Here is a 72,089-nt window from a genome sequence, read left to right as displayed (position 1 = left end):
TGTAAGTTTCTCTTTATTTGCAGGAAATCTGTCTAAAAGATGAATGCAGAGGGTTTTGAGCAAGAAATATAGAAAAGTACCATCTACAGAGCTTGTAACGGTCCGTCATGTTCGTGACGGTCCGTAGGTGGCATCGTAGTGCAAATGCTGAAGGAAGATGGGAAAGTCTGACCAAGTGTGGGATTACGGAGTACATGACGGACCGTCGTAGCCATGACGGTCCGTCTTGCTGGTTCGTCGTGAAGATTAGAGAAGTAGTCCCAGTGCCCAAATTCCAAGAGTTCAAGTGTTTTGGAATGGAGACCCTCGACGGACCATTGTGCCTGTGACGATCCGTCATACTTGCTGTCGAGGGTAATGAAGAGAGCAACAGAAGAAATTGCACAAGTATGGGAAGACGGAGTCTATGATGGTCCGTCGTGACCACGATAATCCGTCGCGAGGTCTGTCGATTCAGCCGCGTTTTGACAGATTTCCAGAAAATAGAGTCCTTATTTAATTAGGTTTTAATTTTTTATAAATAGTTTGAAAAACCTCATTTTTGAGGTTAGACTCAGGATTATTTGGTGAGACTCTTGAATATTCTAAGACTCTTGTAATTGATTGTTGGTGATTTTTGTTGATTAATCAAGCGAACTTTCAATTTTTACTCTTTCTCATTGAAGTAAGTGCATGAATTCTTATATCATATATTTGAATATTGTGATTATGACTATGTGTAACTAAACTCCATAACTAGGGTTGTGGGAACCATAGGCGAATAATGAGGTAAAACCTAACTAAAATAACAATTCTAGAATAGTGTCTTTCATGTATTGATAATTTTTTCGCTTAGAAGTCTTTTTAACGGATGACCAACGTTAAAACTCGCCTTAATGCTACTTGCTGGACCAAGGAGGTAGATAATAGGAAAAGAATTATCAACATAGATTTAGTGTATACTATCTAATAGGCTAGTATTGATTGGTACGAGGTAATAACTTAGTCAAATATCGAATACGATGCTTAATATGAGGTAAATATAAGGGTTAGTATAGCAACACACGTAGCCGGACCAAGGTGCGAAGTGAAATTTTCTAGATGCCGGACCAAGAATTTTGAAATACATAACTTATTACTTTGCATGCAAGATACTAGGAAAGAATTGTTATAGTTAGAATTATCAATTTATGAACATGTGGGGAACACGTAAACCCTTGTTACTTTTATTAATTGATTAAACTCCAACATTTGAAGCTGTTAGTTGTCTCCTTCAATTTCGCTAGTTATTTTCATTTGTTTAGAAATAGAAAACCCCTCTTTTATCATTTTTGCTTTCCAAGGAATTAATTGACTGAATAATAGTACTAATAGATCGAAGTTGAGTCTAAACTATTTTCCTTGTGGGATTGATCCCAACCTCACTAGTTGGGTTATTTACTTGACACAACCGTTTTACTTCTTATTTGAGAAGTAAGTTTGAGCGTATCAAATTTTGGCGCCGTTGCTGGGGAAAGTATCTTTTAAATTAACTTAAACTTATTACTTTAGTTTAGTTGATATTTTCTGGATTTTACTTTGTTTTATTATTTTTGATTCTTGCAGAACCATCTTCCTTGTATGCCAAATACACGGAGAGGAAGAGAACCCTTGTTTCCCTATGTTCACGAATTAGAGCGTTTACTACGCAACATGAATTGAAACTTGGGAATCAATGATGATGATCCAAACGAGAACATCCCAGCTCCGGTTGATGTTCATGGTCAATTGTTACTCGATGCTCCGGGTGAACACCAACAGAGGGGAAAAAATCCCGCTCGACGGCTCCAAGAATACTACAAAGGCTATGAAAATATAGTAGACTCCGATGGTCCACTTGTCTTGCCCCTTCTACCACCAAGCCACACCTTTGTGTTAACTAGTAGCCTGATGCAAATGCTCACTGCCAGAGGTTTGTTTTCAGGGCTACCTTCTGAGGATCCACATGCCCATATAGCTAAGGTTAGGGCAGTGTGTAAAAGCTGTGTAGGGAGGCCTGACTTGGACTTGGATATAATAGGGCTAAGAGTGTTTCCTCTCTCACTGACGGGAGAGGCTGCTATATGGTTCACTTAGCTCCCTTACAACTCAATTTTCACTTGCAACCAACTAAGGGATGTTTTCTTAGAACGCTACTACCCGGTCTCCAAAAAACTAAACCACAAAAAGACAGAGTGAACAACTTTGGGGCACTACCAGGAGAGTCACTGAAGGAATACTTCTATCGGGGACAAGACGATAATAATAAAGCGGTGTTGGACACTATAGCAGGTGGATATTATGGTGAGTGTCCTTATGCTGAGATTGCTGAAAAATTAGAGAAAATCTCCCGGAATAATAAAGCTTGGAGTACTAGGAAGTCAGATACCAGGAGAAATATCTTCACAGTGCAGTCCACTCACAACCCAGCCATAGATGTGATTCGTGAAGAAATGGCTCAAATGAGAACTGAGCTTGGGTTGGTACTAAAACATATCACTGGGGGTGCAGAAAAGATAAATGCAGTTAACTAGTTGTCTAAACCACCACCACCTAATGATGAATGCTATTATGCGGAGGATTCCTATGCGGTAAATGAGCAGACAGAGGGTTTCCGATCGAGTGCCCAAGGATCAAATCAGGATAATTGGCTCCAAGGTCAAGGGAACCAAGGTCAAAACTATGGTAACTATAACCGTGAGGGTCACTATGTCCGATATGGAAACTACAACCGCGACAACAACTTCAGCAGACATAACTACGGTAACAGAAATGATAGGAACGGTGCCTATGTCGCTCCTCAAAATCGTGATGTTACTCCTAGGGATGGTGGAGATAGTATGGCGCAAGTTGAGGATACGTTGCAAAAAATGATGAGGAGGTTTGATGCTAGTGATGAGCACATTAAAGAGTTTAGGAGTGATTTAGCGGGTATTGGTCAAAAAGTCGATATACATGCAATATCGATTAAGCAGATCGAGTTGCAAATGGCCCAATTATCTGCGACTGTGAACACACGGCAACCGGGTACTCTTCCTAGCAACACTGTCCAAAATCCAAAAAATGATGCACACTGTATGACAATTACTACTTGGGGTGGTAAGCAAACAATTGACCCACCTATGCCGTCTAATGAGGAAAAGGTGAGAAAGGATAATGATAAGGTGGTAAAGGGTAGTGGTGAAGCAGAAGATAGCACTGGAAAAGATGCAGAAGTCCCTATAAAGGCAATTCCCATGCCTAGACCCCCCTTTCCTCAGAGATTAGTGAAAAAGACTGAGGATGGTAAATATCAGCGTTTTATAACAATGCTGAATTAACTTTCTATAAATGTCCCTTTGGTATAAGCTCTAAAACAAATTCTCGATTATGACAAGTTTATGAAGATGTGGTTACAAAGAAAAGATCGGTCACTTTCGAGGATGATGATAGAATGCAGCGTTGTAATGCTATTTCTACAAGATCTCTCGTACAAAAGAAAGAAGATCCGGGTGCGTTCACTATTCCTTGTACAATCGGGTCATTACATTTTGCAAAAGCATTATGTGATCTAGGGGCAAGCATAAATCTCATGCCCCTCTCGATTTACAAGAAGTTGGGTTTGGGTGACCCAATGCCTACTACGATGCGATTACTGATGACTGATCGAATAGTGAAAAGGTCTATAGGGATACTCCATGATGTGCTAGTAAAAGTGGGGTTGTTCATATTTCCGGCAGATTTTGTTATTCTTGACTGTGAAGTCGATTTTAAAGTGCCTATTATTCTTGGGAGGCCATTCCTTGCTATGGGTAGATCCTTAGTGGATATGGAAAAGGGCTAGATGAAATTTCAGTTGAACAATGAAGAAGCGACCTTCAACATTTGTAGGTCCATGAGGCAGAGTGGTGATCCCTAATCGGTATCTGCCATATCCCACAAAGAAAAGATGAAGAAGGATAATGAACTAAAAAGTGAAAAAAGAGAGTTTATGGTTGGGGATTTGGTGCTTTTAGACAGTTCTAGGTTGCGTTTGCTTTCGGGAAAGCTCAAGTCCAAACGGACTGGCCCTTACTTGGTTTCCCAAGTATTCCCTCATGGAGCAGTTGAGTTAAAAACCAAGGGCGGAGTGCGGTTTAAGATGAATGGAGAACAAATAAAACTCTATTTTGGGCATACTATATCGGTGAATGAAGTGATAGAGGCATACCATCTTGATGAAGGCTGAGTAATCAAGTGTCCTCAGTCGTGCCACGACGTTAAATCAGGCGCTTGTTGGGAGGCAACCCAATACTTATAGCTTTTCTTTTTAGTAATGGTAGCATTTTGTACTAATGGGTTTTAAATTTGCAGGCACATCACCAGAAAATTCTGCAGAAAATCACTCTGCAGTAGTCACCGACGGATAAATATCTATGGTTTAATATCTATGGTTTAGCATTTAATTTTTTGGTTTTGGCATTTCGGGCTTGGGGATTAGGGTTTATGGTTATGGTTGGTGTTAGGGTTTGGGGTTAAGGATTTTAGTTGTAATATTGTCAAATCCCAACGCTAGGTGAGGCGGACGAGTACACTATGATTACATGCTTTACAATTAACCGATGATGAGAATGTAAATTATTATGCAAATTACTGATGAAAAGCTTTATATACAACACATGTTGACTAGCTGAACCAATACATGTGAAAACTAAAACTATGCATACATATGATAGCTTTACTGTCTGTAAAGCCTCTATTGATTCATGCTTTGAAAATACGTATAGTTTATACTCGGCAAAGCACCGATTAGACCAGGATCTCATGAACAAAAGCTGAGTATCTCGTGCTTCTATTGGGGAAATCTACTTTTTAATACTTGTACATGTAGCATGAAATGTAGCGCCCCAATAAGGGATGTCAGTATGAAAGAATGTAGTGAATACGTAAGGCATAATACAACTATATGTGACATGGGATCTCAAGTTAAAAGAAATACCAATAGATAAGGATTAGAGACAACATTTGCTTATACTTGTGGAATTGTGTATGTTAAATTAATTTCTTTACCTTTCTGTGAGTTATAATTTTTATAAGCCATATGATAAGAATGACCATCTGGTTAGTAGTAGGAGAGGATGACCCATGCTAGGAATTTTAATCCCTGGGATGTTGTCATCATAATTCCTCAGATTTGGATCGGCCCATGCTAGGATTTCACCTCTGATCTATAACCCTTCAATACAAATTGGGATCGGCCCATGCTAGGCTTTCGCCTCAGAACTACCACCATCTTATACCAATCGGGATTGGCCAATGCTAGGCGTTCGCCCCTGAGTCGCAACCCTTCTATACCAATAAGGATCACCCATGCTACACTTCGCCCCTGGTCTACAACCCATAAATATACAAATTTCTTCAATTAGATCTTTTCATCTTTGATATTTTTGTTTATCTATTCATAACTCTTTTGAGACTGTGTACTTTGGATCATCATAACTCTTTTGAGATTGTTCTTTTGTTGATAGTAACTCATTTGGGATTGATGTTTTGGTTGTCATAATGATTGTTGAGATTTGGAACTATTAACCATTAGTAGAAGACATATGAATATGGACTAATAATTATAATAATGACGTGGGAAGAAAATGCAAAACCAACATAATACTTCTTCTATGACTATGTACACATTTTTGATATCTCAAATGAAAGCACAAATGAAGTCAAGACATATTACTTTATCCAAGATATTTGAACTTTATGATATCTAAATACTCACCAACTAATATCAAAGACATGGTATTCATGAATGTGGAACCAAGGAAGTATGTGGACAAATTCAACTTAAAGATTGATAAATATTCCTAGCAAGTACATATAAATGTACAACAGAGCAAGTAGACATCTTGTGAGGCCATATAATAGTCTTAATACAATTGGAGTCATAAATAATAAAGGAGAACATGAACATTTGAAAAGATGACATATATGATTGAATAGACTATTGATGGAAGTTTGCAAGATATGGGAAGATCCGGTTTACATCCTGTAAACATATGTACCATGTGTATTCTAGGACCACTTTAACATATATACGGGAAACACGTTTTAGGGATACTCTGACGGTGAAACAAGTTTAAACCTTGCATGCTAACACTTGGTAGAGAAAAAATGCACATTTATTAACAAACTCATAATAGAGTGCTAATTTTTGTAATCTAGGGAGTATGGACTGAATATATTGATCAGTCACTACCAAGAGAAACTAGAAAGCTTACAAGTGTTGGATTCATGCCAAGGAAATAGGAAAATAAAATATCCTTACATACCTTTCTTCACAACAATGGATATCACAATGAGTTAACCAGCTTTCTTTCAGATTAATTATCTTGCTAGATAGAAACCTCAATTGCCAAGACTTGGATTCTTTAAGGTTTAGGTTGTCCTTTCTAACTTATCTTGATGTTAAATAAGATTATTCACTTGAATTCCTTAATATGGGAGATGTTCTACCAGCTTGTACTTTAAAAATAATTGCTTCCTTGATATTCTAATAGTGAAGTTGTAGAATAAAACTCTTGGAGCTTCCATGGCTTTCCTTAGGAGTAGTTTCTGGAGAATAAGTGAAATATGAAGGAGATATGATAAGCTTGATGGTTTATAGGCAATTTTTGATTTGTTCACATTAATAAATTGGGAAATAATATGGTTCTTTACTTTTGAGCAAGAAGGTGCATCACGTTCTTTGTTTCTGCCACATGTTTTTAAGTAGCTACATTGGCTACTTTCTCTTTTCACTTAAATTCAGTCTTGTTATTCTAAGTAAGTGCATCACCTACTGGCCCTAATTCACTTAAAATGCAGTCAACTAATTCTAAGTAGGTGTATCACCTACTTTTCACCTACTAGGATAGTTTAGTCAAGCAAGAACCTCAATTACTTTACACCATTTCCCGAAACTTACATTCTTTACAAGATTATAGCACTGAATACACACTTGACCACTTTGACTTTTGTATCAAATACCAACTTTTACTATACCGAGTTTGAATTGTTTTTTAAGTTCAATTATTCGTGTACGTGTTGGAAGGCATTGGGTATTACAACTTCAAAAATATTCTATTGTCACCAATCGCATAGGAAACCGAGTCCATAATTATACCACAAGGTAACTTTTAAGCGAGATATACAATAAACTAGTTCACATAGAATATAGGGTGTTACATCCTTCCCTCCTTATGATCATTCGTCCTCGAAGGATGGGAGATGCTAATAGATTTGTTAACCTAGGAATTTCATTTGGAGATTTGTAAGTGATCCAATAATTAAAAGGACTATGAAAAATTCATAAACTAATCTAAATGACGTTTATACACGTCCAACATGAAGTCTCAATAGATATGGTTCATAAAATAATACAATGACAAATTAAACCCCTTTCTTGACCATATAAATCACTGATGATACACAAATAGAACTCACACAAATAAAGAATTAAATACGCTTACTAAGCTCAAGACATGCAAATGACATATCAAATAAGCAAATGCTAGTAGGATTTATAATCATATAAGGGGACCACATGATCTCAAATCCTTATGTTGATTTTTTGAATGAGGAGGGTTACTTAGGATCTCTACCATATTCTATTCCCAAGTATCTTATGTCATATTCTATTCTTTTCTACTTCAATAGCTTCTGGGCCTTTAACAATCAAGAATAAATATAGTTTCTCCCCGTTTTTTGTATATGGAACGGGCACATAAAATTATAGGCCTAACCTATTGGGGTAGTACTTACCCTTCTCTTTTATATCATGACACTTTTTCGAGGTTCATATTATAAGATTGCCTAGTTGTTAATATATATCTAAAGTTTTATGCCACACCTTCTAATAGGATATTATGCTATGTTATGTATATTTATGGTTGATTAAATTTACATATATGTCAAACCTTTTCTGGTAAAAATCTTCAGAACTCAAATCAGTAAGCACTAAGGGGTATAGTACATGGATGAATAAGTCACATTGGACATAACACATAGGATGACTTGCCCAAAAGGGAGTGTACAAGGTATACGAGCATTAAGGTAGAAATACATGGTGTACACGTGCATATGAGCTTAGCGTGTGAGCGATGAACTCTAGGGAATGTAGAATGGACTAGATGATCACATGATGCATGAGTACATAAGCTATGACATGTAGACTATATGGCATGTAAACAAAGAAGAAAATGAACTAGGGAACACAAATCACATTGAGCAAGTGTGTTGTATCGCATAGATAGGTAGAATAACATGGCAATGCGTACACATATAAAATATGAGCAAGTGAAGCACATGACACATAGCCATAAAGGTTATATGACCTATAATATTTATGCAAGTAGGCTACAAGACATGTAAATATATAGAAATTGTTTATCATATCTATGACATGTCAACAAGTGGTATGTGATAAAAATAACCTACGAGGACTAATTTTGCCCATACCATATGATCAATTAGCCTACAGTACCCACACAATATGGACAAGTTATATGTCAAAAGTAACCAGTGGAATAAATAACATGTAGGGAAAGGTCCTACAAAAACATATGACAATAAACAAGGGTGATCCAAAGCAGAAAACACTTACATGCAAGAATTTTATGCCATTAGGTAACATGTGAGGAAGTAATTCATAAAGGACAAATGTCTTAAAAATATATGAGTTGTAGAACATGTAGCATATATGATTATATATCAAACCATCTTTAGAAGATATCCCATCGAAATACTCTTTACAATTTAGGGAAAAACATTGTCTTCAGAGTTAGGTTCGTGTGGGATAATTCTGCTCATATTCCTGTGACGGCCTGTATTATGTATTCGCTAGTTCTATTCATGTGATACTTGACATAGACTTATAATGTAGTTGAGGGATCATGTTTCTTATATGGTTAGTGTTGGTTTTAAACTATCTCGATTTGTGATGTAACGCCTTGCAACCTTCAGCATGTATATGCAAGTTAACTTTGACGTAAAGTATTTAAGTAGATATAGTAAGGTTGCAACTGATCTAAATGTTCAAAACTAAATTACTAAGTTGAAGAACAAGGGATTAAAATTCAGAAATTGAAATAAAATAATGACCTGGTTGCTTGGCTTAATTTAATCTAGCAGCTGCATCACCTACTTAAGCTATAATAAAGTTAAAAGGCCCAGTTTGATGGACCAGATTTAGGCTTATATCAATGGGCTGTCACTTAAAGCCCAAACCTATTAAATGAAATTAGAATTTGAAAGAAATCCCAGCAGTCAAATCTGCAAAGGCCCAATATGGATAAAGCCCAAGTGAAAGCAACTAGGTGCATCACTTAGTTTGACCTTTTGAGCTGCTTGATGCGCACAAGAAAGTGCATCACCTACTTGACCAATAAGTGGCTGATAATGGACCCCCAAAAAAAAGAGGTTCTAGAGGATATCTTTGTTGTTTATAAAGCCCTATATATGTCCAATATGATCAGATATTCTTCACACATTTTAACATATAAAAATAAAATTTAACTCCAACTCTCTCTCTCTCTTTTCTCTCAAGGATTAAACCAGCAGCCTTAAAGTTTTCTAGGGTGCTTGAAAAAACCCTTAAATCTGCAAACCAACGTAAGTGAAGACTCATGGATTTAGCTTAATTTTCCCATGGATGATTTGGAAAACATGTTATTCATTCTCTAATATAACTACATAGGCAGAATATTTCCAGCAGCTACTGCTGACTTCCTTATTTATTAAATACCTTTCTTTCTTTTTTTGTTCAAGTGTGAAGGGAAGATGAAGTTCTAAAAGAATTCAAGTTATAAGGAGAAGTTGCAAAAATTCGGGTAAGTGATTGCTCCATTTTTTGTCTTCCTTATGTATGAGTTTGAGTGGGGAATTAGTGGTGTTCTTTCATGAAGAACTTAAGGGGATGGTGATTTTTATACTTGGTTGTATGATAAAGAATATTTGGGGATTTTCTGTGTATATTACTGTTGGCGCAGCGTGGTTGATCTTGGGAAAAGGCTGTATTATGTATGCGATGGAAAAAGAATGAAGGTGTGGTGATACAAATTATGTTAAGGGATGTTTGGGATCATTAGTAGTTAAAGTTAGCTACTGTTTTACAAGGGTCACAGTGTGATAGCTGCTAATTTTACTTTACCATGACTAAAATTGTAGATTAAAACCAAAAAAGGGAGGCTGAATCGTGATAATATATCAGTTTGAGGATAAGGTATGTAAGGCTATTTGATTCTATATACCTTTGTCATAAAATCTAATACCTGCAATTAATATCAATGAAGTGCATCTCATAAGTTCTATTCCTAAAAAAGGATGAACAATGACATCATACTATCTCAAAAAGCTAATTATATTTCTCCCTCTCCGTACTTCGTAGAACTACTTAATTATCTGTTCACTATTTTATACTTGTGTAATGATCCCCCATGTGCTGGTATAGAAATGGTAATTTCGAAAGAAAGTCTATGAATTCTCCTCTTTATTGTTTGAAGTCAATTGTGTCATTAATCTCTTAAAGTAATGTGTTGATGTTACATATCTCCTTATGCCATTGTTATTTCCTTGATGTATTATTTTCATGTCTTCTATTACTGGTTCGTACTTCCATATCTCCAAAATGATTACGACCAACAAAATAACATTTTATAAGAGTTATGAACTGATAAATAACAATCTCAAAGATTAAAGAATCTATGTGAAGAAATCTAAATAATTACGGGTGGCATCTCATGGGCGAAAGCCTAGCATGGGTTGATTCCAAGTTATGTAATAATGAGGACCGCATTCCAAGAGTTAATACGCCTAGCATGTGTCATCCTCTTCTACCACTGATATGCTGGTCACTTGTATCACATGCCCTAAAAAGATTATAACATACAAAAAAGTAATGAAAAGAATGTAACTTACTTGATCCCACAAGAGTAAGCAAAGGTGGTGTTCTCTCCTAATCTATGCACTAATATGTTGCTATTTGATTTCATTTGATCTCTCGTATTACATAAGCTATTACCTTACATATTCAGTACATTTTTTTGTACTGAGCATTTCATACTGCAGACACAGGCACTCCAGCTAGTAGATCTCTTCCGTAGGAGAACAGAAACTCTTCTACTTTTGGGTGAGATCCAAGTTGATTTAGAGCTTTATTGAGTCTTTGGTAAATTTATTAAGGGTAAGGTGGGGTTTGTCTTTACCTACTATAGTTTTCTATCTTTTAGAGGTTTTGTAGATGTATGTACATGTTTCAATTGTGTCTTTAAGAGTTGTGGCCTCAATGACCAAGTCTTGTATATAAATTTTGGACTTATTTATGTTATTTTGTATCACTGCATCCCAGGTGAACTTGTTGATTGTTATTGTTATATGCACAGTATAAATAGGTTGCAGGTTGGTTCTCTTGGGCCTTTAAGGCATCTGGTGTCGTCATTGTTAATGTGTTTTGAGGCATGACAAAAAGTAGTATCAGAGCAGGTCATCCTAGGGAGTCTACAAAGTCGTGTCTGTGTAGAATATTTCTTATGGATGTGTTGTCCACCACATTTATAAATAGAAGGCTACGGGACATGTAAGAGTTGTCTTATCTCTTTCATTTCTTAGATCGTGTGATAGAACCAGTGTTATAGGTGAATCATATCTAATTTCTCAATTATTTTACTATAGAAAAGATGCCGGTTATAAGGAGTAAAAGTACTGGTAAACGAGTATATGATCCGGGGTCTACACTATCATATGTTAGACCATTGATTGCTCGAAAGTTATAGAGAACACCAAAATTATTAGTGAAGCCATTTGAAGTATCTACACTAATTGGTGAGTCTATTATAGCTAGAAGGTGTATCGTAATTCCATTGTTACTGTTTGTGTTCATGATACATTGTCATACCTTGTTGAGATAGACATGGTAGATTTTGATGTTATAATGGGTATGGATTGGTTAGCTTCTTGTTATGCTATGGTAGAATTCCGAACTCAGATAGTTCATTTCCACTTTCCAAAAGAGGTATTCCTCGAATCAAAAGGTAATATTGGTGCGCTAAGAGGTAAATTTATTTCATATAATAAGGAAAATAAGATGCGGAGCCACCAATCCTTCAATCCATTCAGGTGGAAAATGAATTTATAGATGTGTTTCCCATAGATGTTGCCTCCAGAACGAGAAGTAGAGTTCGGTATTGATGTGCTTCCAGATACTCAACCTGTCTCAATTCCTCAGTATAGAATGGCTCCGACAGAATTACAAGAGTTGAAGGTGAAATTAAAACACTTTCTAGAAAAAGGATTCATAAGGCCTAGTATGTCCGCATAGGGAGCACCATTTTTTTTGTACGCAAAAAGATGTTTCGTTAAGAATATATATTGACTAGTGGAAGTTGAATAAGGCAACAATTACGAACAAATATCCCCTCCCTATAATTGATGATTTGTTTGATCAATTTTTAGGGTGCTAGGTGTTTTTAAAAGATTGACCTGAGGTCAGGTTATAACCAAGCGAGGGTCAAGGAAAAAGATATACACAAGATAGCTTTCCAAACACGGTATGGTCAATTTGAGTTCTTAGTCATGTCATTCGGGGTAACAAATGCACCACCAGTTTTTATGAATTTGATGAATAGGGTGTTCACGTCATTTTTAGATGAGTTCGCGATAGTGTTCATAGATCATATTTTTGTGTTTTCAAGATCAGAAGATAATCATGCTAATCACTTACAATATGTTATACAAATTATTCGTGATCGTAAATTCTATGCAAAGTTCTCTAAATATGAGTTCTAGTTGAAATCTATGGCATTCCTAGGTCATATTGTATCCGAGAAAGGAATAAGGGTTGATAACAAGAAAATAGAAGCCATGAAAAACTGGCCAAGACCTAGAACGCCTACGGAGATCAGTAGTTTTCATGGATTAGCAGGTTATTTTAGAAGGTTTGTTGAAGGATTATCTTCCATGGATTCAACCTTAACAAAGATAAAACACAAAGAAACCAAGTTCCAGTGGAGGAATGAGTGTGAAAGAAGCTTCCAAGAGCTAAAGAGTAAATTAAATTCTACACCTGTGTTGGTACTTCTAGAAGGTACAGAAGGCTAGGTAGTGTACTGTGATGTATCGGTAGTGGGCTTAGGTTGGGTGTTGATGAAGCATGGTAAAGTTATAGCTTATGGCTCAAGGCAGTTGCGGTTACATGATAAAGTCTATCAAACCCATTATCTAGATCTAGCAGCAGTTGTCTTTGCTTTGAATATAGGGTGCCACTACTTGTATGGAGTTCATATTGACATGTACACTGATCACAAAAGCTTGAAATATGTATTTACTCAAAAGGACTTAAATCTGAGGTAGCGAAGGTGGTTGGAGCTATTAAAAGATTATGATATTAACATCTTATATCATCCCGATAAAGCTAATGTAGTAGCTGATGCTTTATAATGTAAAATAATGGCAAACACTTATGTGAGTCTATGGAAAGACAAGGAATCACTATGGATCTGTGACAACTAGTTAACTTGGGCGTTCGCCTTGTTTAATCTCAAGAAGAATGGGTTATTGTGCAAAATGCGGTAGAATTCTCATTAGTAGTGAAAGTGAAATAAAAGAAGTACACTGATCTAATACTTTTACAACTTAAAGAGAATGGACTTTATGGTATGATGAAGGCATTTGAGCTTAAGAAAAACAGAGTACTTCGATGTCAAAACAGATTGTTTGTACCTAATATAGATGAACTAAGAAAGAGGATCCTGATAGAAGCACATAATTTAAGATATTCTATTTATCCGGGATCAACTAAAATGTATAATGACTTGAAAGAAATGTATTGATGGGGGGACATGAAGATGAACATTGCAGCACTCGTGGCTCAGTGTCCAAATTGTCAACAGGTAAAAGTAGAACACCAAAAGCCTGGAAATTACATGCAACGTATAGAACTTCCAAATTTGAAATGGGACATGATCAACATGGATTTTGACACTGGTTTGCCTCGTTCATTCTTGAAGTTTGACTCCATATAGGTAATAGTTGACAGACATACCAAAGCAGCACACTTCTTGCCAGGGAAGATACTTATACAATTGAAGTGAATGTAAGGTTTTACATTAAAGAGATAGTTCGACTACATGGAGTGCCAATCTTTATAATATTAGATAGAGGATCTCAATTCACTGCAAATTTTTTGAATTCGTTTCAAAAGAGTTTGGGAACACAAGTGAATTTATGTACAACCTTTAATCCTTAGACGGATGGCCAGACAGAAAGTACAATTCAATCACTTGAGGATATGCTACGATCTTGTATATGATATTTCGAGGGTAGCTGGGATGATCACTTCCTACTTATTGAATTTGCTTATAACAATAGCTACCATTCTAGCATTAAAATGGTGCATTATGAAGCTTTATATGGTCAAAAGTGAATATCACCAATTGGCTGGTTCGAAACAGTCGAGACTTCCTTATTTGGGCCAGATCTTGTTTATCAAGTTATGGAAAAAGTCAAAGTGATACAGCAGTGGCTAGAAATAGCTCAAAGTCGACATAAACCATATGTAGATATTAGAAGGAGAGGACTAGAATTTTTTTATAGGGGATTGGGTATTCTTGAAGGTGTCTCCAATGAAAGGGGTAATGAGGTTTGTTAAAAAGGGAAAGCTTAAAAGGGGAAAGCTGAGTCTTATATATATAAGGACAAATAAGATTATACAAAAACTCGGCCAAGTATCCTATGAGTTAGAGCTTTCATAAGAGCTTTCATCAGTTGATCCAATGTTTCATGTATCTATGCTACGAAAATGCGTAGGTTACCTATCTCGTATTACTCCTACTGAAGATGTACATGATACGGGACATCTCACTTATGAAGAAGTACCCAATGATATTCTTGATCAACAAGTTAGGAAGTTATGAAATAAAGAAGTAGCTTCCGTAAATGTATTCTGGAGAAACCAACAAGTAGAAGAAGTTATATAGGAACCGGAAGAAGCAATGAAATTGATGTATCCTCACCTCTTCCAGACTGGTGAGGAAGATCAAAATGTTAGTGGAGGCGTTGACAAGTAAGTATAAGTTTATATGATCAATGTTATTAATAGTAGTATTAACATAGGCTTGAATTGTTTGGGCTGGACAACATTGCTAACATTCGAGGACGAATGTTTTAAGGGGGAGGAGGATGTGACCACCTGTATTATGTATATGCTAGTTCTATTCATGTGATACTTGACAATACTTATAGTGTAGGTGAGGGATCATGTTTCTTTTATGGTTAGTGTTGGTTTAAACTATCTCAGAAGGTAATGTAACACCTTGCAAGTTTCAGCATGTGTATTTCAAGTTAACTCTTATTGAATTTATTTAAGTAGATATAGTAAGGTTGTATTTGACATAATGTTAAAAGTTAAGTACTAAGTTGAAGAACAAGGGATTAACATTCAGAAATTGAATTAAAATAATTGAGCTGCTCGCTTGGCTTAATTTAAGCTAGCAGCTGCATCACCTACTTAAGCTATAATATACATAAAGGGCCAAGTTTGTTGGACCAGATTTAGGCTTATACTAATGGACTGTCACTTAAAGCCCAAACCTATTAAATGAAATAAAATTTTTAAAGAAATCCCTGCAGCCAAATCTGTCAAGGCCCAATATGGATAAAGCCCAAGTGAAAGCAACTACGTGCATCACCTAGTTTGACCTTTTGAGTTTCTTGATGTGCACAAGCATGTGTATCACCTACTTTACCGATTAGTGGCTAAAAATGGATCCCCAAAAAATAAGGTTCTAGAAGATATATTTGTGGTCAATAAAGATCTATATATATCCAATATGAGCAGATATTCTTCACCCATTTTAACACATAAAAATAAAATTTAACTCCAGCTCTCTCTCTTTTCTCTCAAGGATTAAACCAGCAGCCTTAAAGTTTTCTAGGGTTCTTGAAGAAACCCTTATATCTGCAAGGTAAGTGAAAACTCATGGATTTAGCTTAATTGTCCCATGGATTATTTTGAAATAATGTTTTTCATACTCTAATATAACTACATAAGAAGGATATTTCCAGCAGCTACTATTCACTTCCTTAGTTATTAAAATACCTTTCTTTCTTTTTGGTAAATGTGTGAATGGAAACTGAAGTTCTGAAAGAATTCAGGTTATTAGGAGAAGTTGTAGAAATTAGGTAAGGTGACTGCTCCATATTTGTCTTCCTTATGTATGAGTTTGATTGAGGAATTAGTTGTGTTCTTTCATAAAGAACTTAAGGGGATGATGAGTTCAATACTTGGTTGTATGATAATGAATATTTGGGGTTGTTCTATGCATATTACTATTGGCAGTTTGGTTTATCTTGGGAAAAGGATGTATAATGAATATGATGGATAGAGAATAAGGGCATGGTGATGCACATTATAATAAGGGCTGTATGGGCTCATTATCAGTTAAAGTTAGCTATTGTTTTACAAGTCTCAAGGTGTGATAGCTGCTAATTTTAGTTTATTGTGAATTAAATTGTAGATTAATTCTAAAAAGGAGAGGCTGATCGTGATAGTATATCAGTACGAAGATAAGGTATGTAAGGCTATTCGATTCTATATCCCTTTTGCATGAAATGTGATACCTGCAATTAATATCAATGAAGTGAATCTCATAAGTTCTATTCCTTGATAAGGAAGCATAGTGGTTGTGCACTATCTCTAAATAGCTATCAAAATTTTTCCCTCTCCGTAGTGAATAGAACTAATTCATTATCTGTTCACTATTTTATACTTATGTAATCATCCCTGATGTGCTGGTATAGAAACAATAATTGCAAAATCAAGGATATGAATCCTCATTTCTGTTGTTTGAAGTTAATTTTGTCATTAATCTCTTAAAGTAATATGTTGATGTTACATAGCTCCTTACGCCGTTGTTATTTTCTTCAAGTATTATTTTCATGTCTTCTATTACTTGTCCATACTTCCATATCTCTAAAATAATTATGATCACCAAAATAACATCTCAAAAGAGTTATGAACTGATAAACAACAATCTCAAAGATTAAAGAATCTAAGTGAAGAAATCTATCTAATTACGGGTCGCAGCCTAGTGGCGAAAGCCTAGAATGGGTCGATCCCAACTGTTATATAGGGTAGGCAGCTCAGGGGCAAAATCTTAGCATGGGCGGATCCCTATTGGTATAGAAGAGTTGCGTCTCAGAGGCGAAAACCTAGCATGGGTCGAACCCAAGTTGTGTATTTATGAGGACCGCATCCTAGGGGTTAATACACCAAACATAGGTCATCTTCTTCTACCACTGATAAGCTGGTAACTTGTATGACATGCCCTACAAATAGTATGACATACAGAAAAGTAAGAATGTAACTTACTTGCACCCTCAAGACTAAGCAAAGGTTGTCTTCTCTCCTAACCTATGCACTCATAAGTTGCTATTTGATTTCAATTGAGCCCTCGTATTACATATGATATTCCCATACATATTTCATTATTTTTTTGTACTAACATCCCTCGCAGGGGACATTGCATTTCATGTTGCAGCCATATGTTCTCTAGCTCGTACACCTCCTTAGTAGGAGCACACGAAACTTTGCTACTTTTGGGTGAGCTCCAAGGTGATTCGGAGCTTTATTGTGTCTTTGGTAAATTCATTTTGGTATTGTATCGTAGTTAAGGGTAAGGCGGGGGGTCTGTCTCGACGTACGCTATCTTTTATAGGATTTGTAGACGTATGTACATGGTTCAATAGTGTCTTGAGTATTTGGACCTACTTATGTTGTTTTGTATCGCTGCATCCTAGGTGAACTTTCCAATTGTTATATTTATATGCAAAGTAAGAATAGGTTGCAGGTTGGTTCTCTCTGGCCTTTATGGAATCGGGTGTCTATCCGTCTTAATTTGTTTTTGAGGTGTGACAAAAAGTGGTATCAGAGTAGGTTATCCTAGAAAGTGTACAATTCCTTACTCACCTAAAAGCACATTCAGTTGATTTCCGCATATACACTCTTCAATCTCTTTGGAATTGTTATAGATGTTCTGCTATTGGGGCTTTGCTTCCCCTCTAGGTGAATATAAATATACCCCAATTAAGATAGAAAAAGCAAATCCTCAATAGTTCATTTTGGAGTAGAAGTCTGAGTTCAACTTTCCCTTGATTATTAACTTCTATTATAACACTCTAAATGCCTTGTTCCCTTTAAGGGTCGAAATATAAAATAATTAGTAAAGATTGAATGCACCATAAAACATGAACACTAATAACATGTATATGCCCGGTACCTATAAAGTTATATCATGTTTTATAAAATCTTAGAGGGCTTAACTAGATAGAGGTCTGGCCATACAAATAGGTTTTTTTTTTAAAAAGTAAGGGTGCTCCTACTCTTTTCTCATGCAATATAGCAAATAATAACAACTACCATATGATCAATTTTCCTCTCCCTAACTTAGATTATGATTGATGAATTACTGCATGCTATATTAAATGAATTCTCTAATTGCTCAATTCAATTTTATATAAGTCTATACATGTGTATTATGATCTACCTCTCTTTTGTACTAATCATGTGGATAAACTAGGCCCATGTATATTCTATCTAATAACCTTTCTATTCACCTTTTTTTTGTTGTTTTTATCAAGACTTCAATGAATACGAAACTGACTAGTCTGTCTAACAAAGGTTCACAAAGTTATTCCAGGTGAAGTTTTATAAGTCGTCAGAGTTGAAAAGAATTGATAACATTTTATTGCCTCATACACTTAGAAATACTATGTCAAATCACCACCTATGTTACTCCTCTATAGCATCATCATATAAATCCTACTCCTATTTTTAGGGAATTTGACATATTCCATCTCTAAATTTCATTCTCATGTGATTCTTGTCTAACAAGTACCTTTTGATAAAAACTAGTAGCTTCATGCACTCTGATCACACTATGTATAACCTGACTAATTACAAATTTGGTCTAACCAATCAATTTTCCTTTTGTTAACCTTAACCTTTAGTCACATCCCGATTTTGTAGCCAAAACATATATCATAATAGGAACTGCCATACATATAATCATTTTCAGTAATTGACACACTTATCATAAGTTTTATACCCATGAAAAGAATACAAAAGTTAGTAATACTTATTCGAGATTTTTGGCACATACCATATAAATGCCAAATATTAACATACTCGGGAGAGCATATGGTGATAATTTAAGCCTTGCCAGCCAATTAGGGGTATCTATAGCAACACCGTTGCACTGATAAATGAGAAACTTGTTTAACTACATCAATTTTGAGAACATGTGTAACACTGAGATAACGATGTATCTCAAAGACTAAGAAAAAGTGTCCTCTATAGGAATAGATCCTGTAAGTATGGAGGAAATGTAAAATTCAAGAGTTGGTTACATCCTCCTAAGAAGATGTACCTAGAAATACTACAACAAATATATGTAACTAGGCAACATATCATTTTTTAACCAACATGATGCAAATGGTACCAATACAACTTTATGAAAATAACATAAAAGCCATTACAACTGATATTGTCAAATGAAATGAGATCAATCTTGTCAAACTTTTGGTAACTTAAGGTTCTTTTTGTATGTCACATTCTGACACTTTAACAATTGTTAACCTTAAACATAGTTAATATGAATAGCATGATCTGGTACAACTGGAAATTGTTTTCTTAACTTGGCTCCATTGCAGGATCAAGATTATGAAGGAAGGTAACTTTCCTAAATGTCCAAGCACCCCCCTAATTTTAAATGTGGCGTGCACCACATTTATAACTAAGGCTCTAATACAACTTTTCTCACATCCCAACCCTAGGTGAGGCGGATGAGTACCCTATGAATACATGCTTTAAAAGTAACCAATGATGAGAAAGTAAACTATTATCCAGATTACTGATTAAAATCTATATATACCACATATGTTGACTAACTGAACCGATACATGTGACAAGTGAACCTATAAATACATATGATTGCTTTACAATGTCTACAAACCCTCTATGGAATTCATGCTTTGAAAATACGTATAGTAAATACTCAAAAAACCCTCGAATCAACCTGGAGCTCACTAACAACAACTGAGTATCATGTGCTTATATTGAGGAGACCTACTTTTGAATTGTTGTACATGCACCATGAAATACATCGCCACAATAATTGATGTATGAAAAAATGTATTGAATATGTAAGGCATAATACAATTATTTTTGACATGGGAGCTCAAGTGAAACGAAATACCAAGAGATAAGGATTAGAGACCACCTTTGCTTATACTTGTGGAATTATGTATGTTACATTCCTTTTTTTACTTTTCTATGAGTTATAATTTTTGTAAACCATATGCTAGAAATGATCATCTAATCAGTGAAGCAGAGGATGACTCATGCTAGGAATTTTAACCCCTGGTATGATGTCCTCATAATTCCTCAAATTGGGATCGGCCCATGCTAGGCTTTTGCCCCAAAGCTTCCACCCTTCCATACCAATTAAGATCGGCCCATGCTAAGCTTTCTCCCCTGAGCTGCCACACTCTTATACTAATGGGGATAGACCCATGTTAGGCTTTGCCCCTGGGCTACCACCCATAATTATAAAAATTCCTTCAATTAGATTTTTTCATCTTTGAGATTATTGTTTATCATTTCATAACACTTTTGAGAATGTGTAATTCGAATAATCATAACTCTTTTGAGATTGTTTTTTTGTTGATAATAACGCATTTGGGATTGATGTTTTTGTGGTTATAATGATTGTTGATATTTGGAACTATGAACAAGTAGTATAAGACATACGAATATGTACTAACAATAATAACAATGAAGTGGGAAGCAAATGTGACACTAATATAATACTTCTTCTATGACTATGTATGAAATTTTTGACTTCTCTAATGGAAGCACATACGAAGTGAAGGCAAATAACTTTTCATCAAGAGATTTAAACTCTATTTGATAACTAAATTCTCACCAACTAATATCAAAGACAATGTATTCATGAATTTGCAAACAAGGAAGAATGTGGACGAATTCAACTTAAGGACGGATACATATTCCTAGCAAGTACATACATATAAATGTACAATAGAGAAAGTAGAAAAATTGGGAGGCAACATAATAGTCTTAACACAATTGGAGTAATAAACAACAAAGGAGAACATGAACATGTGAAAAGATGACATATATGATTGAATAGACTATTGAAGAATGTTAGCAAGATATGGGCAGATCATCTTTCGATCCGATAAACAGATGTACGCGGTGTATTCTAGGACAACTTTAACTTACATAAGGGAAATACATGCCAGGGATACTCTAACAGTGAATCAAGTTTAAACCTTACATGCTAACACTTGGTAGAGCAAAAATGCACATATATTAACAAACTCATAGTAGAGTGTTCATTATGATTCTCTAGGGAGTACAGACTGAATTTATGGATCAGTCACTACCAAGAGCACTTAGAAAGCTTACAAGTATTGGATTCATGCCAAGGAAATAGGAAAGCAAATAGCCTTACATACATTGCTGCACAACAATTGATATCAAAATGAGTTAACCAACTTTCTTTCAGATTATTTATATTGCTAGATAGAAACCTCATTTGCCAATACTTAGATTATTTAAGGTTTAGGTTGTCCTTCCTAACTTATTTTGATGTTAATTAAGATTATTCACTTGAATTCCTTAATATGGGAGATGTTCTACAAGATTGGACTTTCGAAAAACTCGTTTCATTTAGATTTTAATGGTGAAGCTGTAGAAACGAACTCTTGGAGCTTCCATGGCTTTCCTTGGGAGTAATTTTTGTAGAATAAGTAAAATATGAGGGATATATGTATGCTTTATGATTTAGAGGAAATTTTGGACATTTTTTCTTTAATAAATTGGGAAATAATATGTCCTTTACTTTTAAACAAGAAAGTGCATCACCCTCTTAGTTTTTGCCACATGTTTTTAAGTATCTACATCAGCTACTTGATCTTTTCATTTAAATTTATTCCACTTATTCTAATTAGATGCATCACCTACTTGGCCTTTTTCACATAAAATACAGTCCACTAATTCCGAGTAGGTGCATCACCTACTTGTCACCTACTAGCATAGTTTAGTCAAGCAAGAACCTGAATTACATTACACCATTTTCCCCATCTTAAATTCTTTACAAGATTGTAGAACAAAATACACACTTGAGCACTTTGACTTTTATATCGAATATCGAGTTCAAATTGATTTTGTTAGTTCAATTATTTTTTTATGTGTTGGAAGGCATGGGGTATTATAAATTCAAACATATTCTATTGTCACTAATCACATTGGAAACCGAGTCCATAACACAAGGATATTTTTAAGCGACATATAAATAAACTATTTCACATAGAATACGACAGGTTACAAATATATATGCTTTAGGGTTTTTATATTTTGGGAATTAGGTTTAGGTTTAGTGTTCAGGTTTAGGGTTTAGGGTTTTTTGGGGTTTAGTTTTTAGAGGTTAATGACTTGAGTTGTATAATCAATTGTTTAGTGTTTAATGATAGAGTTTTGGTATTTGGTGCTTGGGGTTTAGGGTTTAGTTTTTAAGGGTTTAATGGTGAGAGTTAGAGTTAGGGTTAGGTAAGGTTTTTTTTTTGGTTTTTGGCTTTGGCTTTAGGATTTAGGATTAGGGTTAGGGTTTAGTTTTTTTTTTAGATTTGAGGGTTAGAGGTTTAGGATTTGAGGTTTAATATCTATTGTTTAGGGTTTAATGCTTGAGGTTTGGAATTCTAGGCTTGGGATTTAGGGTGTATGGTTTATGGTTTGGGTTAGGATTAATGTTAGGGTTAGGGTTAGTGTTAGGGTTAGGTTTCGGGTTAACGTAAATGTTAGAATTAGGGTTTGTGTTTATTTTAGGGTTTAGGGTTAAGGATTGGAGTTATAATATCTGTAATTTAGCTTTTAATGTTCTGGTTTTGGTATTTTGGGCTTTGGGTTAAGGGTTTAGGGTTTAGAGTTTAGGATTTAGGGTCAGGGTCAGGGTTAGGGTTGGGGTTAAGGTTACGGTTTCGTGTTTAGTATTTTCTTTGTTATATAATGTGAGGTTTAATATCTATGGTATAGTGCTTAATGTTTGGGTTATGGTATTTTGAGATTGGGACTTTGTATTTAGGATTAGTGGTTAGGGTTTTGTGTTAAGTGTTTTTTAGGCTTTATTGTTTGGAGTTTAGTGTTTGAGGTTTAACATCTATGGTTTAGTGTTTAATGTTTGTTTTTTGTATTTTGACTTGGGGTTTAGGGTTAAGGATATGCTTAGGGTTGTGATTGTGTTAGCGTTAGATTTAAGGAGTTTTTATTGGTTTTAGTGTATGATATTTAGGATTTGAGGTTCAATATCTATGGTTTAGTGTTTAATATTTATGTTTTGGCATTTTAATCTGGGGGTTTAGTGTTTATGATTTAGGGTTTTGGGTTAGGGTTAGGGTTAGAGTTTAGTTTATATAGAATTTAGGCTTTGGGGTTTATGATTTGTGGATTAATATCTTTTAGTGTTCCATGTTTAGGTTTTGGCATTTTCGGCTGTGGGTTTTGCATTTATCGTTAAGGGTTAGGGTTAGGGTTAGGGTTAAGGTTATGTTTAGGGTTTTTAGGTTGTAGGGTTGGGGTTTTATGATTTAAGTTGTAAATCTATTGTTTAGTATTTAATGTTTGGATTTTTGTATTTTTTATTTTGGATATAGGGTTTACGATTTGGGGTTAGGGTTAGAGTTAAGGTTTAGTTAAAAGATATGGTTTAATGTTTTTTAAGGTTTTAGTGTTTGGGTGTAGGACTTGAGGTTTAAAATCTTTAGTTTAGAGTTTAATATTTGGGTTTAAGTATTTTGGGCTTAGGGTGTAGGGTTTAGGGTTAGGGTTAGGGTTAAAGTTAGAATTAGGTTAAGGGTTAGGGTTAGGATAAAGGTTTATTTTTTTAAGGTTTTAGGGTTTGGGGTTTAGGATATAATCTTTAAAATCTATGATTTAGTGTTCAATCTTTGGGTTTTAATTCTTTTGGATTAGCTTTTAGGTTTTAGGGTTTATGGTTTGGTTTTAGTGTTTATTAATTTTAGGTTTTAGGGTTTTGGATTTAGGATGGCTTAATGATTAATGTTTGTTTTTTTTTATTTTGGGCTGGGGTTTAAGGTTCAGGGTTCAGGGTATATGGTTTAGGATTAGGATAAGGATAATGGTTAGAGTTAAAGGTACGTTTAGGGTTAGATATTAGGATTCATTTATAGGTTTTAGTGTTTGGGGTTTATGATTTTAGGTTCAATATATATGGTTTAGTGCTTAATGTTTGTGTTTTTTTATTTAGGTCTTAGGGTTTAGGATCAGGGTAAGGGTTAGAGTTAGTTTTTTTATATTATAGGGATTGTGGCTTAGAATTTGTGGGTTAATCTCTATTTTAGTGTTTCAAATTTGGGTTTTCATATTTTGGGTTTGGGGTTTAGGGTTTAGGATTTAGGAGAGGTTTAGGATTTTGTAGGTTTTGGGGTTTCGGGTTTAGGATATAAGGTTTACTATCTATGATTTAGTGTTTAATTTTTGGGTTTTGATAATTTTAGATTTCGATTTAGAAATTAGGTTTAAACTTAGGGTTTAGTTTTTTGTTTAGGTTTTAGAGTTTGGGGTTTAGGACTAGGTTAAATATCGATGGTTTAGTGTTTAATCTTTGAGTATTGGTATTTTTGGATTGGGGTTTAGGGTTTAGGGGCAAGTTTTGGGTTAATATTAAGGTTAGGGTGTAGTATTCTTTTAGAGTTTAGTGTTTAGGGTGAATGATTTGAGTTTTAATATAAATGTTCTAGTGTTTCATTCTATGATTTTTTTATTTTGGGATTTGGGTCTAGGGTTTAGGGTTTATTGTTAGGGTAAGAGTTAGGGTTAGGGTTTCATGTTAGTGTTTGTGTTTTGTTTTAGGAATTGAGGTTTAAAATCTATGGTTTAGTTCTTAATATTTGGGTTATGATATTTTGAGATTGGGTTTTCGGTTTTGTTGTTAGAGTTATGGTTAGGGTTTCGTCTATAGTATTTTTTTAGGTTTTAGGTTTAGAATTTGAGGTTTAATATCTATGGTTTAGTATTCAACATTTGATTTTTGTATTTTTGGCTTGGGTTTAGGGTTAACGGTATGGGGTTTAAGGATAAGGTTAGGGTTAAGCTTACAGTTAGGGTTAGGGTAAGATATTAGGAATTTTTTTATAGGTTATAGTGTTTGGAGTTTAGGATTTGAGGTTAAATATCAAGTGTTTTCAATTTTATGTTTGTGTTTTTGTATTTTGGTCTTGGGGTTTAGAGTTTAGGGTTTACGATTAGGGGTAGGGTTAGAATTTTTTTTTAGATTTTAGGGTGTGGTGCTTAGGATTTGTGATTTATATATTTAATTTAGAGTTTTATTTTTGGATTTTTGAATTTTTGGCATGGGGTTTAGCATTTATGGTCTAGTGTTTCATGTTTGGATTTTGGTATTTTGGCCTTTTTTTATTATTTTAATACCCTTAGATGGGTAGGGGCTAAGTAACACCCCAGGCCTTACCATTTCAAAAAAAAAATGTACAAAGAGGGGGAAATAAACCTTAGTTCTATTCCCATGGTTTTTTGGGTTCAATTTCCTAAAGATATTTAACCCTCACCTTACAATAAGATGAATCCAAAGCTCCTATATACCTACAAGAGAGGACTCCTCTCAATACATAGAATCTAGGAAACATAAATTAGGGAGACTCTCCCTTTACATCTCAAAAATTAATCAATCTATCATCTTAAACTATTCAAAGAATCTATATTGTGAGTTATAGCTTACTAGAAAAGTTCGTAGAATGTTTAAGGAGGTTTTTTGATCTTCTTTGTTTTCTTCCTTCTAAAGCTTGGCATCTCTATTAAGTCCAATGAAAATATTCCTTTGCCTCCTTAGGTAACTCTTGATTATTATAGTAAATTTTTGGACAAGAAATTTTGTGTCTATGATTGGACAATGCATAAGCCACCCAATTAGCTTCCCTGTAAACATTAGTACATTTGAATTCATGTAGTTGAGATATGAGGCCTTTCAATTTGTCTAGTTGATTGCAAATGCTCCACTGAGGATTATTTTTTGGAGTATCTAGTTGAGTGCTAGCATTGAATCCATTTCCAATATGATCTTCCCGTATGCAAGTTCCAAAGCCCAATAGATACCAAAGATATCTACTCCTATTTCTGCTTGATTGTTGGTACCACTTCATAGGGGTGAGGTAAATGCTTATATGAGCTTGCCTTCATGTACTCTTTTTATACTTCCTGCCCTTATCTTGCTTGGATTCTCAATCACACTTCCATCTGTATTAAATTTTATCCATTCATCCGGTGGTCTTGTTTAAGCTATCTTCTGTACCTTTGTCACATGGATACATGTTTTATCTAATTAGATTATTTCACTCCAAGTAGGTGGCCAGCTAACCTGAGGAAAAATAGATTTTATAAGCTTATAATTAGCACTATAAATTGCATACCTGACCCTTGTGCCACTAGGGGTTTTGCCTCCATATTTATAAGTACGTCTATGTTTTATAAATAAAAGCACATAAGCATTGGGAGGCCTGGACGATGCGTTTATGAGCTTCATTGTTGTTATTCATTGACCACCATTGAGATACAATTTGCCTCAGTGAGTTCTAATCAATTTCTACCCCTACTCTTTTTGCAAACCATCTCTAGGAAGATATCCATTGTTAAAGATATGGTTAATTGTATCTACTCCTGTCCTGCTCTTGCAACAAAAATAGTTACAAGGTTCTACACCAAATTTAGTTAATCTCTCATTAGTAGGAGGCTTTACATTTAAAGCTCTTCAAAGAAGGAAAGAGGCTTTAAAAGGTGTATGGCTCATCGAAATAAGAGCCCTAAATTGATCCTTGGGTCTTTTCTCCCTGATTTCATTCCATGCTAAAGAACATGTGAATATTCCATTGGGATTTATTTTCAAATATGTTTGGTCAGGAGATTGATGCTGAGGAATTGAAACTGCTAAGATATTGGCAAGTTGGATAGGGGGTGCCTGTTGAACAAGCATTTGATAGTTCCACTGACCTTCTACCCAAAAGTTAGCTACTTTCCTCGTGTCAAACCTGTGGCTAGAGTTAGAACATTGAGCAATATGACCTTCTCTAATCCAGTTGTCCCACCAAAAGGAACAATTCTCCGAGTTCAACATCCAATGAATATGTTGCTCCACCTTACTCCTATTCTTAATCATATATTTTAAAAATCAGTGAATCCCTAAATTCCCATTTTTTCAGTTAGGATTTGATATTTGGCAGTATTTTGCATTGTCGAATTCTCACCACAATGTGTGTTTAACTCTAAAGTTTGACCACTGTTTATATTGGAAATCGAAGAATACATCTTTAAGATTTTTCATTCTCACCCCTCCTTCATCAATAGGATAGCTAAGGTTCCTCCAGGAAGCCCAGTGATTTTTCTTTTTGTCACTCTTCCAGCCGCAAAAGAATTCTACCATCAACATTTGTATTTTCTTAATTACAGTAGTAGGGGGGTTAAAACTGAGATTAAATGAATAGGTAAGGCTTGAATAACATGTTTAATCAACACATCTCTTCCACCATAGTTTAATTGCTTTGTTTACGACTGTGTAATCTTGCAAATAACTTTATAAATAAGGTCATAAAAATAGAAAATCATGGGCCTACCCAGAAAGAGTGGACATTTCAGGCAATTCGTAAACCCTTGCCTTTGTTTAAACCCAGTGATCCTTTAAATTTTCTTTTTTGTGGTGTCAAACACATTTTGATGAATCATTAAGTGACTTTTTTCACTGTTAATCAACTGACCAGAAGTATCTTCATAGGGAAATCTAGGGAAAAATATCTCCAGAAATACCCACAAAGAATGGAAATCCCAGGCAATCGGTAATCCCTTGCCTTTGTTTAAACCTTGTGATCCTTTTAATTCTTTCTTTGTGGTGTCAAACACAATTTGATGAATCGTGAGGTGACTTTTTTCACAGTTAATCAACTGACCAAAAGTACCTTCATAGGGAAAGCTAGAGAAAAAGCTCTCCAGGAAGTCTTTCTTAAATAGCTCTCAAGTGACCGGAACTCCGACAAAAGCTTGGCTATCATGCTACATCTTGCACCAAGTCTTTGCAACACCCTTGAGTTGATAGGAAGCCAAATCTGCTTTCTCAGTATATGTGGCCCCCATAGCCACAAATATCTTATGCACCTCATCTCCAAACTCCTGGGGATCCTCTGAAGTCTTAGACCCTGTAAAAATAGGAGGGTTCATCCTCGTGAAGTCTCTCAGCCTGTTAGCCATGCTGCGCACTGGTGGGTTCTTCCTCTCAACATTCTACTGGTTGAACTGGGCAGTCATGGCCTGGGCCTGCATAGTAATGTCCTGTGCCATCTGGTCCAGAAATGCACACACCTCCTCATCAGTAAACCTAGCAGGGTTAACCGGCATAGCCACTCCTTCAGCTCGAGCCTGGGGTGGAACCTTATTTTTCCCCGCAGCTACTCCTCTCCTCTGACTAATAGTTCTCCTAGTGTTCATTCTATGTAAATAATAGGAGTTTATATTACACACACTCATAACACCAATAAATCATACATTAGAAAAGGCACAATAAGATCAGAAGAAGGGAGATATTTGTACGCATAATGTAGTCTCCAATTTAGGATAGTGGTGCACTTCACTACCATGACTTAGAAACTAATCAATGTGGTTGATGTGAACTTATTATCTTCAGAATTTAACCTAGGGCTCTGATACAAACATTGCCACGACCAGAGTCTAGTCCGTAGAAGAGAACGGCGTCGTTGACATCTTAGAGGTCGCAGACAAGTGTACTTGCGTTATTCATAGTTCGTCTAGGTTAATTTTTGTGGAAAAATTGAAACTTTTCCTTTCCTAACATGCTTAGTAAATATTCTATTACATGTATAATGATTCACCATAAACTATCTAAGATTAAGATCATCAAATGAATGAAATAGTTTGTCGCTGCATTAAATGTATACTTGCCAAAAAGTGCACCAATACAAAGTATGAAATGAAATGGGAAATGAAACACTAGTGGTACATGCTCCACTAGCTAAAGCCTACATATAATCTAGATAATAACATTAGACAGCCTCGAAAGCATGAGGGACTACCAAGTTCGGATGAAAGCTCCACGTTTGGATAGCTGCAACATCGTATTGTAAGATCTAAAGTCCACCTACGCCTGCACCTAAAAGTAGATATTTGTATGAAATTAGTACACACTTGTAATAAGTATGGGTATATGCAAGCACACACTAAGGACATACATGATAAGGAATAGCTCTTTCCTAACAACATCATTTATGGAAAATCAAGTCAGTGGACTTGCCAAATTTGAATTAGGAATGTCAATGGACCTGCCAAATTTGGATTTGGAAAGTCATGCCATGAGGGTAACATGCATTATCAAACTTATCAATTTGCAAACAGCACATAACATATTTCACATATCATATCACGTAGTTTATATCATTCTTTCATATTCCATGAGACCTTGGGATCATGGACTTGACGTTAAGACTTCCAAAAATAAGGGCTTAACATAAGGGACCTCAACTAGGGATCCTTCTTTAGCAAAAACAGACTGTGCTTCATTAATTCATATGTGCGTCATTTCCTTTCGTATAAAGGATACTGTGAACACCAACTATACCTAGGATGTAGTTTAAGATTTTATCGGGTTTACTGTGCAATGATCAATAATAACCTAGTGTCTTTACTTGAGTCTATCTCACCTCTTGATTATCATATCCAAACACCTTTGATATCGTTCATTTCATTATGTGCACAATTTGAGGTTGGCCTCATTCATTCTTTGGGAACTTTATATTTAACCGACATAAATCACGTGAGCATCATGAAATCCAGTGTCTCTCCCACACTGAAAAGTGGTGGAATTACCGGCCAAAGTGACCTAAACCATGCTATCGTACATGGTAATTTAACCCCGCCTAATCCCTATATTGGCAGTATAGGTTCGAAGACTAGGAGATATAAGGAGACCCATACCTGGCATGCTGGACAATCTCATCTTATGAGAGTTACGTGAAACTCTACCATTCCAAAAAAGGCATCATTTCTCATAGCTAGTCTATCAGTGCTCAGTATAAAGTTCCATAATATTCAACTCATACTTCAGGGAAGTTGGCTTCTAGTATGAGGACATCATAGCTCAATAGATTATTTCTCATATTAGCATTAGTATTAAGTGTGTTAATCTCAATACTTTCATTAGAGTGTTCATAGAGACTTGTCTCTTCATTAACTTTACACTCTATTAGGTGAGTACGTTTTGGTAACATTTACTTAGGCTCATTTGAGATTGCCTCATCTTTTACATTAGCCTCATTTCATGTTGTCACCACATTAATCAACATTAGCACATTTTCTCTTCATAATTACTCACCCCTTTTACGTGAATGTTCATTTTATCATATGCCAATGCACTTGGACCTTTATGTGTTTCACACTCTTACTTAACCCTTCTAGGGTTTCCTCGTTTCATTATTCATTTCATCATTTCATTGTACATTGCGTCATATGCCAATATAGTTGGCCATTTAGTATTTCTTACACTTGTACTTAACCCTTATAGGGTTTCATTATTTCATTACATACATCTTAGGTTCACTTGTTTTTAATCATATGCTAGACTTATGGGTCTATACATACAAGCAATGAGGCTTCATTCATTGTTTGTTAAGTGACTCATATTTTTCTAAGATTATGTAGTACAAGACTTATGTATCCTGTATGTATGCCAAGATCTCGATTTTTGTTATAAGTAGGTTGCATTATTTTTTAACATTGAATTTACGTATGATTTGTGTATCAATAAGGAAATTTGAGCAAGGGAACCCAAGTTCGAACCCCCACAACCCCCTTTTATTTTCCTATCTATTTTCATTGCCCATTTCGAATTAACCAGGAGGTTGTGGGATCAAACCCCTCAGCCTATCTTTATTTTTTCTTTTATTCGACGTTGTGGGTTCGAACCCCAACAACTTTCTTATTTTATTTTCATTTAAATGTTGACAATCTATGCATTGCCAGTGAGGTTGTGGGATCGAGCCCCAACAACATCACTTTATTTTCATTTATTTTTCCTCTCTCCTTTACTCTCCTTCACACCTTGAGGTCGTGGGTTCGATTCCCACGCCACACATTTCCTTCCTTTTATTTTTCTTTAACTTAACTCGCTGCCTGGAGATTATGCCTCCCATTTTGTTTCATTAATTTTGTACTCTACATTTTAAGCCAGCATACCCCATATCGATTCCCGTTGATCTCATTTCCCTTTTTGCGATTTTAAGGCAGTGTACGGATGAGGTCACAGGTTCAAATCCTGGTGGCCTCATCCCTTTAAATTCAAATAAGCTTGCTGGAATTTAGTCATTTTTAGCTTATTTTTCACCAACATTTTCACTTTAAATCTTAGGGAAGTTCATAGATCATTTAACACTTTTTCGGGGTACATTTACATAGATTCTTTTATCCAAAATATTGATACTCAAATCAGCCATACTTCCATTTTAACGAACATCACTATTTAAATAGCTTTATTAACGTAAAATGACAGCCAAAATATTATCAAATTTGAAGACTTTACGAAGAAAATCATTTACAGTAACATACTTGCGCACACACACATTTGGACGTAATTTTGAATGAATAGTTGTCTTCTATACGATTTCAAGTACACAATCATAATCATATTCATCAAGAAAAATTAACATACACCTAAATCTACCAGTAATCATACCAAACCTACGATTCATTGGGAGCCAGTGACAGGGACATGAAAAAGGGGAAAAGATTCCAATTTTTTTGAATGAATAATATGAACCTTAAGGGGTCTATTGGGAAAGAGACCAAGAGAGAAGAAAACCCATACCTTATTTTTACATTCAAACTTTTAAGTTTCTGCCCAAACCCTCTCTAAAACTCACGTCCAAGCCAAGTTTTCAACACAAAACTTTCGACGGAAAAACCCTATATTTGCCTAACCTGTTCCCTTAGCTTGTTTTCTTATATTTTCGTGTCAGTTCTTCAAGTGTGAAGAACTTGGTTTATGAAAGAGGCAGATAGATTTAGCGTGTTAATGGCGAGATAAACGTGAGAGAGAGTAGGAGTTATATTAGGCTTAGGATTCTAGTTTAGGACTCAGTCTAATAAGGTTTTCTTAATTATTAAAAAACAGATTTTTATTTTATTTTAAATCAGATAATGAATAATAATTATTAATTAATTATATTAAGTAAATAATTTAAATAAAAATCACATTAATTCATTGCTTTCACCTAGGTTCGAACCAGGGTGAAGCAAGACCTTTCTTCCAGAGCTCAACTTTGGCTCTCTCTCCCCAAATTGCCCCTCCATCTTTTTAATTAAATAATTAATTATATATTTAGGGTAATTACGATACTACCCTTAGCCTAGAAAATTAACATTTTACCCCTAGACCCTCCAAACCTTAGATTTCGTCTTTTTAAATCCTGTACAAACTCCTTCAAGTAAATCTTCATATTCGAGAGCCCTACATAGTTGGACCCAACGTTTCCTAGCTCAACTAACTTCCCTAGTTAGTTGTCTTAGATGTAGCAAGGGTTCCGAAGTCTGGTTCTACACGCATCAATCTGTGTGAACCTTGGTCTAATCATAGGAATTCTTGACACATTAAGTATCACTTAGTATATCCATTTTATAGGGTTGTTACATAATCCCCCCCCCCCTAGGAACATTCGTCCCCGAATGACACTACTCTTTACTAACAATAAGTAAGTCATCTATAGTACGTATGCATATATAGGTAATTAAATACTCCCCATTGGTCAATACCTGATTCACATATAAGATGATGGTGAACATCCTTGAAACCTACAAGTAGATTCACATTAATAGACGAAGCAACTCTTTCCTAAACTAGTCTTATCAAAGCATAAAATATAAATTAACATATCAGTCATATAAATCAGCAACAAACATGATGACTCAAATATATTAAACTCATACTAGTGCATAAACACCATACACAATCAAATATATGAAGGACTAATTAAGGCTACTCACCCGAGACTTCAGCAGAAGTGCCTTCCCCTGCACCCTTAGACTTGAGTGCGAAGAATCGTTGCCTCCTTGGATCCTCTTCACTTGGACCATTGGACTGAATTCTATCCTTCCTTTGTTCTTGACTTCTACTAATCGAACAATCCTTCACCACGTGACTCAGTTTGCCACAACTATAACAAGCATTGTTCATCATACACTCTCCTCGATGTAGTTTGCCACACTTTCTTCAAGGTGGTCTCACTTGAGGTGTATCTACTTCATTGTTTCTGTTAACTATAGACTCGGAACTCCCATCATGGTGACTCTTGGATGAACTTGACTCCCCTTGGTTGAGGAGTCCCTTCTTAAAATTGGGCTTATCCCTTATTTCAGTACTACTCTTCCTTCAAAATTTTCCTCTGCTTGCCTTGACTTGTACCCTGCCCAAGTGTGTTTCCTCTTTCTTCTTTACTCCATTTGCTGGACATGGACCATAAGCCTGGAAAGGTCCATGCTATCATGCAGCATACCTGCCCTACACTCCTCCTCGAGATCCTTAACAATTTATGTTAAGAATCTACTCATTTCGTCTCAACTGTTAGACAGAAGAGATGTGGCATACCAGGATAATTTCACAAACATCAGGGAATACTCCCTGACTGTCATCAATCCCTGTTTAAGGTTGATAAACAACTCAACCTTGGGCTCCGTTATCTCCCTAGGGAAAAATCTCTCCTGGAAGGTTGTCTTAAACAACTCTGCTTTCTCAGTATCTGTGGCACATATGGCCACAAAAATCTTATGCACCTTATCTACAAATTCCTAGGGATCCTCTGTACTCTTAGACCTTGTGAAAATAGAATGGTTCATCCTCGTGAAGTCTCTTAGCCTGTCAGCCATGCTACGCACAGGTGGGTTCTCCCTCTCAACATTCTGCCGGTTGACCTGGGCAGTCATGTCTTGAGCATGCATAGTGATGGCCTGTGCCATCTAACCCTGAAATGCCCACACCTACGCATTAGTCAATGCAGTTGGGTTAACTGGCATAGCCAGTCTTTCAGTTGGAACCTAGGGTGGAACCTGATTGTTCCCAGCAACTACTATCCTCTCCTCTGACCAATAGTTCTTCTAGTGTTCATTCTATGTAAACACCAGGAGCTGATGTTAGACACGCGCATAACACAAGAAACCAGACATTAGGAAAGGCGCGATAAGATAAGAAAAAGGGAGATATTCCCACCAATCATGTAGTCTATGATTAAGGATAGTGGTGCACTTCTCTATTATGAATTAGAAACTACTTAATGTGGTTGATGTGAACTTACCATATTTGGAATTTAACCTAGGGCTCTGATTCCAACTTTTTCACGACCTTAGTCTAGACCCTAGACATGACCGGCAATGTTGACCTCTCAGAGGTCGCAGACAAGCCTACTTACGTCATTCTTAGTTCGTCTAGGTTAATTTTTCCAGAAAATTTGAAACTTTTTGTTTCCTAACATGATTACTAAACATTTCATTACATGTATAATGGTTCACCATCATTCATCTAACATTAGGATCATCAAATGAAAGAACTAGTTCGTAGCTGCATTAAATGTATACTTGCCAAAAAAGGAACCAATACAAAGTATGAAATGAAATGGGAAATAAAACACTAGTGAACATGCTCCACTAGATAAAGCCTACATCTAAGATAGATAATAACAGTAGACAGCCTCAAAAGCATGAGGGCCTACCAAGTCCAGATGAAAGCTCCACGTCCGTATAGCAGCAACGTCGTACTGTAAGTTCTAACATCCACTTGTGCCTGCACCTAAAAGTATATATTCGTATGGAATTAGTACACACTTGTGCTAAGTATGGGTATATGCCCACACACCAAGGACATGTATGAGAAGTAATAGCTCTTTCCTAACAACATCATTTATGAAAAGTCAAGTTAGCAAACTTGCTAAATATTAATTGGGAAATTCAGTGGACCTACCAAATTTAAATTTGGAAAGTTATGCCATGAGGATAACATGCATCATCAAACTTATCATTTTTCAAACAGCACAAAATATATTTCATATATCATTACAGTTTAGATATAAGCCATGAGACCTTGGGATCACGGAATTGACGTTAGAACTTCCCAAAATGAGGGCTCAACATATGGGACCTCAACTAGGGAGCCTTATTTAGCAAACACAGAGTCTGCTTTATTCATTCATACGTGTTTCATTTCATTCCTTTTATAGGCTAATGTGAACACCACTTATACCTAGGATGTAGTTTAAGACTTTCTCGGGTTTGCTGTGCAATAATCAAGAATAACCTAGTGACATTACTTGAGTCTAGCTCACCTCTTGATTATCCTATCCTAACACATTTGGTATCGTTCATTTCATTATGTGCATCGTTTTTGGATGGACACATTCATTTTTTTGGAACTTTAACTTTAACCGATATAGATAATGTGATCATCATGAAATCCAGTGTCTCCCCCACACCGAAAGGAGGTGGAATCACATGCCAAAGTGACCCAAAACATGCTAGCGTACATAGGAATTCAACCACGCCAAATCCCTATATTGGGAGTATTGGTTCAAAGACTAGGATATATAAAGATACTCATACGTGTCATGCCAGACAGTCTCATCTAATAGTAGTTACGTGAACCTCTTCCCATTCCTAAAGAAGGCATCACCGCCCATAGATAATCTATCGGTGCTCATTATAAAGTTCCATTACATTTAACTCATACGTCATGGAAGTTGGCTTCTAGTATGAGTAAATCATAGAACAATAGATGATTTCTCTTCTCATAGTTAGTATTAAGTGTGTTAATATGAATACTTTCATTAAAGTGTTCATAGAGACAGGTCTTTTCATTAACTTTACACTCTAATAGGTGAGTACGTTTTGGTTTCATATACTTAGGCTCATTTGATATTGCTCTCATCATTTACATTAGCCTCATTTCATGTTGTCACAACATTCATCAGCATTTAATCACCCCTTTTTACATGAATGTTCATCTCATCATATGCCAATGAACTTTGTCATTTGTGTGTTTCACACTCTTACTTAACCCTTTTACGGTTTCATCATTTCATTTTTAATTTCATCGTTTCATTGTTCATTTCGTCATGTGCCAATGCACTTGGCCATTTAGTGTATCTTACACTTGTACTTAACCCTTCTAGGGCTTTATTATTTCATTACGTACATCTTAGGTTCACTTGTTTTTAATCATATGCTACACTTATGGGTCTATACATACAAGCCATGAAGCTTTATTAATAGTTTGTTAAGTGACTTATATTCCTAAGATTATGTAGTTCAAGACTTATGTATCTTGTATGTATGCAAAGATCTCGATTTCGATATAATTAGGTCGCATTATTTTTGAATATTTTTTTCACGTATGATTTATGTATCAATACAGAAACTTGAGCAAGGGAACCCAAGTTTGAATCCCTTTGATAAGACTTACATTTTTCCTTAATTTTATTTTTAGTCCTAATGACCTTGGGACCCTAGATCGATCCCCAACATCAACATTTCTTTTGAGTTACTTTTGTTTAGTCTCTCCTTTGGCCGAGGGGTTGTGGGTTCGAACTCTCACAAACCCCTTTTTTTTCCTATCTATTTTCCTTGCCCTTTTCTCATTAACCAAGAGGTTGTGGGATGAAACCCCCACAACCTCTCTTTATTTTTTTCTTTTATTCGTTCGGGACTAAGAGGTTGTGGGTTCGAACCCTCACAAACTCCGTATTTTATTTTATTTAAATGTTGACTATCTATGCGTTAACAGTGAGGTTGTGGGATCGACCCCCACAACCTCACTTTATTTTTTTAATTTTTCCTTTCTCTTTTTCTCTCCTTCACAGCCTTGAGGTCGTTGATTCAATTCCCACGCCTAACATTTCCTTTCTTTTATTTTTCTTTCACTTCACTTGATGCTTGGAGGTCGTGGTTTTGATTCCCACGCCTTCCATTTTATTTAAATTTTTGTACTCTACATTTTCAGCCAACATACCCCATATCGATTCCCATTGACCCCATTTCCCTTTTTGCGATTTTAAGGCAGTGTACGGATGATGTCACAAGTTCAAATCCTAGTGGCCTCATCCCTTTAAATTCAAATAAGTTTGCTGGAATTTAGTCATTTTTAGCTTATTTTTCACCAGCATTTTAACTTGAAATCTTAGGGAAGTTCATAGATCATTTAACACTTTTTGGGGTGTATTATCATAGATTCTTTTAGCCAAAATATTGATACTCAAATCAGCCACACTTCCATTTTAATCAAAATCACAATTTACATAGCTTTATTAACGTAAAATGACAGCCAAAACATTATCAAATTTGAAGACTTTACCGAAGAAACTCATTTACAGTAACATACTTGCACACATACACACTTGCACGTAATTTCGAATGCATGGTTGTCTTTCATACGATTTCAAGTACACAATCATAATCATATTCATTACGAAAACATAACATACACCTAAATCTACCATCAATCATACCGAACCTACGATTCATTGGGAGCTAGTGACAGGGGCATGGAAAGGGGGAAAAATTTCTAGGTTTTGAATGAATAATGTGAACCTTAAGGGGTCTCTTGGAAAAGGGACCAAGAGAGAATAAAACCCATACCTTATTTTGACATTCAAACTTTTAAGTTGCTTCCCAAACCCTCTCCAAAACTGACATCCAAGCCAAGTTTTCAACACAAAACTTTCAACGGGAAAACCCTCTCTTTGCCTAACCTGTTCCCTAAGCTTGTTTTATTATATTTTCGTGTGAGTTCTTCAAGTGTGAAGAACTTGTTATATGAAAGAGGCAGATAGATTGAGCGTGTGAATGGAGAGATAAACGTGAGAGAGAGTAGGAGTTATATTAGGCTTAGGATTCTAGTTTAGGACTTAGTCAAATAAGGTTTTCTTAATAATTAAAAATTATATTTTTATTTTATTTGTAATCAGAAAATAAATAATTATTATTAATTAATTATATTAATTCAATAGCTTAAATAAAAATCACATTAGTTCATTGCTTCAACCGAGTTTCGAACCCGGGTTAAGCAAGACGTCACTTCAAGAGTTCAATTTTGGCTCTCTCTCCCAAAATTGCCCCTCCACCTTATTAATGAAACAATTAATTATATATTTAGGGTAATTATGATATTAACCTTATCTTGGAAAATGACAATTTTACCCCCTCTTTTTAAGTCCGGTAAAGACTCGTTCGAGTAATATTCATATTCGAGAACCCTACATAGTTGGACCCAACCTTTCCTAGCTCAGCTAACTCCCCAAGTTAGTTAGATTGAATGAAGCATGGGTTCCGAAGTCTGGTCCTACGCGCATCAATGCGTGTGAACCCTAGTCTAATCATAGGCATTCTTGACACATTAAATATCACTTAGTATATCCCTTTTTTAGGGTTGTTACAAAGGAAGACTATCAAGTTTAAAGGATGGACTTCGAAAGATCATGATGACAGATTCGTTATCGACTTTTCATCACGAAAGAAATATGAGGTTTCAAAAGAAGAGTTAAAAAGACGATTAAAAAACTTTTTATCAAGTCTCAACAAAACTACCAATCACGAAGAGAAAATGAAATTATTCGACAATGCATCCTCACATACCAATGAAAAATGTAATAAGAATATGTATCATCTTCAATAAAGTCAAAAGCCACAAAGTGACTGAGGAACAAAGTAACAAGATGTATGTTTTGAAGATAAATTTTAAGCAAAAGAAAATAATGTGTATATCAAGCCACGTATAATTATCATTATTATTTGTAATATATAGTCGTTACGTGTAAAATAAAAAATGTGTATTAGTGTATGCACACATATAAAATTAGATAGCATAATAAGTAAGACTAGTCAACACTTTTGAGGCCTATTTAAGACTTTCAACTTGTATCAGTAAGAGGCATTCATAATCACACGACTTTGAAAAACCTCTCTACCATATTCACCCATTTCCCCATCATTTCCAATTCTCCTATCTTCCATGTTCTCTCTCTATTCCCTAAATAAATAAAGTTATTTTGTAAATATACTTTCACTACTATTTTGTTTATTTAATTTTTGTTTTAAATTATAAAGGTTTGTTTTAATTTTGTATACTTCCATTTATTCTTTTTTTTTTCATTTGTTTTAAGCTTTTGCTTTGTTTTTGTCCCTTCCATTATTCTGCCCAACTTCACTTAGATTCCGTCCCGTAACTCCATAGTAATATGTTAATTCTGGAAGAAGAAGTTGCAATAGTATTGACTCCTAAATTTATTTTTTGAGTTAATGGTTCTAATTCCAACTGTAAACTTTGACTTTTGGTTGATATATCTTCTGAAGTGTTATGTTTTTGTTTAATTATTTTAATTTCTTTCTTTACATGTATTTATTCTGCTTGAAGATTTTAGAGTGTTGTTTAAGAATTTTTTTCTCTATTGTTCTTTCCAACGGGTTTAAAAATATGATTATTTATTTTTTGATTAAGAATTGTATCTTTTAATTCCCTCAAATAGTTTTCCTTATAATCCTTATCTTTGATATGTTCAATTATATCAAAGAAAACTTTTTGATTACTACTGCTAATGACATTGATTGAGGGGTTTTGATAGGTCAAATCTGTATTGTTACTGCCACTCTAAGTTGAATTAATACATTTAGATTTATCCTCTATTTTAAATATGTTATCTCTACTATAATTTATTTTGGAACTAGTGTGATTTTTATTAAAAATTGAGTATAATTTATTCATTATATTAGCTTCTAGTTCTGAAGTTCGTGTTTTTCACAGTTAAAACACACATTAATGTCTTTACTAAAAATTCAAGATTTTCTTTTATAATATTTTTATTCATCGTGTTGTATGTTTTATTTTAAAAATTAATATTTAATTTTTAAGTTTTATTCTTGTTTCTAATCTTATGAGATTACCATAGGTTAATTTTCTATAAGGGTTTTCTCTTTTAAACTTATTCTTTAATGTGCTTGTAAATCCAGTTGTAACCATAGTTAGTAATTGTTAATCTGATTAATATTTTATTTCATAAGCCGTAATATCTATTCCTATTTTATTATAAATTTGATACTCTATAAAATTAATATTAGAAAATTTAGGTAGTTTAAATATTGGATGAGTTTTAGATTTTAGTTTCATACTTGTAGGAAGGACATGTTTTACTTTCGTTAGTGTTGATTATATTTGTTTGAAAAGGTAAGGTAGTAATAATTCTACCATTTGTCGGTAGACTAATTTTTTCTGAAGGAGGAATAAATTCAAATACCTTATTAGTAGTAGTATTCAATTTATCAATAAGTATTTCTAGAGACTCATTTTGATTGTGTAATTTCCCCGTGTGTTCAAACCATTTTAGAAAACTCTATATTAAATTTTAAACTTTTCATATTACTAAACCATTTATTTCTAAAAATGTTATTCTTTCTGATAGAGGATATCTTTGAACATTCAATTGTTTTTGATAGAGTTTTCTGCACTAGCCCAAAGTTTATTTAAATAATTAAAATCTGGTTCAAAACTTCATCAGAATAAATCATGAAAATATAATTATTAGTTTTTTTAATGGATTTTACTAAAGTAGCATTCTTACATATTATTTTATGATCCTCTAAGGTAGTATCTTTACTTATTATTTCATTACCTTTTATATTAGTCAATATTAAATATTATAAGTCTTTTACAAATGGTAGAGTAGACATGAATAATTAAGATTTAAATAGTACAGAGTATCTAGCGGAGATAAGAACACTATTTTTGGGCTTAAATATCTACTTTAAAGATTACTATTCGAATAATAAATTCTATGTGTAGTAATTGTTGTTACCTTATTCACTAATTTTCTTTGATATTATTACTATAGGTTAGGCGACGGAAACACCCACCGGGTCCGGCTCTACGATACACAAAGTCTAAGCTAATCCATTGGAAACTACGGGCTTAAGAACGTCTAAACTGGGAATTATTCGGTTACCCCACTTCAAAGAATAAAACTAATAAGACAAGAGGAAGAAGAACAACAACTACCAAACTCCGAACTTACTACCTTGACCGCAATCTAAGTTTCGACGCCATCCACCGAAGGACAGCATAGGGACTTAGCAGCTCCTACTCATACTCTTCCCGGCAAACTTGGCTCTTATACCAATGTAGTGAATGGACCGAGTTCTAGGACGGAATATTAAGTGAAATTGAGCAGAGTAACAAAACGGAGCAACAACAAGCAAAGCTTAAAACAAAACTTTAAGAAAGATTAAAAAAAAAGTATAACAAAAGTAATACTAAAATTCAATATTTAAAACGTGAAAAGAAATAAATAAAACACTAGACAAAATACATACAATAAAACTTTTTATTGATTTAGGGAAAGAGAGGACATGGATAGGAGAAGGGAAAATTGAGAGAATTTTAGAGGTTTTTCAAAATCGTGTGATTTTGAGTGCCTCTTACTAGTACAAGTTGAAAGCCTTAAATAAGCCTCAAAACACTTGATTAATTTAACTTATTATGTTATCTGTTTTACATATGTGCATACACTAATACACATTATTTATTTTACACGTAGCTATTATCTAGTAAAAGTAACTGATGATAATCGTAGGTGGCTTGGAATAAATGTCACGTTAGCTGAAACTACTTATGTAGCCTTCACTAAATATATTTATTCTTTTGCTAAAATTTTATCTTCAAAGAATATCATATTATTATTTTTTTGTTACTTTGTTGCTTTATTCCTATGGGGTCCACATGTTGGTGGATTTTTTGACATAGTGAATATGCTTGCTTTGTCTAAATGCTGATTTTATAATTTTCTTGAAACTTGTATAGCATATCTTTGCATGTAGGATCAAACTCTTGAAAGTTTCTTTTCTTGATATTTCTCTAATTGATAGCTAATTATTCTAGCACTTTGTTTTTATTAAGAAAGTAATTTTTTTGCTATTTTTGTTGCGATAATATCTGATAATTCGTATTTTAATTTCGCATCTTTGTTGAGGTTTAAATTAGGCTTCTTTGAACCTAATTTTTAAAAATCTTTTCATTGAAATTTTCATAATTCCTTTGGATGATGATCTTGATATTATAAGGGACAATTGATTCTTGAATTTTAACTGTCTTGATTAAATGTGTTATTATTAAAAAAAATTGTAAACTGCCTTTGATGTTGAGTTGATAATACCTGTTGATTTTCTCAAATATTTTCCCAATTTGTCTTTTAATATAAACTTGTAATACCTCCAGGTCTTGCGGGGATCTTCCTTCTTCACATTATTTTTTTGGTGTAGTAGAGATTTCATAATTTATAGTTGATGTGTTATTTGACAATGCCTGTAACATTTGTTGACTATTATTATTTTCAGATAAATCTTGGACTTAACAATCTTCACCTTGTGACTTGAAAGAAAAAAATGGTGTTTTCATTTTGGTTATTCCTGGTCACATTAATTCCCTCGAGAATTCCTTTTAGAATTTTTGGGAGATTGTTTCTTTTTATAAAATAAAATTTTATGGAAAATTTATGGTTGCATTATAGTCATTGTTTATTTATTGAAAGAGGGTAATTCCTAGGGCTAAAAAATCCACGAGGAGAAGAAGGTTTAGTAACATTTATTGTAAAAGTCTCTTGATGAAAAAGTGCATTTATTTGAAAGATGTTTATATCTTTTATGAAATTACTTACATCTATTGACATAATATTCAGGTAAGGAAAAACGAGATTCTTTCCTAGCATACTGGTATGTATGCCATCTAATTGGGAGGTATAAGGCTTTATTTGAGTGATGAAAGGAATATCAAGTATAATTTATTCATTTATATATTTGGTTATCATCAAATAATTTATGAAACATTTGGTTATCATCAAATAATTTATGAAACCAATTTGATTATTGCATATGTTAGTGTTTATAATTTATTTTATGCTATTCTCCTCTTTTGGAGAATAAACGTGTAGTGCCTTTGTCTAAATATTTATGAGGAATTAATCCTTCAACAATGCAATTTTGATATGCGCCTGTATCAAATAATGCAATTTTATGAATGATATAATTTTAGTCTATAACTGATGTAATGGGTATGTGGTAGCTTTGTTGTCGAATGACAATAATTGTATTCATTCCTAATTTCGAACCTCTACGAGAGACTCTACTTCTTTTGAAGTTTCTCCAGCTTGTGATTTACATTCCTCCAGTTCTTGTTTGGGTGGTAGATTTTTAAATTTTTTATTAGTGACTGACTCAATTTCTAATGTGCGGTGTCTCTGCTTAATTTTAGTTATTTCATCTCTTATTTTTAACAACTCGTCCTAAATACTTTGTAGAGTTGTTTCACGTTTAATTGGTTGTTTAAATTTATTTAAAACACTTGTCATAGAAAAGGTCTTAATAGTCCTATTATTCGGCTGTTTATCAAGAACTAAAGCTCTTAAGGCGATTATGTATTTTTTCTTGAAATCGGGATCCTCAATATAATCTATCATATAAAAAAAATTTCTTTACTACTAGTAATGAAATTTATGGAATGCTTGTCGCAGGTGCAAATTGCACTGCCACATTCACAAGAGTCTGATTACTTACTATCATTAGAATCATACACTATATTTAGTTGATCTTAATCGCTAAGATTTTCATCGGAGGAGGAGTTGTTTCTATTATCTTGTAGGATAGAATACAACTTACATATAAATTCTTCTTCTATTTCTAACATATTTATTTTGTCTTTCTTTTTATTCATGGCAACAGTCTTTGGCTCGATATCCCTTTCTTCCATAGCCCCAACATCGTTCAGTGTTGTTTGGTTTAAATCTATTTTTACTAGGGTCATGGTTGAGCCTTTTCTTGTAATGACATGGTTTGACCGATTTATCGTCATTCTTATGGATTCTTTTAATTTACTTAGAAGCCTCTTTTGATGTGGAAGATAGGTTAATATAACCGATGTGTTCAAAAAAATTTCCTACTTCCTTTTGTGATATTGTACTATCCTTTTATTAGTTGATTTTTAAGTTTCATATCTGTACATAATTGTAATTTAGTAATGTTTATAAAACTTATGAGGTCACCATAGGTTAATTTATTATAGGGAATTTTTCCTTCAAACGTTTCTTTAAATTTGAGCCTAACCTTTTCATCAAATAGAGTTGGTAAACCACTAACAAATTTTTCTTTCCGATGGCCGTGATTGCAGCCTTCGCGAATCATGACTTTGTTTATGAAAAGAACTTTATACCACCTAAAATCATGTAACTTTGGACAAGATAGATTATAAACTATTAACCTTTTGTCTTGAAAGGATTGTGGTTCACCTATAAAGTGTTTAGCTATACTACATATTAAGCTGGAAGTAGCATCTTGTAGAATTTGATTTTCTACTGTTTGCCCCCCCCAGGTTCAATTTTAACTATAGGGATAATAGTAGTTGCATTTACTACCTTTTCCCTATTATCTTAGGTAAGGTAGTTGTCCCATCAATTTTTTAACGTGCCAGTAAATTCGACGGTAATTAAAGTAACAATTTGTTTATCGGACAAATTTTTTATTTTATATGCCATAATGGCCATACTCATTTCATGTAATTTATTATATATTTGATGTTCTGTGATTCAATCAACATACCTTTCCCCAATCTCACTTCTAGAATGATAAGTATGTGATAGAAATAAATTTCCTCCATGCTACATATCCACATATCCGGAAAGGAAGGTATCTTATAATAGTTCTTTTTTATGAAATAGGTAGAACCTAATTTATTAACTTCATTGTCATTATCTTTGATAAGTTATTTATGGACTTAGATTTTAGTCTTTCATTAATTATTCCTATAAGTTCATCAAAAAATTCAAATTTCTCTTAAAACTTAGGAAAATTTATCTTTGGGAAGTTCAGGTAATTTAAATATTGGGTGATTTTCCAAATCTTTATTTTTACTCTTATAGATAGAGATTGATTTATCGTTAATATCTGAACAATTATTATCTTTAATGTCTTGGTCCGGCTCTACGACACACACAATCTAAGCTAATCCAATGGAAAGTACGGGCTTGCCAATGTCTAAATCGGAAATTATCTAGTTACCCCACTTCAATGAATAAAACTAAGAAGAAAAGTGGAAGAAGAAGAACAACTACTAAATCCGAACCTACAACCCTGACCGCAATCTATGATTTGACGCCATCCGTCCAAGGAAATCATAGGGACTTATTGAGACTCCGTAAATATCTATCTAATATTAGGAATAAAGTCAGTAACATAATTGAGACTCTCCAAAAATCTATGGAGTTGTGTTTTATCTATTGATCATCCGGAAATTTTGATTACAACTGTAACGATCCTTTTGGTCATTTTGAGTACTAGAACTTTTATTTCATAAAATACTTTTCGATAGGTTCTAAATGGGTATTTTGAATTATATATAATTATAATTATGAAATTAGGAGGGTGGTTTTACTAATTTATTTATTTGGTGGTTAGAGAAAATAATATTAAATAAGTAGTGGGTCACTTTTACCACTTTTATAAGCCATTAGATAATTAGGATAGTAAATAATCTGTTGAAGAAAAAAAAGAAAAATAGAGGAAAACAACCTAGGGCGACCAATATGCTCAAACGATCGAGAAGAGGGTGGCTTCCTCCTACTTCATGTGCGTGAGGAAATGGTAAAAGGTTAGTCTTTAGTATATATGTATATATTGAATAGGTGGAAATCCTATTATTATAATATTAATATTAATTGAGTTAGATAAGAACTAAGTGGAAACTAACAATGTTTAAGTTGCATGTTGTTGCTGCTAATATGTTTTGATATTGTAAAATTAGGGAATGGACTATTGTTAGTGTAGATAGTGACGTTGGGTTAAGAAAAGATTGGCTTCCATATATCTATTAATTTCCAGTGAGATTATTTTTAAGAATTAAGGATATTTGTTGATGGGTATAATATCTATATGTATATGGAATGAGTTTAGTTTATGGTATCATATATGTTAGGGTGAGAGAATTAAATTATGGGTGTGAGACGTATGCACTGCCATTGCAACCTATTTTGGTGGTTCATTCCTGTTGAATACATGTTTTAATTTTAGGACATAACTAATCTCTCAATTAAATATTGTTTTTTTATATTTGTCATATGTGTGGTGATAAATTATGGAATGGAACAAGATAGTTGACATAATTGAACAATTATGAGTGTATCACTACAAGAATTAAGGTTCTGCCTATTGATTTTAAAGTTTCTTACATTATTATATTATAAATTTATGATATGATATATTTAGATAGGTAATTAAATATTAAGAGTGTTGTATTAGTTTAATACCAATAAAATTATGCTAATTGGATTAATTAAATATATTTACCATTAGGTTTGAACTTCACAAAAATAATTATAGAATTAGGTTGGTTTTTGGGTGTAGGCTAGACATAATATGATATGTGTGTTTATAGACTCGTTAAGTTACAAGTTATAGATATACATTTGATAGATTGGAAAGGTTTGAAGGCATTGAGGAGTAGGAAAAATGTTGGAATAGTAGTTTGCTTCACTTCGGTTCATCGGTGGTGGTAGGTTATGGTTTATGGTATTTGATAGTAAACTCTTAATAGTGGCTGATACGCATTAAATCATATTGTGAATTTTTCTATGTACTTGATTATGTGATTGTGTGGCTTGGTCGTGTTTTTTTTTCTGATTTGTCTGAAATCCCGAGACCGTGGAATGTATAATCTTAAACTATCTCTAGCGAAGTAATGCCTTAAATAATGAAGGCTCGATGGAATATTATTAACGAATGAAAAAGTGGTTATATTAAATGATAAATTAATGGTATTATTGGATAAAAGTTTCATGTTCCGACATGATATTCTTTGATCATAGTGTCACGTTTCGACATGATATTTTTGGATCGGAGTGTCACGTTCCGACACGGTATTCTAGGATCAGTGTGTCACGTTTTTCCATGATATTCTTTGATCAGAGTGTCACATTTCGACACAATAATATTAAAGGAAAAATATGTTGAATTAATGGATGATACTAAATTTCAAAAAACTAAACTCCCAAAATAGATTGGTTTGGAGGCATGAGTCTTCATGTGTGATCTTGATACCGTTGACTTAATACGTGCTTATTTTATTGTTATTGACACTTTTCATGTTTTTTGTTTCTTATTACATGTTTAGTGCTATAGGTAAGTTCATACTATTATTCTTTGTATATTAGTTACTATTTTAGATTGATTGATGATACTTAATCTATACATGTTTCCTCGTACTGAGCCCTACTTGTTTTCTTATTTGTTTTCCTTTTATGAAATGCAACGAGTGTACCTATTACTTCTAATTTCCCTCAGCTCTAGTCACCTTCCCGCATATCAAGTTCCAGGGTGAGCTATCTATTCAAGCTTGTGTTGGGTTCTCTCGGTCATGACATTATGTCCTATAATTTCGGACACATACCACTCTATTCTTTTAATTTTGGTGTATTTGATATTCTTAGACTTAGTATTGGAGATTACATGTCCTTTATGTGATGACTTTCAGGTTTTGGAAATGATATTTAGTAACATCTGAGTTTCCGCGTTATACCTTTATTTTGTAAGTTAGGTTAAATTGTTTGGTTCGCCCACTTAAGAGGTTAAGTGTGGGTGCCACTCGCGACTCATTTTTGGTCCTGACAAACTATGTATCAGAGCATTAGGTTCAATGATCTCATCACACAAGGAAAGGTCTACTAGAGTCTTGCGGGACGGTACGGGGACACCTTTACTTTTCTTCAAAAGGCTATAAAATTTTAGGAAAACTTCATTCTTTTTTTTCTTTTGTGCTACTACTTGAATCCAATTGGTCTAGGTGATACAAATTGGTATCTGAACTTCTTCACTCTATTTTACACATATTAGCACTTTATAAGTTGAAATAACATGGCTAGAAAAAAAAATGCTCTTAATAAAAGATATATTTCAACTATTAACTATAGACACATAATTACTAGTGACTAGGAAGGTCTTTTTATTAAGTTCATAAGGTTGAAACCCTTATTCTTCATGGATAGTGATTCTGAAGATGTTTATGCCTTCATTGTTGATTTTTTGGGTTGCTTCATTAAATGAATATAGTGGAGAGTCTTATTGTAAAGTTTGAGACATACTAATTTTGAGGATACACAAAATGTGGTGATGGTATCATGTTGAGTTTAGGTTAATGAAGGCAGTATCTATGTCTTAAGGTAGCATTTTCCATTTTCTTCGTGGTGAAGTATATATCCCGTACTTTGAGGGATATGAGGTAGAGAGGGTGATACAGATGACATTGATAAAGTGATAACATTTAAGAAGTTTCATAAAGGGAAGGCTAGATAATGGACACCATTACTAGAAAAATACAAGTTAGTGAAGTTGTCGTAACGCATATAGATTACTCAGCGAATTATGAAATTATGTTGCGCTAATTGAAGTTAGAATCACTACTTCAATTTTATAAATTGAGTGTATATCAGAGAGGGTCATGATACAACTATTAAACAATACTGATGTTTACTTATTAGAGTTATGAAGTGTGTTACTTTTGTTATCGACCTGAAAGAATGCAAATATATTGGGGGTAAACACAGAAAGAATTTCATAATATTCATAATTATTTAATGGGTATCTTTTGACTATTGATTTAAATACTATGATTCGATGGAGGGTATTATTTTATGTAATTAATTCAATCGTTGAGTGGAGAGTCAATCAATAATTTATATGATTATCTATATGTTGTGGTCCATATATAAGAATGACTTATGAATAATAGGTTACACTTTCAAATAAAGAGAAATATTAAGTCGTTTACAAGAAGCTCAACACGTTGTATCATCAACTTTGCGCTTCACATAGGAACTCCATCACTTGAATTCATGTACTGTTGATATGTTAGGAGGAAAATAGTGTTTTGACATTAAGTATTATTAATTGATGGTGTTTTATCCTTATATAAAACTTGGGGACAAGAACTAATGAATCATTTATGACCTAATGATGAGCCAATGATTTGTTGAGAAGAGAACAGCCAAAAAATGTAGGTATATGATTTTGTATAGTTACTACTGTGCTATTATGATGGTGGCAATATATCATCTTAAGCGATTTGTAATATATTTTATGAGTGAAAAGAGGTTGTTTTTAACATTGATATATTGGGTATAACTAATGGATTTTTTTGGGTGTTAAATTATATAGTTGGTAGTTCATAATACTTTAGATGTAGAAAGTGGAATGATGTGAAGAGTACGTGGAGTCGGACAAAAAGAGTATAGGTATAATCATACAGAGGACTCTTGATTTTATCTTAAGCTTCAATAGGACAAAGTTATAGGGAAAGAAAGTCCTAATAAATTTACTTAGGTGAAGTATTTGTAAATTTTAGTAAGAAAGTGTGTATGAAATTGGGTTAGTCACTTGAATTTGATTAGTATACCTAAGTGTAAGTTTTAGGTCGAGTAAAAGGTTCACTTCGTGGTGATGACAAAGGATAACTGAGCATGATGATAAATTCGTGAGGAATTGTGATTGAGATGAAATGATATAATAAGGATTTTTTGTTGAACGAGTTTCTTTTATACGTTACTAACGATTTGCGAGCATATAATGTTGTGATTTTTCACTATCTAATGAATAATGTGGTTGTATGGAAAGTTTAAGGAGATGTGGGGACACTACTTGAATTGAATTTGAAAGATTTTGAGTCATAATGGGAAATAATAATAATAATAATAATAATAATAATAATAATAATAATAATAATAATAAAATATAAAAATTGTTGGATACAGTGCAATCTTCAGAAAGAGGTAAGAACAAAAATATTTTATCTAATTACAAGGGATAAAGAGGTATCTTTTGGAGGTCTAGAATAGGATTTATGACATGTGGTTTCATATATTTTAATATTGTCATGGTTTTATTGTCACATGTTTATCAAATTGGTTAAAAGCTATTGAATAGGACTTCAGAAAAGAGTCTTCAGACGTTCACTTCGAGTGGGATGATAAGTTATGTTGTAGTGTTGAATTTATTAATAAGTATGGTTGAATTTTTACTGAAGGATATGGTAAGGTCGATAGAAAAACGATCAATAATAAGCTAAGATACACAAATTCATACATATCTTAAAGGTATGAGCTAATATCGATGAATAAGGGGACTAGGTTGCATAGTTGAATTCAAAATCCTAAAATTCAATAGTAAGTATACAATCGTAGTGTTATATTTATCAAGGTATGAAATTGTAAGATAAGAAATGATCAATTGAATTGAGTAGGGAGCTTTTAGAAGGATTTGTGCATAATTTTATGAAGAAAATTTGATTTCTTTTGATGGTTAAAGGACCTAAGGGGGCTTCACATAATGTTTTAATTTAAAGGCTAAAGTGAAAATAGTCAAGAGTTTTTGGCCACATAATAAGATTGGTAAGCGAGCCACCAAAAGGAACAAAAGTCTGATGTATTGAAGAGTTCATAATATTAGATTTTGTGTCATGGGAATAATTTAATAAAGGTAAAATAATCAAACCTCTCATATATAGAACCATGGTTCAAAGTTGAATGTTGTATAAACTTTCTCTTATAAGCTTAGATATTATTGTGAAGTGTGGAGTCATTCAAGAAAAACTTATTAGGAGTATATCATTTACTTTTATTACTAATATTGAGTTTTGGCTTAGGTGGAAAATGGTGAGGTATGAAAAATTTAGTGTTTACATACGGGTAGATTACTCAAATTGTGATAGATGGCAAAAGAATGATATACAAGGAAAGATCACATTCTAATTTTTTATTAAGCATTTAGAGTTGGGTTAATACTACTCTACTGATGAGACTACATAGAATGTTAAGATGTGTTACCTAAACATTTGATGGTGAATAGAGGTTATGAGATAATAGTATTCAAAATAATTTGAGTGACCAAGAATTCCCCAAGTATTGAGATGAGGTATATGATGGTGTTAAATGGTAGCTAAAAGATGGGTAAATTTGTACCTATTGTACCGATCCTTTTGATCGTTTTCTGTAGTAGAACTTTTTATTTCATAAAATACTTTTCTATAGGTTCTAAATGGGTATTTTGAATTATTTGTAATTATAATTATGAAATTAGTTGTGTGGTTCTACTAATTTATTTATTTGTTGGTTAAAGAGAATAATATTAAATAAGTAGTGGGTCACTTTTACCAGTTTTATAATTAGACATTAGATAATTAGGATAGTAAGTAATTTGATCAAGAAAAGAAAAGAGAAAAAGAGGAAAACATTCTAGGGCGATGAATATCCTCAAACAATCGAGAAGAGGGTGGCTGCCTCCTACTTCATATGTGTAAGGAAATAGAAAAAGTTTAGTTTTTAATATATATGTATATATTGAATTAGTGAAAATCCTATTATTATAATATTAATATTAATTGAGTTAGATAACAATTAAGTTGAAATTAATAATGTTTAAGTTGCATGTTGTTGCTACTAATGTGTATTGATTTTGTAAAATTAGGGAATGGACAATTTTTAGTGTACATAGTGACCTTGGGTTGAGACAAGACTAGCTTCCATAAATCTATTAATTTCCAATGAAATTATTTTAAAAGCTAAGGATATGTGTCGATGGGTATAATATATATATATATATATATATATATATATGGATCGAGTTTAGTTTATGGTATCATATATGTTAGGGTGTGAGTATTAAATTATGGGTGTTAGACGTATGCACTACCATTACAACCTATTGTGGTGGCTCTTTCCAGTTGAATTCATGGTTTAATTTTAGGACATAACTAATCTCTCAATTAAATATTGTTGTTGTTATATTTGTCATATGTGTTGTGTTATTATGGAATGGAGTAAGATAATGGACATAATAGATCAATTATAAGTGAATCACTAGAAGAATTAAGGTTCTTCCTATTGTATGTTGAAAGTTTAGTATTGGGTCGTATAATTTGATGGGATTTGAATGTTTCTTACATTATTATTTTATAAATTTATGTTTTGATGTATTGAGATAGGTAATTGGATATTAATTAGAGTCACCATTAGGTTTGAACTTTAGAAAATTAATTATGGAATTAGGTGGATTTTGGGGTCTAGGATAGACATAATATGATATGAGTGTTTATAGAATCTTTAACTTACAAGTTATAAATATACATTTGATTGATTGGAAAGATTTTAAGGCATTTTGGAGAAGGAAAAATGTTGGAAAAGTAGTTTGCTTACTTCGGTTCTTCGGTGGAGATAGGTTATGGTTTATGATATTTCATAGTAAACTCTTAATAGTGACTGATATGTATTGAATGATATTGTGAAGGTTTCTGGGTACTTGATTGTGTGATTGTGTGGCTTGGTCGTGTTTTTTTTTGTGATGTGTCTGAAATCCCAAGACCGTGGAATGTATAATCTTAAACTGTTTCTATCTAAGTAATGCCTTATATAAAGAAGGCTCGATGAAATATTATTACCGAATGAAAAAGTGGTCATATGAAATGATACATTAATGGTATTAATTGATCGGAGTGTCACATTCCAACACGTAGTTTTGGATCGGAGTGTCACTTTCCAACACGTAGTTTTTGATCAAAGTGTCACGTTCTGACACGATATTTTTTGATCGGAGTGTCACGTTTCGATACGGTATTCTAGGATCAGTATGTCACGTTCTGTCACGATAATATTAAGGAAAATATGTTTAATTAATGGAAGATACTCAATCTCAAAGAACTCAACTCCCAAAATAGATTGGTTTGAAGGCACGAGTCCTCATGTGTGATCATTATACCGTTGACTTAATACGTGCTTACTTTATTGTTATTGACACTTGTTCATGTTGTGTGTTACTTATCACATATTAAGTGCTATAGTTGAGTTGATACTATTATTCTTTGTATATAAGTTACTTTTTTGGGTTGACCAATGATACTTACTCAGTACATGTTGCCTCGTACTAAGCCTACTTGTTTTCTTCTTTGTTTTCCTTTTATGAAATGCAACAAGTGTACCTATGACTATTTATTTTCCTCAGCTGTAGTCACCCTCCCGCATATCAAGTTCCAGGGTGAGATATCCATTCAAGCTCGTGTTGGGTTCTCTCATTCATGACATGATGTCCCATACTTTCAAAAATATACCATTTTATTCTTTTAATTTTTGTGTATTTTATATTCTTAGACTTAGTATGAGATATTAGATGTCGTTGATATGATGACTTTCAGGTTTTGGAAAATGATATTTAGTAATATTTGAGTTTCCGCGTCATGCTTATATTTTTTAATTTAGGTTAAATTGGTTCGTTCGCACACTTAAGAGGTTAAGTGTGGGTAGCACTCGCGAGTCATTTTGGATCGTGACAAGACCTCTATGGCTCTACAAATGGGTTCAAAGATTCCTTTATATAATTCATGGACATGGAATGGCCAAGGAATATAATGGAAGTCTGGAATAATTTAATATTTTTAGCACATACTACTAGACCATTTTTCTTGACAAATTTTAAAAAGGTATGGAAATGTTTAAAGTGTTGATCCATATCTTCGGAATATATTAATACATCATCTAAGTACACTATAGAAATTTGACTGTATTGATTACATATATTATTCATGATATTTTGAAATTCAAACAGAGCATTTTTTAGTCTGAAAGACATCACATTCCATTCATATTATCCAAAAAGGACATTGAAGGTTGCTTTATATTTGTCTTTTTCGGCGATTTGTATCTGCCAAAATCCTGATTTCATGTCAAACATACTATAAATATTAGCATTTTAAGTTCTCTTAAGAAGATCACGTTTGTTAGGTATGGGATACCTAATCCATTTAAATACCTTATTAAGGGGCTCATAATCGATAACTAGCCTTGGGGCTCCTCTTTCTTTTTCTGCACTATTGTTGGCATAAAAGGCAGAGCAACTCCAAGGTGACTTGGACGGTCTAATATTATTTTTGACAAGTAAGTCATTAATTTCCTTTTTACAATATTCCATTAATTCGACTTTCATTTTAATGAGTATTGCCTTAGTGGGGATGATATTTTTGTCGAATCCCTCAATATAAGGTAATTCAACAACATGATTTTTCCTTCTCAAAATTCATTAAGAAAATTAGAACAAACTTTTCGTTCTATTTCTCCTTGTAAGCCTTTCATTTTAGCTTCTACTTCCGGGTTTTTTTTTAAAGAGGATTGAATTCTTTTAATCTTGATATCTTCTCTTAGATAATTAATTTGTTTTTAGTAGATTTATTCTAAATATATTTTAATTTTTTTGGAGGTCACTTTCAGTTATTGATATACTATTTATAGATGAGAAGATAGTCCCTTTTCCTAAGATATTGGTGTGAATTCCATCTAGATTAGTCGTATAAGGCTTTAGTTGTGTTATAATGGGAGTTCCTAAAATCATTTTTTCATTTACGTCTGCAGTTATTAAAAAATCATTTATGAAACAAATTCCATCATTACATATGTGTCCCTTGTGGAGTTTATAATTTATTTTAAGTCTTTCTCCTGTTGCGGAGAATAATCGAGTAGTACTTTTTTTAAGATACTTAGTAAGGATAATTCTGTCATTTATGGAACTGTGATCTGCACCAGTATATAATAAAGCAACCTTTTGTATAGAGTAATTTTTATGAATAATTAATGTACTGGGTATATGATAGGTATGGCTTTAATTATTGCAATAGTATTGACTCCTTAATTTTTTTTTAAGTTAATGGTTCTAATTCAAATTGTGAACTTTGTCTTTTGGTGGATATATCTTCTGAAGTGTTAAGTTTTTGTTTGATTATTTTGATTTCTTTCTTTACATGTATTAATTTTCTTTGAAGATCTTGAAGTGTTTTTTCAGAAATTTGTTCTCTATTGGTCCTGCTAACGGGTTTAACAATATGATTATTTATTTGTTGATTAAGATTTATATTTTTTAATTCTCTCAAGTATTTTTTTCTTATAACCTTTATATTCTATATGTTCAATTATATCAAAGAAAACTTCTTTATTACTATTGCTAATGACATTGATGGAGGGGTTATCGTAGGTGCAATCTGTATTTTTACTGCCACTGTAAGTTGAGTTATTACCTTTAGACTTATCCTTTATTTTAAATTGGTTACCTCAACTATAAATTGTGCTGCAACTATTGTGATTTTTATTAAGAATTGAGTATAATTTATTTATAATATTATCTTGTAGTTCTAACCTAGTTATCGTATCCTTTCTTTTGTTAGGGGCATGATTATCCTTAGCATTACATCCGTGTTTTCCACATTTCAACACACATTAATGTCTTAATTAACTAATCTAGATTTTCTTTTATACTATTGGGATTTGTCGTGTTTGTTGTTATATCTTTTACGATGATTTCTAGCCCTCTTTAATTGATTTTTATGTTTTATACTTGTTTCTAATCTTATGAGATTGCCATAGGTTAATTTTTTTTAAGGTTTTTTTCTTTAAACTTATCCTTTAATGTGCTAGTAAATCAAGTTGTAACCATAGTAGGTAATTGTATAACTGATAACTATTTTATTTTATAATCCTTAATAGTTATTACTATTTTATTATAAATTTGATACTGTATGAATTTAATATAAGAAAATTCTGGTAGTTTAATTATTGGACGAGTTTCTAGATTTTTAGTTTCATCCTTATAGAAAGAACTTGTTTTACTTTTGTTAGTGTTGATTATATTTGTTATAAAAGATAAGGAAGTAATAATTCTACCATTTGTCGGTAGACTAATTTCTTCTAAAGAAGGAAATTCAGAATCAACTACCTTATTATTATTACTATACCATTTATGAATGAGTATTTCTAACGACTCATTTTGATTGTCTAATTTCCTTGTGTTTTCAACCATTTAACAAAATCTATATTAAATTATAACCTTCTGATATCACTAAACCACTTATTTCTAAATGTTTCTGATAGACAATATCCTTATACATATCCTTGTTTTTTAGTAGAGTTTTCTGGACTAGTCCAACCTTTATTTGAATAATTAAAATCTGGTTCAAAAGGTTAATCTAAATAAATCATGCCAATATAATTCTTAATTTTTTAATGAATTTTACTAAAGTAGCATTCTTATTATTTTATTAACCTTTAAGGTAGTATCTTATTATTTCATTACCTTTAATGGTAGTAAATATTAAATATTCTAAGTATTTTACACATGGTAGAATAGAAACGAATAATTAAGTGTTTATATAGTACAGAGTATCTAGCGGAGAGAAGAACATTATCCCTGCAATTAAATGTCTAATTTAAAGATTACTACCGAAATAATAAATTCATTGTGTAGTTATTGTTGTTACCTTTTCACTATTTTTCGTTGATATTATTCCTATAGGCTTGGTGACGGTAACTCCCTCCGGATCCAGCTTTACGACACACACAATCTACGCTAATCCAACGAAAAGTATGTGCTCACCAACGTCTAAATCGAGAATTATTTGGCTACCCCTGTTCAAGGAATAAAACTAAGAAGACAAGTGGAAGAAGAAAAACAACTACCAAACTCTGAACTTACCATCCCCACTGCAACTTAAGTTTCGACGCCATCCGCCCAATGACAACGTATGGACTTATCCGCTCCTGCTCATACCCTTCTCGGACAACTTGGCTCTGATACCAATTAAGGGGAAGGACCAAGTTTCAACACGAAATCCTAAGTGAAATTGGGCAGAGTAACAGAAGGGAGCAAGAACAAACAAAGCTTAAAACAAAATATTAAGAAAGTTTAAAGAAAAGAGAATAACAAAAGTAATAGTAAAATTAAAATTAAAAAAACATGAAATCAAATAAATAAAACAGTAGAGAGAATGCTTAAAATAGAACTTTCTATTGATTTAGGGAAAGAGAAAAAATAGATTGGAGAAGGAAAAATGGAGAGAATTGTAGAGGGATTTTGAATGCCTCTTATTAGTACAAGTTCAATGCCTTAAATAGGCATCAAAAGAGTTGATTAATCTAACTTTTTATGTCCTCTATATGACATGTGTGCATACACTAATACACATTATTCATTTTACATGTAACTACTACCTACTAAAAATAACTGATGATAATTGTACGTGGCTTAGAATAAATGACACGTTAGCTGAAACTACTTACATAGCCTTCACTGCATGTTTGTCTTCTTTTGCTGAAATTTTATCTTCAAAGCATATCATGTTATTTTGTCTTCTTGTTATTTTGTGGCTTTATTCTTGTGGGGTTCACATGTTGGTGGAATTTTTGACATAGTTAATACGCTTACTTTGTCCAAATGCTGATTTATAATTGTCTTGAAATTTGTATACCATATCTTTGCACGTACGGTTCATTGTTGAATGCTTCTGTTCTTGATATTTCTCTGAGTGATAGCTAAGTTTTCTGGCACTTTTTTTTATTAAGAAAGTAATTTTGTGCTATTTTGTAGCAATAATATCAAATAATTTGTATTTTAATTCCTTCACGGAACTCAATTCGTCCCCTTAATTTGTATCAGAGCCAAGCCGGCCGGGAAGGGTGTGAGTAGGAGAGGCTAAGTCCTATGCTGTCCTTGTGCGGATGGCGTCAAAACATAGGTTGCGGTCTGGGTATATGTTCAGCGTTTTGTAGTTGTTGTTCTTATTCCACTTGTCTTCTTAGTTTTACTCATTTAAGTGGGGTAACTGGATAATTCCTGGTTTATACGTTGACTATCCCGTACTTTCCGTTGGATTAGCTTAGATTGTGTGTGTCGTGGAGTGGGACCGGAGGGTGTACCCATTGCAAAGACTAAAGGAATAAGATCAAAGAAAATTAGTGAAAAAGGTAACAATAATTACTACACAGAATTTATTATTTTCGTAGTAATCTATAAAGTAGAAATTTAAGCCTAAGGATAGTGCTCTTCTCTATGCTAGATACTCCGTAATTTATAAACTCTTAATTATTCATGTCTACTCTACCATGTGTAAAAGACGTAGAAAATTTAATATTGACTACCATAAAAGGTAATGAAATAATAAGTAAAGATACTATCTTAAAGAGTAATAAAATAATAAGTAAGAATGCTACTTTAGTACAATCCATTAAAAAATTTAAGAATTAAATTGGCATAATTTATTTAGAAGAATCTTTGGAACCAGATTTTAATTATTTAAATAAACATTGGACTAGTTCAAAAAACTCTGTTAAAAAATAATGGTATACACAAATATAGTCTCTATCAGAAAGAATAACATTTATAAATAAATGGTTTATGTGTATGAAACGGTTAAAATTTAATATAGATTTTTTAAAATGGTTTGAACACACAGGGAAATTAGACGACCAAAATGAGTCGTTAGAAATACTTATTGATAAATGATATACTAATAATAATAAGGTAGTTGAATCTAAAAATTCCTCCTTTAGAAGAAATTAGTGTACCGACAAATGGTAGAGTTATTACTACCTTACCTTTTTCAAATAAATATAATCAACACTAAAGAAAGTAAAACATGTCCTTCCTATAAGGAAGAAACGAAAACTCTATAAACTCATCCAATATTTAAACTACCTGAATTTTCTAATAATAAATTCATAGAGTATCAAATTTATAATAAAAGAGGAATAGATATTACGGCTTATGAAATAAAATATTTATTACATAAAAAATTACAAGCTATGGTAATAATTGGATATATCGGCACATTAAAGGATTAGTTTAAAATAAAAAATCCTTTTAAAAAATTAACCTATGGCAATCTCATAAGATTAGAAAAGAGTATAAAACTTAAAAAATCTAAAAGGAGCTACACTGAAGTACTCAACTCATGACAAGGAATTGTATGCACTTGTGCGAGTGTTGACTCATTGGCAACACTACTTGTGGCACAAAAAGTTTATGATAAGGACCAATCATGAGTCCTGGAAGCATCTTAAGGGGAAATCCTAGTTGAAACAGAGACATGCTAAGTGGGTTGAATTCATTGAAACCTTTCCATATGTTATTAACTACAAGAAAGGCAAGGAGAACGTGGTAGCGGATGCTCTATAAAGAAGGTTTGTAATGGTTCAATACCTTGGTTTCTAGAATGATGTGGTTTTAAAGCATAAAGGGATTCTATTCTATTGATTCAGACTTAAAATATATCTTTGGTAATCTTATTAAAATGAGGTGAGTTGATAGGTACCAATTGGTTGATAGGTTTCTGTTCAAAGATAGTCGGACATGTGTGCCCATGAGCTCATAGAGAGAGTTATTTGTCAATGAGGCTCATAGTGTGGTTTGATGGGACACTTTGGGGTACTAAATCACTTGATATTCTTAAGGAGGAGTTCTTTTGGTCCAAGATGAAACGTGATGTGGAGAGGATTTTTTGACAATTTTTAGAATGTAAGCAAGACGAAACCACGACCGAGCCCCAACGTAAGTATACTCATGTTACTACTCCTAATGGTCCGTTGATGGATATTTCTACGGATTTAGTTTAGCGACTGCCTAGGACTAAAAGTGGACATTATAGTATATTTTTGGTAGAGGAAAGAATTTCTAAAATGACTCATTTTATTTCATGCCATAAATGTGATGATACATCCCATGTAGAATCTTTGTTTGTTATCAACGTGCTTAAATTTCATGGACTCCCTCAAACCATTGTTAGTGATCGAGATTCCAAGTTTCTAAGTCATTTTTAAAGAGTCTATGGGCTACACATGGTACCAAACTTCCGTTCTCTACTTCTTGCCATTCTCAAACGGATGGACAAACCGAAGTAGTCAACTGGAATCATGAAACCATGCTTCGATTCTTAATTATAGGAACCCCAACAACTTGGGAAGACCGTTTACCCTTGATTGAATTTGCATATAATCGTTATTTCGACTCCTCTATTGGAATGTCTCCATTTTAGGCCTTCTATGGTTTTAAACTTTTGTTTCCATTAACCATGATTCCTTTGTCTAGTGATGTTGTTGTAAGACTAGATGCCAATAAAATGGTAAAAGAGATGATGAACATTCATGCCAAGGTTAAAGAACCCATTGAAAAGAAAAATTCAAATGTGTCAATTCGGAAGAATTGAGGGAGAAAGAAAGTGATCTTCAATCCAGATGATTAGGTGTGGGTGCATTTCTGAAAGGAAAGGATTCCACAAGTACAAAAAGGGAATCTAAGCCAGAGAGAAGATGGGCCCTTCCATGTAATCAAGTGAATCAATGACATTGCTTACATGATTGACCTACAAAGTTCGTATATGTTCATAATGTTTTCGATATTACTAATTTATATCCTTGTGTTATAGGTGATCCTTCGGATTCGAGGATGAATAATTTTCAAGAAGGGGAGGATGATAACATGGGCAGCATGGATGACACTAACATGAGTGAAATGTTCCCCTCAAGAACATTCATACGGTTTCAAGAAAAGGATCTCCAAGGACTACAAGAAATGTTCAAGAAAAGGGAAGCCTTAGAGGAGATTGAAGGTCACCAAAGAAAGGCATAAACTGTGTTTACATTACAATCAAATTGAGAAGGAAGAAGGAAAGAAGGCCATGTGTGCAAATGACCATTTCATGAATTTAAGAATGCACAAATGAAGGCAACCAAAAAAGGATTTTACCTCATTAAGGGCAAGATTGTCAAAGAAGTGTCTTCTTTATTTCCTTAGTATCAATATTAGTCTTTTATCAGTTTGCAAGACAAGGACAATGTCGAATATTGACTCTCGAATTGTAGTATCGTCTTAGTGTATAATTAGTTAGTAAATTAGGGTAAATCTTGGGATTGCTAGTTAACTTCTTGAGTTTGATTAATCTAAGTGTTACCCCTTTGTGATTCTTGGTTTCATTTAAATTATTCTTCCTTTGGGTTAAATTTAGGTTGTTGAAGTCAATTGTAAGGTGAGGGTTTTATTCCCTTGTTGCCCATAATTTCAATAGCCCGAGTTAATCCACATATCTTTTATTTATTTCTGTATTTTCTTGTTCGATCATTATCACAAAGGATGGAGCATACTAAGACAATCGGATAAACATTATGAAATACTCCTTAACACTAATACTACCTTGCCTTATATTCCTCAATCTTAACCTCCCTCTTCTAACAGGGAAAGTACATTTCTAGGAATGCTTACTTACACTCTTCCCACTCTAAGGGTCCCTATTCAACCGCTATACTATAGTATGAAGATATTTCTTTACAAATGATATAAAGCTAACTTTGTTTTCTCTTTAGAAGTTACTCCTAGTCATGCACTATCTTATACACTTCCTCCAAGAAAGCTTAAGGATATTCTCCCGCCTTAGAACCAAAGAAGAAAAAATGATTAATCCTAAAATAATTCTTCAATCTAGAGGACTTGGAACTCTCGATATCTTTCATCCTAGGCCCAAAGTCTCTATTCAATTGAGTTGTCATAGCTCGGGCTAGGGTAAGGAGATCCTCTCTGATCTCCCCATTAGCCATAACGGGGGGAACCACCGAAATCTCATTCTCTTGTTCTACATTAGGAACTTTTTCATCTTGTGGAGGAACTTGAACACTGTGAGGAACTTTGACACCATGAAGAACTTGCTCAACATAAGGAGGAACTCTCTCATTCTCTCTTCCTTCTTCAACGCTTCTAGTGGCCATCCTTCCAGTGGTCATCTTCCTACAAATAGAAATAAAACTTTTCGAAAGACACTTATAAATTTTCACTCTACAACACGACCCAAGACTAGAAAAGAAGGGAAACTCTATCGTATTATAACCGCTTACCCATAGATTTGTGCGACTAACACTGATAGTCAAGAATCCACTAGACGTGGCTTTTTGAGACTTTGGATCCTATAGTCTACTTCATAACCTAATGCTATGATACCGTGTTTGTCACGACACGAGATTACCCCCTAGAATTTAGGACATTAATGAACCGCAACACGTCGTACTCAACCTCTTTAAGGTCTTGTACTAGCCGTTTCATACTGTTCATTGCATACACGTGTGAAAAGTAGTTTAGAATTGAATGTTTTTACACAAAATAATAATATTTCAAAATATCTCTTTTTATAGAAAAATATAATGAAAGTATAAGTCTCAAAGTTGCCATCTAATACATACAAATGCGTTGTGACACGACCCATACTTAATCATAAAGGAAAATTTCTAAGTCTATTACAATACTTTACATAAGAAAAAGTAAACATCAAGATGTCCTCGAATCTAGAGGGGATACGAACTACTTGCTTGAATGAATATTAATACAAGTTTCCACTTCGCGACTCCTCTCAAATTCCAACTACACCTTTTGTGATAGAACAATGTATGGAATTAGTACAAACACTTGTACTAAGTATGGGATAATGCATAAAATCATGATAAACAAAATTTTATTTAAAACAACCTCTTTTTTATTAAAATATCATAGTATAAGCATAAGAAAAACATTTAAAACCTTAGACACATATAATATATCACATAAGAGTTCCATCAAATATTGAAGAATGTTACAGTGAACTATGTCACTTTACAGTGAACTAAATTGAACTTCACCCAAGGTTATCCTAAGACTCACTTAAGTGAGAAGAAGAGAGATCACCCACATATTCTCGCTAAGCACACCTAAATGGTCCTTAATACTACCTAATATAATTTCATTCTCACATTATTTGTTAAACTTTCGACCTACAGTTACTCTAAGACTAACCTAAGTAAAACATGAAGATACCACCCATACATCCTTTGAAGTCCTACCTAAGCAATCCTCAAAGCTACTCTAGATAAGTACGTTTTCATTAACATTCCTTTACTAAAGTCATTATGTTCATCAGGTCATTTAGAAAACATTTGTCACTTATGGACATTCATAAAAGCCTAATTGTGACAAATTCTTAAAGCCTAATTAGGCTTTAAGAAGACCTAGGGCACTTACACACTAACATCATTAAAGCCTAATTGTGCAATGTCTAGATAGAGTCCCATTCCACTACCTCAACTTCATAGTACTTATCCAACCCTTGCATGTATCCCACATGATGAGAATAGACAATAACCGACATAGACCATACTAGCTAGGCATATAATCCGGAGTCATAAACCTACTCCGATGGGAGCGTTCTACTTGTCAAGGGTAGAACTAGGGTGCATCCCATGTAGGCACATTGTTAGACAATATCAAGGTCTTTTATGCACTCGAGTCTCATTCTCAAATAGAGATACATTGTACTCTAGTCTCCATCTTAAGTAGAGATACAAACCATAAAATATGCACTCCGTGCTAGCCTTTGTTCTCTAAAGCAAGTTCAATAAAGGGGCATATGAAAAGTTACAATCTCATAGTCATTACCTAGTCATAATGCACCTACTATAGATGGGTCCCCTAGGGCTTCCACTCAATGGTCTTTAAGGATACCTCATTCTTAACATTCTTTCTATCTAGAATATTCCACATATTAGTCATTCTTAGAAGGGCACCATTTTAGGTCTATCGATCCTAGACGTTCATTCAACATTCATCTTCATATCAAATAAAGACTAAGGTGCATAAGCCTACTAAGTCAAGATGTTTATATTCATAATGTACATTTATCAAGTAAGGTAAACAAGTATACCAAGACAAGACACACATCTTCACATATAGCATATGATTCTATAAGCACGTAGGCATAATAAACATAATCTATAGGTCATACTATATACTACTATAGAATCATCAATGTAGCCATCATAAGACTCTATAACCAAGAAGGACGAATCATGCATCAACTCTAAAACTACACACACAAAAGGACGTAGTCATAGTTTAACAAGATTACCTAAAGTCATCAATTGAAGCACATACACATTCATCTTAATCACAAGTGGATATATAGGATCATACTTCACATAATTCAACTATACAAGTCATTATTATATATCAAGTATTTTCCGTCAAGGCCAAGATCTTCAGAGTACATAAAGTAATGCCGACAAGGTCAGGTAATTCATAAGTAAAACACATAGCACCACCACCATAAGTTTATCATGCAAATAATAACATAATAAAAGACCTACATTACATAAAATAAAGAGAATTAGGGCAGCGTACCACCAATCAATTCTCACAACTTCGATCCATAGCTAAATCATCAAATTAAGTACCAAAAGGCCCTTACCCATGGTCACGATCATCAGTTCAATACAAAATCACATACTCAATGAATAAAAGATCAATTAAATATATATTTATCAATCTAACACAACCTATACATCAATACACTACAATTCTTACATAAGTCTGGTCACATCCAAACTATAGCCAATTGGAAGAGATTATGGTTTGCATTGGTTTATGAAGACATTAGGTCAATGTCATGAAATTGAGATTAATTCAATCCATAAACAATGATTCAAAACATTTTATGCAATAACCTATGGCTAGGTTACAAAATTGGACAATTCCTTTTTTTATCATCGTCGAAAAATCATTGGAGTTGACTCTTTCGAGAAAGATATTTCGAGGAAGAATAACCATACCTAAATTGTAATTAAAATCCCACAAGATTGATGGAGAAAAAACTTGTGAAATCTATCCTCTTCGTAGGAGCTTTGAAGCTTCAACAATGTAGTTTTGAAGAGGGTGAATATAGAGGTTTTTTTAGGGTTTAGCTTTGATTGGTGAGTTTAGGGGTTTAAATAGGTCCTATAACCGCGCATAATTCACCCCTAAATTAATATAAAGACCATTATACTTGTTAGACAAGTTAACTAATACAAGTTTAAGTATGAAGTATAACTTTTGTGATAATGTTTTCATAATTATGTGTTTGGAATTGTAAGAATGTTAGGTTATATCAACCGAAAGTAAGTGAAAATGATTTGTTTTTATCATATAATTTTATGTGCGATTGTGTGTGTAAATCATGAGGTATAAAAGTAGTTTAATGTTGCGGGATGTAATGGTAATTCTTTGCTGAATATAATTAAAAAAAGATTACACTTAAAGATTCACCAAATGACCAGAAAATTAATTAACATATGAATGATGATAAAAATAAGCTGAAAACGTGAACAACTTTCAAGATTTGGTAGGTTATGTTCGGCCAAACAACGTGGTACAAAATAAAATGAAAAATTAATGTAAAATAAGTGAAATCACAAAATATTGAACCCAAGAAATGATTACATGAAACATCCAAAAAAATCAAAAAATATTAAGACAAAAATGGATTGGAAGAGACTATATTTCTAGCCTGCTAGAAATTGTTGACTCAGCATGCTTTTTAAAAAATGAGCTTCGTGTAATATTTTTTTAAAAATGTGAGGTCATTGGGAATTGAACCCATCACCTCACTAAATGAAAATTTCATAGAAATATCGTGAGAAAACTTCAAGGAAAATAGATGTGGTGAGTGGGGATGGAACCCACAACCTCTTGAATGGATTAGAGAGCAAGGAGAAAAATAAATGAGATTATAATTGTGGAGAGTGGGAATTGAACCCACAACCCCTTTGATAGGTGAGAAAGTTAAGAGATAAAATAAAAGAAAAATAATGAGTTTGTGGGAGATTGAACCCATAACCTCTTTGCCTTAAAACGAAAAAGGAAAGGTGAACAAGAAAGAAATATTATGTGGTTGATGGGAATCAAACTAGGGTCTTCTAAAAATAATGCAACTATCGGATTTAAAATAAGATGAATTGTTTTTCAAGGGATTTTAAATCGGTTTCCCTTCCCAATTACGTATTGACATATAAGTCATATGTAAACAAATATTTAATGAATGCCTCCTCTAAAGAGCAACATCAATATCTTGGCATATCTACAATATGCATACGTCTTGTACCACATAATCTTAGGAAAACAAGAATCACTTAGACACACTATGAATTAAGCCTCATGGCTTGTATGTGTGGACTCATAAGTCTAGCGTACATTTAAACGTAGGTGAGCCTAAGATGTATGTGATAAAATGATGTAACCATAGAAGGGTTAGGTAAGAGTGTGAAACAAACTAAATGTCCAAATGATATGATGAAATAAACATTCATGTGAAGGGGTGAGTAATTATGAAGAGGAAATGTGCAAAAGTTTATGAATGTGGTGAAAATATGATAAGAGGCTTATGTGAAAGATGAGAGCAATCTCAAATAATCATAAGTAAATGTTACCAAAATGTACTCACCTATGAGAGTGTAAAGTTAATGAAGAGAACAGTATCGATGAACACTTTAATGAATGTATTGAAGTTAATGAATACTTAATGCTAATGATGAGATGAGAAATCATCTAATGAGCTATGAAGTCCTTATGCTAGAAGCCAGCTTCGATGATACATGAGTTAGATGTAATGAACTTTATACTAAGCGCCGATAGGCTAGCTATAAGCTGTGATGCCTTCCTTCTGGAAGGGCGGAGGTTCACGTAACTCTCATGAGATTAGAGTGTCCAGCATGCCGGGTACATGTCTCGTTAATATCTCTTAGTTTTTGAACATAAAATGCCAATATTAGGATCTATCAGTGTTTGACTCCCAATATACATTAGAATGTGTGGGTCACTTTGGCTAGTGATTCCACCTCTTTTTGATGTAGGGATTACACACTGTATTTCATGATGCTCACATGATCTATGTCGATTAAGGTTAAAGTTCCCAAAGACATAATGAGGCAAGCCTCAATGAATTCACATAATAACATGAACGATACCAAAGGATTTAGGATAGGATAATCAAGAGGTGAGCTTGACTTAAGTAATAACACTAGGTTATTCTTGGTCATTGCACAGCAAACCCGATAAGAGTCTTAAACAACATTGTAGGTATGATTGGTAGCTGCACTAGTATATGATATACTGAAAATGAAGTGCGTATGAATGAATAAAGTAAACTATCTATTTGCTAAAGAAGGTTTCCTAGTTGAGGTCCCATATGTTGAGCCCTCATTTTGAGAAGTACTATGTCAAGTCCATGTTTCAAATGATTCATGGCATATGGACGAATAATATGATATATGTTATGTGCTAATAATCAATATGTTATGTGCTGTGTGCAATATTTTACATATGTAGATGGATGTTACTCTCATAGCATGACTTTCCTAATCCAATTTTGGCAAGTCCACTGACTTGACTTTGCATAATTCATATCGTTAGGAGAGAGATCTTCTTAATCATTTATGTCCTTGGTGTGTGCTTGCATATACCCATACATAGTACAAGTGTCTACTAATCTCATACAACTCTCTACTTTTAGGTGCAGGTGCAGGTTAATGCTAGAGCTTAAGAGACTACACTGAAGTTATGCGGACGTGGAGCATTCATTTGTACATGGTAGGCCCTCATGCTTTCGAGGACGCTTTCCCATGATATTCCAGCTTAGATATAGTTTTGAGTTATTGGAGTATCTTCCCCTAGCTTTTCTTTCTCATCTTCTTTCAGACATTGTATTGGTGCCATTTTGGCAGGTATACACTTAATGTACTATGGAACTATTTCTTTCTTTTGATGATCTTTATAGTAGATGGTTGATTTTTGAACATTTATAACTTTTAATAGAATTTCTTAAATTAATCCTAAGTAACAAAAAGTTCAAATTTTCTGCTAAAATTAACCTAGATGAAGTAAAGATGATGTATGTAGGTTTGTTTGCGGCCTCTGAGAGGTCAACAATGCCGGTCTCGTCTTGGGTCTAGAATTCTGTTTTGACAAAGTTGGGGTCGAAGCACTATGTTGAATTCCGAGGATAATAGGTTCACATAAACCATATTGAGTAGTTTCTAAGCCGTGGTAGATAAGTGCACTACTATCCTGATAAGAGACTACATGATGCGTAGGAAAAATTCCATTCTTCTGACCTAATCGTGCCTCTTGCTAATGTCTGATTTCTTAGTGTTATGAGCGTGTCTAACATTAATTCTTATTTCAATTGAGAAAATTAACACTAGAAGGAATGCTGGTAATGAGAGAGGAGGAGTAGCTGCTGGGAGTAACCAAGTTCAACACCATGCTCCAGCTAAAGGATTGGCCATGCAAGTTAACCCAGCTGGCTTGACTGATGCAGAGGCGTGAACCGCTCTATCTATGATGGATCAAGACATCACTATGCTGTCCCCGCCTGTGACGGCCAAAGCCAACATACAAGATTTTAAGCGGGAGATACCACCCGTACATAGCATGGAAAACATACTACGGGATTTTACACGGATGAATCCTCTGATTTTCTCAGGGTCCATGATTTTAGAGAATACTAGGATTGAATGGATGAGGTGCATAAGATTTTGGTATCCATGTGGCCCACAAATACGAAGAAGGATGAGTTGAATTCCTATTAGCTCAAGGATGTTGCACAGTCTTGGTGCAAGATGTGGCAGGATTGCCGAGCGTTGGGTGGAGTTCAAGTCATATGGGAGCTGTAGAAGACAACCTTTGTTGAGATATTCTTCCATAGGGAGATGAGGGAGGCTACGGTTGAAGAATTTATCAACCCTAAGCAAGGATCTACGACAGTTATAGAGTATACCCTGAAGTTTGCTAAATTGTCAGGTGTGCGACTTCCCTTGTGTTTAATAGTAGGGATGAGATTAGTAGGTTCCTGAAATGAATCACCGGAGATCTGGAGGATGTGTGCCGATGGACCTCTCCAGGCTGATTGTGCATGTCCAGCAAATAGAGGACAACTGGAAGAAGTAGGGTGTTCGTGATGCTAGGTAGCTAAAGCCTGCTGATAAGGCATGTCTTAGCAATAATGGTAACAAGAACAACTTCGGCAACCATAAGAAGACCAGATTAAAAAAAGGCCATTAGAGTTTAATTAAATCTCACTGTCAGAGGAGTACATCACCTAGAGAAGACACACCTAAACCCGAGAAGGGCAATTGAGGAGATGTGCAGCATCCCAGAAAGAACTGTGCGAAGTGTGGCGCGCTCACACTTGAGAGTGCAGACAGGGCACTAATGCCTGCTTCATTTTTGGTAAGAGATGACACATGGTTAGAGACTTCCCACATAACAGAGGTCAGGCTGGAGTTAATGCTCAGCCTAGGTCTAATCCTCAGGATGTATCAGCAGCCAAGCCTTATAAGAGGAATAGGTTGTATTCCCTAAAGGGCAGGGAGGAGAAGGAGAAGTCCGATGATGATGTAACAGGTATGCTGCAAGTATTCTCAACTTCTGTTTATTCTATACTTGATCCAGGTACTACGCTTTCCTTTGTAACTCCTTTGCTTGCTCTCACTTTTGAGATATTGCCTGAAGTTCTGCATGATACTATAGTGGTTGGTACACCTTTAATAGAAACTGTAAGAACTGATAAAGTATACAAGGATTGCCCAATAGTTGTATGAAGTTATACTTCCTGCTCTTAAGTCGAAGATTCCTTATCTCTCCATTCTTTGTTGCTTCTGCTTGACTATGCGTAGTGGTTATGTTATGATATGACTGACGTTGTGCTATATTATAAGGAGCGTCATTCGGGGACGAATATTTCTAGGGGGGGGGGATAATTTTACAACCCTTAAAAGGGATATACTATGCAATGCTTAATGTGTCTAGAATGCCTACGATTAGACTAGTTTCACACGGATTGATGCGCAATGAACTTGACCTCTGAAGCCTTTCGAGTAAATCCAACCAACTTGGGGAGTTGGTTGAGCTAGGAAAGGTTGGTTCCAACAATTTAGGGCTCCCGAATATGAAGATTTACTCGGATGAGTCTTTAGCGGACTAAAAAAGGGGAAATCTTAAGTTTGGAGGGTGTATGGGTAAAATGGTCTTTTTCTAGGACAAGGGTAGTATAGTAACTACCCTAAACATTTGTTTAATTATTTAATTAATAAGGTGGAAGGGCATTTTTGGTAGAAAGGGACGAAATTACCCATTGAGCAAAATCTTGCTCCACCCGGGTTCGAACCTAGGTTGGAGCAATGATTTAACTTACTTATTTAAATGGGTGAATTACTTTAATTAATAATATTGAAATGCTGATTTAAGAAAAAGGAAAATCACATTATTATTTTTAATTAATTAATTAATGTGGAACTTTGGGTCGGGTAGACCCGGAGGGACCCATTTTTGCGATGGGGACGTGACGGGCTAAAACATGTTGATTAAATTGAGGTTTATAATCTAATTTTTGTAAGGGAATTATGGTCATTTAAGAAATAATAAAAAAATGAGATTTTTAACATTTGAACAAACCTTTTTTTGACTTAGTCTCAACTAGAATCCTAATCCTAAAGAACCTCTCTCTTTTTCATGTATCATCCACTCTCACGATCTGTCTGTCTCTCTCTTTCTTTCACGTTCTCTACGCCTAACAAAAACACAAGAACATGAAAGCTACAAAAGTTTTCACACTTGAAGAACGTACACAAAAAATATAAAAAACAAACTAACCAAAAACGTAAGCAAAGTTCCATCGGATTTGCGTTGGAGTTTCTGGATTTGGACGTGAGTTTGAAGAAGGTTTTTCGGCATCAAGTCATGGGTTGAACAACATTTAAATCAGGTATGGATTTTTCTCCTGGACTCCTTTCATCAAGACAGTTTCCTTTCCATGAATTCAACGAATTTTTAAACTAGGGTTGTTCCCGTTCTTGTCGAACTCCTTGTTCCTAGTATCCATTTGATCTCAATGTGAAATAGGTTAGAGATCATTTTGTTGGTATGTTTTCTTTTAGTTTATGTATAAAGTGTGATTTTCATGATAATGTGTTCATGATTATGTGTTTGGAGTTGTACGCATGTTATGTCAACCAAAACTATTTGAAAAATGATATGTTTTTATGATTGAATTTTATGTGCTAATGTTTGTGTAAATCATGAGGTAGAAAAGTGGTGTAATGTTGCAGGATTTAATTGTGATTCTTTGCTGAATATAATCATAAAAATATTAAACTTAAAGATGCACCAAATGATCCACGAAATGCTTTAAGAATTAACATATGAATAATGATAAAAAAAAAGATGAAAAGTTAACAAATTTCAAGCATTTGGTAGGTTTGGTTTTGCCCAAAAAAGTGGTACAAAATACAATGAAAAATTAATGTAAAATAAGTGACTAAGGATTGAACCCAAGAAATCATTACATGAAAGCTACAAAAAAAATCAACAAAGGATTAGGACAAAAATGGATTGGAAGAGACTACAATTTCCAGCCAAATTTTTAAAAAATGAGCTTCGCTTAATATTTTTTAAAAAAAAATTAAGGTCATTGGGGAATGAAACCATGACCTGGATAAAATAAAATTTAATAAAAATTTCGTGAGAAAATTTCAAGTAAAATAGATGTCGTGAGTGGAGATTGAACCCACAACCTCTTGAATGGATGAGAGAGCTATGGAAAAAATAAAGGAAAAAATAAATTTGGAGAGTGGTATTGAACCAAGAACCTCTTCTATAGGTGAGAAAGTTAAGAGATAAATTAAAAGAAAAACAATGAGCTTGTGGGGGATCGAACCCATAACTTCCTTACCTTAAAACGAAAAAGGAGAGAAGAACAAGAATGAAATATTATAGGGTTGATGGGAATCGAACTAGGGTCTTCAAAATCTATGAAAAAAAATGCAATTATCACGTTTAAAATAAGATTAAATGTTGTTCAAGGGATTCAAAATCCGGGTCTCTTGAACAATTCCGTATTGACACATAAGAAGTACGTAAACAAATATTTAATGAATGTTTCCTCTAAAAATAGAAATCAATATCTTTGCATATCTATAAGATGCATAAGTCCTATACCACATAATCTTGGGTAAACATTAATCACTTAGACACTCTATGAATGAAGCCTCATGGACTGTATGTGTGGACTCATAAGTCTATAATACATTTAAGAGTAGGTGAGCCTAATATGTATGTGATAAAATGATGTAAACATAGAAGGGTTAAGTAAGAGTGTGAAACACACTAAATGGCCAAGTGCATTGGCATATGATGAAATGAACATTCATGTGAAGGGGTGAGTAACTATGAAAAGAAAATATGTTAAAGTTAATGAATGCGG

General features: G+C 33.8%; 1 long non-coding RNA gene across 2 annotated transcripts; it reads right to left on the bottom strand.

Annotated features, from left to right (window-relative positions):
* Window positions 1–28,893: 28,893 nt before the first annotated feature.
* On the bottom strand, window positions 28,894–57,511 carry LOC104649174 (uncharacterized). 2 transcript variants are annotated; one of them, XR_003248181.2, is made up of 4 exons: window positions 56,705–57,511; window positions 56,490–56,637; window positions 32,897–34,922; window positions 28,894–29,246 (listed from the first exon to the last, which is right to left on the bottom strand). It is a non-coding gene; the product is annotated as an uncharacterized lncRNA (long non-coding RNA). The 2 variants fall into 2 exon arrangements; XR_002028481.3 differs by having other exon boundaries at window positions 28,894–34,922; window positions 56,705–57,415.
* Window positions 57,512–72,089: the final 14,578 nt, after the last annotated feature.

The sequence above is a fragment of the Solanum lycopersicum genome, chromosome 9 (genome assembly GCF_036512215.1).
Source record: "Solanum lycopersicum chromosome 9, SLM_r2.1".
Taxonomy (NCBI): Eukaryota; Viridiplantae; Streptophyta; class Magnoliopsida; order Solanales; family Solanaceae; genus Solanum; species Solanum lycopersicum.
This window is presented reverse-complemented; position numbering and strand designations above follow the sequence as displayed.